This window comes from Bubalus bubalis, chromosome 5 (genome assembly GCF_019923935.1).
Source record: "Bubalus bubalis isolate 160015118507 breed Murrah chromosome 5, NDDB_SH_1, whole genome shotgun sequence".
In the NCBI taxonomy this organism is placed as follows: domain Eukaryota; kingdom Metazoa; phylum Chordata; class Mammalia; order Artiodactyla; family Bovidae; genus Bubalus; species Bubalus bubalis.
The window spans coordinates 47,968,275-48,040,363 of NC_059161.1; the positions used below are offsets into that span (position 1 = coordinate 47,968,275).

At 41.9% G+C, this 72,089-nt stretch overlaps 1 protein-coding gene and 1 long non-coding RNA gene across 6 annotated transcripts; both read left to right on the forward strand.

Annotated features, from left to right (window-relative positions):
- Nucleotides 1-23,512: 23,512 nt before the first annotated feature.
- On the forward strand, nt 23,513-32,130 carry ZBTB18 (zinc finger and BTB domain containing 18). Of its 5 annotated transcripts, none has more exons than XM_025286006.3 (3): nt 23,513-23,676; nt 25,981-26,064; nt 28,433-32,130. In XM_025286006.3, the coding sequence occupies exons 2-3, from the start codon at nt 26,052-26,054 to the stop codon at nt 30,013-30,015; spliced, it is 1,596 nt and encodes a 531-aa protein (XP_025141791.1). In that variant the 5' UTR covers nt 23,513-23,676; nt 25,981-26,051; the 3' UTR covers nt 30,016-32,130. The 5 variants fall into 5 exon arrangements, with proteins under 5 accessions (XP_025141791.1, XP_025141795.1, XP_025141793.1 ...); XM_025286008.3 differs by lacking the exon at nt 23,513-23,676 and adding an exon at nt 24,218-25,590; XM_025286009.3 differs by lacking the exon at nt 23,513-23,676 and adding an exon at nt 24,218-25,586.
- Nucleotides 32,131-37,769: 5,639 nt separating this feature from the next.
- On the forward strand, nt 37,770-42,486 carry LOC102390243. Its single transcript, XR_326429.4, has 3 exons — nt 37,770-37,855; nt 38,745-38,825; nt 41,776-42,486. It is a non-coding gene; the product is annotated as an uncharacterized LOC102390243 (long non-coding RNA).
- Nucleotides 42,487-72,089: the final 29,603 nt, after the last annotated feature.

Sequence of the window (72,089 nt, forward strand, 5' to 3'; positions counted from 1 at the left end):
TCCCAATGAATATTCATTATTGATGTCCTTTAGGATTGACTGGTTTGATCTCCTTGCAGTCCAAGGGACTATCAAGAGTCTTCTCCAACACCATAGTTCAAAAGCATCAATTCTTTGGTGCTCAGCTTTCTTTATAGTCCAACTATTACATCCATACATGACTACTGGAAAAACCATAGCTTTGACTAGATGGACATTTGCCGGCAAAGTCATGTCTCTGCTTTTTAGTATGCTACCTAGGCTGGTCATAGCTTTTCTTCCAAGGAGCAAGCATCTTTTAATTTCACAGCTGCAGTCATCATCTGCACTGATTTTGGAGCCCCCAAAAATAAAGTCTGAGCGCTTGAAATGTAGTGATCTTGAATTGAGATGTGCCCTTGATACTGACCCTGGTTCTTGACCTTCCTCCACCAATAGAAATTGATAAGAGGTTAGTCAAGGAATTCAGGCAAAGCTTTATTGGGGCCCCTGCTGTAGCAGGAGGGAGCAAAAACAAGTAACAGATTCCCTTGCTTGGTCCCCAAGTGGGGGTGAGTTGGTTCCTTATATGGGATGAGGGTAGGGCTGTGTCCAGGACTCAGGCTGGAGGTGTGGCTAGGGTGGTTTGCCCATCCGTTTGGTGCTGTTGAGTGCAGGGGGCATGCACTTCTGCTCCGGATACTGTTTTTGTTCCCAGCTCTTCAGAAGTGGCAGTTGGGCTTTTTTGGTCTTTTTGTATCTTACTGCCATTAATTTGCCTCAATTGTGCATGAACGTACTTATTTTTAGTCTCTTACAGTTTCTTTGTGTTTTGTTGCTTGAGGAGTCCCTTTACTGCAAGCACTGCAGTAAAGGGTCCAGATCCCAGGTCCCAGCCTGTCTCAAGACCGGAGAACTGAGTGATGGGATGGGAACACAAAGGGGTTTGGGTCGTAGTGGAGCCTTTCTGTTAGTCCTCCATGTGGTCTTTGTCTCGCTGATATTCCCCTCAAATGCATCCCCGGAGTGGCCCTTTTACTCCTTTGGGCAGACTCACTGCTCATGGCCTCCTAACGAGGGTATAGAGCTGCTGCTGCTGAGTGTCCTGGGTCTGATATCTGTGCTTTCTATGTCCTGATCCTTATCCCTCCACTCCTTGTAAACCCCTACAGCAGAACTCCCTGCAACAGTTCCGGGAGAAAAGACTTCCAGAGTGAGTTTAATAATTTGTCAAAGACTCTTTCTCATTGTTTTTCCCACCTTCTGGCTTTGAGAGGCAAGAGAAAAGATATCCCACGGTGCTCACATTTCAACACTGGAGAGAGCCTATAGTAGTATGGGAACGGCCCATTTCCAAACGGAAAGCATCACCAATGAGAAGGTCTGGGTCCATAATCCTTTACCTGAGATCTTTGGAACTCAAGACTTTTCAGATTTTAGGAAGATAACAGAGTGCATAAGTAATATAACATCCCAGCAAGGTCTGGGGACATACCCATAAAAAGATGAGTTACTGTTTCTGTGGTTAAACATGTGAAGATTCACACTAAGGGATATACAAAGACTCCAAAGGGCCTCATCTTCATTCAGAATGAGTTCTGATGCTAAGTGACTCTGCATCTCGCTTATTAAACACAAATAGGACTTCCCTGGGGTCCAGTGGTTGAGAATCCACCTGCCGATGCAAGGGACATGGGTTCGATCCCTGATCTGGGAGGAACCCACATGCCATAGAGCAACTGAGCCCATGCGCCACAACTACTGAGCCTGTGCTCTAGAGTCTGAGAGTGACAACCACTGAAGCCCTTGTGCCTAGAGCTTGTGCTCCACAACAAGAGAAGCCTTCACAACGAGAAGCCCACGCACTGCAACTAGAGAGCAGCTCCCGCTAACCGCAACTAGAGAAAGCCCACGCATAGCATGAAGACCCAGTGCAGCCAAAAATTAATCAATTAATTAAAAAAGCAAATAGACAAGGTTTGGCTGTCAGAGCTTTCTGGACTCTCTAACTGCAGGTATGTGAGTGTGGACCTCCACTCCCAATACCAGGACTCACGAGCCCGTGTGCTGGGCTTGGAGTTCACCTCCACCAGCAGTGTCCCAGTAGACCCTGTTAGCCCTGGAAAGTTTTGAGTCCAACTTTGGCATATTTGAGAGAATAATTCACCCTTATATAATTACCCAAAGTCTGAGAGTCCTCTGAATTTGAATTCTCCAAACAGCCAGTTGCTATCCGTTTTGCTTTTTGATGGCCATTACGGATGTTAACATGAGAGACTTTTCTGCATTCAAATTTGGATTATTATAGAGAACCAAAGATTGGTCATTTTCACCATTTTTTTACTTCACAGCTAGTTTATGAATTCATTTTTATTCAATAAACCCTGTAATTACATGTACTAAATCAGGTACTATTTTAAAGTAGGGACAATTATAACCTGCATTTTACAAATAGGATGAGGTGCTGGAGGGTTAAAGAACTTGGTCAGAGTCACACAAATAGTTAAGTGGCAAAGGAGGAATTAAAACCTACTTTAACTTCAGAGTCTATGGTCTTAACCACTAAACCATAGTTCCCTTTAAATATTGGGCTTATAGTGGGTTAAAACATATTACACACAGGAAGAAAGGCATTTAATTTTTTAACAAGAAATACATGTGATTTGCTTTTTCCAGGGTGTTAAACCATGCCCTAATTTTCCATCTGTGGTCACTTTTCTCTCACCCAAAGTAAGATTCAATAGTGTTTTATTCTGAAAGAATTATCAATTAAATATAGAGCTTGTTGCCCCAACAATTATATATCTCAATGGAAGAATTTGAAATTAAGTAATGTTTATAAGGGTAAACTGAATTTTGAGCGCTTAGGAATAATTTACATTATAAAGAACTTCCTTACTCTCTTCTGTGCATGAATAGGCTTAAAATATGGTGATGACTATTATTGTTCCCAATACTATAGTCATTACTTTGAACATACAAAATGCTTTAAAACTGCAAATTAATTATTAATGAGAATATTGCTCTTGAAATTATATTTTTCATAAGGAATATGATTGTTCCGTAGAAAGTAGCACGTCTTATGTTGTCACAATTTGGGGTGAATAAATAAAACTGGCATCTGGCCAAGTCATGAGGCCTTTCAGATCTCCCCTTTCTGTTTCAGGTTGGTTTTATCTAAATGGATTCAGGATACAAGGATCAAAAACTGTCTAACCAATGTTTTGGAGGATGAAATACACTTTGATTAAAAATCTATACTCAAGGGCTTCCCTGGTGGCTCAGTGGTAAAGAATCCATGGGCCACTACAGGAGACACAGATTCGATCCCTGGTCTAGGAAGATCCCACATGCTGCAGAGAGACGAAGCCTGTGTGCCACAACTTCTGAGCTGAAGCCACAACTATCGAAGCCCCGCATGCCTAGAGTCCATGCTAAGCAACAAGAGACGCCTCCACGAGAAGCCTGAGCACCAAACTAGAGAGTAGCCGCTGCTCGCTGCAACTAGAGAAAAGCCCTCACAGCAACGAAGACCCAGCACAGCCAAAAATAAGTAAAATTATATTAAAAAATAAATACTCAGCAAATCCATCTAATTCTATACATTTTAACTTAATTTATCTTCATTCCTTAGCAACAAATTTTCACTTATCAAAACCCAGTACGGGCTTCCTTAGTGGCTTAGATGGTAAAGAATCTGCCTGTAATGCTGGAGACCCAGGTTTGATCCCTTTGTTGGGAAGATACCCTGGAGAAGGGAATGGCTACCCACTCCCGTATTCTTGCCTGGAGAATTCCACACATGAGGAACCTGGTGAACTACAGTCCATGGGGTCGCAGAGAGTCAGACACACACATAAAACCCACTATTGCCTCTACTAAATTTAGACAAAAAGAGATACGGATACACTGAGGCTAGAACACCTGGAGGCATCTGGGTGCCCAAGACACCAGGCATGAGGGAGACAAGAGTTGTCATAGTCTAGCACCTTGGGAAGGGTCAGTGCGACTGAGATTGATTGAAGTAGGAAAAGCACACAGGGAGAAATTGTTTTTTCCTTTGGGAGAGCTATCTGCCATAGGTGAGTTTATTATTAATCCATAACGTTCCTTTCATTTCTACTGAGTCAGTGATTTCTTGTCTCATCTAAATTTAAGTCCTAGGCAAAACATTTATTAGAGGGTTATATTGCAGGGAAAAACAGCTCCCAAGTCACAGTGACTTAATATCACAAAGGTCTGTTTCTCACGCAGAAAGTCCACTGTGGGCTGGATGACCCTCTCAGGCGTTTGTCCACATGCTATAGCTTGACAATCAAGGCTGCTCTGGCATCTATGTCATCACCTCGTGGGTCCTCCTTGACTGTCCGAGTAAGAGAAAAGACAGCTGGAGGACTGAGCACTGCTTCTTCTGAGTTTCAGCCTGTAAGAGTGACCTAAAGGAAATCAACCCTGAGTACTCATTGGAAGGACTGATGCTGAAGCTGAAGCTGAAGCTCCAATACTCTGGCCACTTGATGTGAAGAGCTGACTCATTGGAAAAGACTGTGATGCTGAGAAAGATTGAGGGCAGGAGGAGAAGGGGACGACAGAGGATGAGATGGTTGGATGGCATCAGCAACTCAATGGACATGAGTTTGAGTAAACTCCGGGAGATAGTGAAGAACAGGAAAGCCTGGCATGCTGCAGTCCATGGGGTCGCCAAGAGTCAGACATGACTGAGTGACTGAACAACAGCAACAAAAAAGTGACATATTCACAGCCGATCAGACAGAACTAGTCACACGGTTCCACCTAAGAAAGAGTGTGGCCATCAACCCTGTTTCTGCTACACTCGCTGAAATAAGAATCATTATCCAAAAATAACTAGCAATGACAAGTACAAGGAGCTATTTCTCCCTTCCCCTTACGGGGGACTCAAGGAACTGTAGTCATTGTGTGGAATATTTATTTACATGACGATGATGATGATGATGATGATGATTTGTCAATGACAGTAAGAATAAATAGGCTAAAAGGCAGAGTGTGTACACATCTTGTGGAAAGAGGTCAACAAAGCTTTATTGAACAATAAATGCATGAATGAGGCACTCCACATAACTTCACATGGCATTTCTTACTGCTACTCTTTCCCAGCAGACCCAAGTTACATCACATTGAAAAGGCATGCTATAGAATGTCCTATAAGCCTGAAATAGCTTCTGACTTGCCATAATTCATCTTGATGAGAACTGGATGCTATGGTCTTGCTGCTCTGGTAGCAGTTATGAAACAATAGGAACTCAGTAAATTGCATTTCAGTTTGAGATGTAACGGCTGCTGTTGTGTGCCGTTTACCTAAATCTCCTTCCTAAGAAACAAATTAGTCTTCAGATAAATTTTGCAGGTTAGCCCCCTTAGCCAAGTCTTAGCCAAACCAATCTGTGAGCCACTCTTTGAATACAAAAATGCTCTGACCACCACCAGCCTTTACGCTTGTGGTTGTTTTTCTCCTCCTAGTAATGGGCCTGTGTTAACCACACATTGTCTCTCATCTAGTTTCCCATGCGGTCGACGGCACTCGCCTTGTGAGGTGGTTTGGCCCAGCAACCACTACCCAGATAAAGGCCTGTCTTGGTATTTTGGCTCTGGCCTTCTTAGAACCCACTCATGAATGAGCAAATGGCCCTTGGCTAGACTCCTAAAATTCACTTGTTTTGTGCTGCCTGGACATCTGACTGCAAAGTTGGTGATATGTATTATTAAGTAAATGTGAATTTAACAAAAACGTACTGTGGTTTACGCACAGTTAATCTTATGCTGTGGTTTGAAACAATGTCTGGATTTCTACCGACTCTTTTGAGTTTACATATGAGCTTAGATATTCCCAAGTGCAGGGTTCTTTTACTTCTCCAAGTGAAATCTTTTCTGCAGGTTTTGGTTTTCTCCTCGAAGCCTAGTGCCATGCAACAAAAACTGTACACACGCCTGGTCATATTTTCATCTGTGTGCAGGCTGCCCCCTTGGGGTTTGAACATTAGTATTTACTGATTTTTCCTGCCATATATATTTAAATGAAAGAGTTTCCTTTAGATGCAAAAAAGCCTGGAGGTTTGAGGGGGTGTAATTTTTCAATAATGAGCTTAGTATGTGTAAGAAGGTAATGGGCCCTTTTCTACGGACTATTTATAAACTATTGAAGGGGAAAAAAGCACACTCCATTCTTGTCGTTAGGATAAGGCAAACTACACAAGAAGACTCTGTTCATTCAAGTTTAACTGATCTATATCAAAAGACTCAAAATAGATGGAAATCAGTGTTTCAAAAAGACAGCAAGCTAAATAAAAACTGCCCTACAACATTAATCCCAGGTAGTCCTTTTCCCTTTCTTTCTGCAATTTATTATAGTGCTGGCAATAATAAAAGGATCCTGGAAAATGGTGATGGAGAGTTTCCCTTTTTTTTTTTTTTTTCTGTTATTTGATACTCTCATAATCGCAATCCACTATTTAGACTTTGGCTTCTTGTTTGAAAGTATCTTTGGTTATAAAGCAGATTGCTTTTAACTAGATATAACCTACTTTCTTGATTTTCTAAATGAAGAAAATCATATTTCATCATACTCTTGTATCTTATTTACATACGATGAAGTGCATTAATTATTTTAATAGTATTAAATTTGAGTATCCAGACTGTTAGTTATGGTTTTATAATTGTTAATAGTCCACCTACATGTATTCAATCTTTCTTTTTTCTAGTGCTCATATGTTCATAAGAACGTAGTCCAAATGGTTAAGAGTTAGATAGGTAAGTGGTAAGTGTTTTACACAATGGTACAATATTATGAAGATGCCCCTTAGAGGCGGAGGTAGAGAGTGCAACAAGTTTCGCATTTCGCTCATGATCACAATCACTGATGAGTAAGAAATGGATTTAGTCCTTTTATATCAAGCTGGTGACCAAAAGCTGTGACAATTGCATTCAAAACCCCAATTAATGCTGAGTTTCATTTAACTACAGAGGTGAGGCAGACCAGGGTTTTGCAGTCTTTGACAAGTAACAGACTCAACAGGGAAGGCTTTTTTAAGGCATACACACCCAGATCTCATGTCCAGACCCTCTTGGAGATTTGGATTCAGTAAGTCTGAGGTGGAACCCTGGTGACAGTATTTTGGGAAAAGCCCCCAGATAGTTTAATGAGTACTAAACATTGTGAATTAGTGACCTGTGCCTGTAGCCAGATTTTTAAACCTGACTATGCGGGAAAGGATTTGAGGGAAAAAGGATTAGTTCAGTTCTGGCTCCACACCAAAAAGAACGGGAAGGCTGAAGAATTCCTGATGGTTTTCCTAAACCTCAGAGGTTTAGAGCCGGGAAATCTCTCCTTCCATAAGCCACAAAACCTTGGCAAATGCTTGGTGATTTCCTTGTGGTAGATAAGACTGGAATGTTCACTCTATTCACACCAGAAACTTTCCTCACTGCGTCATGTTAGAGATGCTGGAGTTCCATCTATCTGGGAGTGCTTCCTGCTGGGCTTGCAGGACCGGGTATCCTTGGAGGGCCTCGCATTTCTCACTGAAGGCAGAGACTACCCCAACTCTTGTTTCTCTATTCTCCTAGAACTCTGGGGATCTAGGCATTCATATCTTGTAAGATGTGTTATTCTAAATCTGCTTCCCTGAAACATACAGAAATCGATAAAAAGTCTTTTCATTGTTAACTTAAAGTTAACTTCCTGGTTTTATAGAAGCATTTTTGTACCAATTTCCTGTCTTATTCTCTACGAACATCAATGCTTCAGATTTCTTCTGTTAACACAAAAATTCAAAATTCACCCTGATGTTTCCAGAAAACAATCCAAACCATTAAAATTTCTTTATATTTCACCTGGGAAATAGACAGATACTCTAAAATTTACCTTCTGCCTATCAAATGCCTCACACCCCTGGAAGAGAGCTGAACTACAAAATCAAACCATGAAAGGAAATAATAATTTATAGTAATAACATCTTGATGGCAGTTCTAGAAAAGGAAGTTTCAAACTTTTAATAAAAAATTTTAAAAGGATTTTCAAAATAAAGTGTGATGTACTAATTTGTCCTATTATGCAGGCTTTGCAAGTTAAGTCGCTTCTGTTGTGTCCGACCCTGTGCGACCCCATGGACTGTAGCCCGTCAGGCTCTTCTGTCCATGGGATTCTCCAGGCAAGATTACTGGAGTGGGTTGCCACGTCCTCCTCCAGGGGATCTTCCCGACCCAGGGATCGAACCCAGACAGGTTCTTTATCACTAGTGCCAACTTGGAAGCCCATTATGCAGGCCACAACTAGCAATTCTTAAGAAAAGGGATCTTGGACTTTATTCCTCCTGAATCTGTTATTCTGTATCCCAACCATTTCCCTCAAATGGGTTATCATAAATAATTACCCAGAATTTGAGGAAAATGTTGGTTCAGTAAAACCATCTTGATTAATCTTCCAAGGAAAAAGAGTTTTTTTGTTTTTTTTTTCTGTATATCTATTCATCTGTCCACATACTTACCTGCCCACCCACTCACCTAGCCTTATCGATCTATCTATTTATCTATCTAACATCTGTCTCTCAATATGTTTTTGGAGGGTCTAATCATATTAAAAATATCCTAAATGATCTTCTTTTACACAAGTATCAGTTAGCACATAACCACAAAGCCTACAAAATATACAACAGCAGTGTAAGAGGAAATGGAGAGGCTCTGCCTTAACGATCCATTGTTATCTCCGGCATCATATTCCCAGACCATCACTTAAAATGCATGTTTAACTGTTTTGCCCAGCAATACAAAGCCTATGGAGACTTTCCTTAACGTCTTCCATAGATGTTAAAGAATTACCCCCTCATCACAAGAAAAGCACTTGAACAAGGAAGGAGAAAGAGCAATAAAAGAAATCAAAAGAACAGTAGTGGCCAGGGCTTGTGAATGAAGCTTCACTGTTTGCGGAATTCATCTTCCATAATCAGAAATCTTTGACTCAGATGTTTCAACATCAAAATGACCTCTGAAGGATATTTTGCTACACAATCAACTGTGTAGTCCTTGTTTAATTTGGCCTCTAGAATATAAGTCAGAAGTGGGGATACTGGAAGCTTTATTTTCTGTGTATTTTTTAGGTAAAGGAGAGCTAGCGCTCTCGTTTCTTCTCTTCTTCCTGGGAACACAGATAAATTACATTTCTGGCTCTCTTGTAGTTAGTTTCGGACCATTTGAGTTCTAGCTAATGGAATGTGAGTTTAAGTGTCAAGTGCCACTCCAGGCTTATACCATTAAAAATTTCCTATGTCTGATCCTACACACTCTCTTTCTATTCTGTTGAGTCAAGGGAGATCATGTATAGACAATCGCACAGGCTTTGGTGGTTAAGATAGAAAAAGCCTTGGTGTCAGAATACCTGCATGGAACAGGGGTTCCATGTCTGTCCTCCAACCCCACCAGTCCACAGTACACTACTATGTTAGAAATTAACTTTTTAAAAATTAAGCCAATGTAGTTGGGAATTGGTTCTTTCAATATACATCCTACCTTCCATGGTGCCTTAGGAAAAGGCATACATAAAGCATCATTGAGAATAAGATCCAGCTGCATGTGAAGAAACTCTCAATAATCAGACCTTAGGCAAGATAAACATGATTTCTCTCTTATAGAAACAAAGTTGAGAAGTAAGCAGTCCTGGGCTGATATGCTTACTTTATCAAATCATTAAATTCAGAAGCTTCTCCAGCTCACCTCTACACCCTCCCTGTAGTGTGGCTCTCATTTTCATGGCTCGTTATATCAACCTGAGCGCCAGCAATCACATCCACTTTCCAAACAATAGAAAGGGACAAAGAAGAAAGGGGTCAAAAGAGAGAATGACTATTTTTTTATAAGGGGCTTCTTATAAACGGCCACAAAACACTTCTACTTATATTTTATTGTCCCAAACTTTCACATAGATGGATTTAGCTGCAAACGATGCTGGAAAATGTAGTTTTCATTTTGAGCTGCCATGTACCTAGTAAAAGTTGAGAGTTTTATTGCTAAAGAAAAAAGGAAGAACAGCTGTTGGGATAGATCTCCAAAAATCTTTACTACCTTTAATAAGCACAAGCTTCTTACTGTGAAGGAAGAATTGACTTGCACAAAATGCAATTCTAGATATACATCTGTGTACATATGCATAATTTTTCAATATATTTTAAGAATATGAGGTCCATACAGTTTATCATTTCCACCCTAATCTCAGCACATCAGAATTCCTCTGGAGTCAGCGCGTTAACTATTCTCCAACATTTTGGACAGAAACATAACTGCATCAGACAACAATGGAAGAATGAGGATTCTTTACGTTTGTGTATAAAGATGCATAGGAATGAGTAATTACATGCACATGAAAGTAACAAGCTCTGCAGTTGTTTCAGTTGTTTCAATACCAGCCGTGCTATTGTTGTGATACTGATTTATGGGTAGAAACTCTCTTCTGAGTCTGTTTATGTCTGTACACATGTCTGTTTATGTCTGTACATCTTGTTGTTTGAGGGAACAACAAGAACTTGCTGGCCTCCATTTCTAGATTGCCCACCACTATATTAAATCGTGGAGAAAGTCTGGCAGAACAAATACATATAAAATAGATAACTCTTTAAATCAGATATGCAGGAGACACCTTTTATCATCACATTTCCTTTCTGCGTATTCTACTTTACAGGCACATGACACATACCCCAGATTTCCCCCGGATTTCCTGTGACATCGGTGACACTCTTCCTCCAGGTAACGCTGTGTATTTGGGGGGTTTTTTAAGATTTTTTTTTATGTGGACCATTTTTAAGTTTTTACTGAAATTGTTACAATACTGCTTCTGTTTGTGTTTTGGTTTTTTGGTTGCATGGCATGTGGGATCTTAGCATCCTGACCAGGAATCAAACCTGCACCCCCTGCATTGAAAGGTGAAGTCTTAACTATGCAGGACCACCAGGGAAGTCCCTGTATATTTGGTTTTCAAATCATATCCACTTCTTCCTCATTCCCCATGCACCCATGTATATTCCCAAACTGTATTTTCCCCCTACCTACCTCCTGATGAAACAGAGGAAGAAATGTTTCACACCAAAGATTTGAAGTTTTGTGTACCCTTGCGCATGAGGTGCTGGGAAAGTCCAAAAAGGGACTCCTAGGAAATGAGGACTAATTAACTGCCTGCCAGGTACTGTCCAGATGCTTTACAAAGATCTCTTTAATCCTCCCACTAGCTCTATAGTGAAGGTACATGGTATTATTGTTATCTCTGTTTTTAGTACATGTTGTTAAAACATACTAAGGCTTGGACACATTAAAGTAACTTAGTTACAGTTACAAAGCTAGGGGCAGCCAGACATCCGGTGCAAATGGTCTGCCCCCAAACCCCACACTAGTAACCACTCTGTCATGCTGCCTCCGCTATGGCCCCTCCCCATACCCTTGACCCCATAGTGCTAATTGCCAATGAAGTACACTTGTGGAGGGCTGCCTGATGTGGAGAAATCTCCCTGAGAAAGCCTACAGTTGAATTATGAAAATAACATAATACTACAAAATGACTCGAATATCAGTATCCTACCCATCAGAATACATTAATCTCAAGTCTGAAGCAGCCTCATGACTGCAGAAGAATTACATGTTCCACTCCATGGCTGCTAACATCCTTTTGTGGACCATTTTGCCTTCCTCTGACAGAAGCACTAGTTTGAGGGAAAGGTTTTGTGAACATTTTTCTTCAGCAAATTTTGTCTTGCCGTGAATTAACCACCAACCATGTTCATTTGCGCTCCCTTATTTACTCCCCCGTCTTTTAATTGCAATTACATTCACATGTTCTGGGCATTGCAAGTCGGTTCAGTTAACAAGGAAGAAGGAAACTGATAAAGATATTGTTAATGGATCTCTTTGTGCATAAAAAGAACTCACATCTTCCCTCCCACATGCTGTCCTGAATTCCCCTTTTCCTCCTTCTCAAAGTTTTACTTTTTCTCAGAATGTCTGTGTGTGCCATATGACAGGGATTTTCTGTGGTAATTGCTTTATTCTTCGATAAGAACCTTTACAATAGTGAACTCCTACAACACTTAAGTGTAAATTAGGGCTTTTCCAAGGTAAAAATCGAAACTTTGAATATAAATCTGCACAGTTTTCCCCTCCCCTTTAATGTAATTGTGTGTGAGTGTGAATTTTAGACTGGGACCAAAAAAAACAAAAACAAAAACAAAAACACATTTTCTCCTTAAAAGAAAAAATCATTCTTTTTCTACATCTATAGTTTCGTGTGTTTGGGTTTACAATACAGGCTCTCAGAGAAGACAGATCATTAACTCATTTCAAAACAGTCAGCTCACCAAGAAAGAGTATATTTCATTTTGTTGTATCTCAAAGTCCCCTGGAATTCTATATAAATGCAATTTTAAAATTCCAGGGCTCTCAGGCTGCCTAACAATGGTCGTGAGCAGGCTGATTACAGGGTAGAGGGTGGCTGAGTCCCCACGTGGCAGGCCTGGACATGAAGAAAAGCAGCACACCTTGGAAGAGGGTCTTCCAAGGAACGATTGTGGTGGCGGTAGCTGCATTTTGCTCACTTGCAATAGCAACAACAAAATGATGCCACAGACGAAAACTGTCACGTCCCACCCACGCCATCTGTCCTGTGCTGTGCACCCACAGCTCCCCTCATTCTACAAATTAATCTTTCACACATTTTTTAACAAAAAAACTGTTAATGTTATAAAAGAAAAAAACAAGGAAAACAGAAAAGGCTGTGTAGAAAATAAATTAAATTTAAATTCGATAGCAGTTATGACTTTTTTTATTGACTATAAGAGCAAACAGTCACATCAAATTGGTGCCACTGGCATATTATTAAAACTACAGGGCACCCTTAATGATCTCTGACAATGACCGCGTGTGTGTTTTTTTAAATATAGCATGCACATTTTGTCCAATTTGGGCTCTTTTTTCCTGTTGCTTTTGTCCTCTTTCTGAGTGGATATTATTCATGAACTGAGTCTTTATTATCTGTTTGGCCATCTGTGTAGCATTGGCCATAGTCCCCTGTATTGTAATTTTGAGTGAAAATAAGGACTATTGGAGATTGCAATACTAAAAATAATAATAATAATATGCTTTAAGAATTCAAAAATAAAAGACTGAAAAGAAAAAATATTTGTGAAGAGGTGAAGTTTGAAGGCATATAGCATGGAGATGGGAGAAAAGCACAAATCAATCCTTTCACCCACCTAGGATAGCAGAATCTGGACCAAACTAACATCTAGTTGCCTTGATAACAGGCAGTTCAGAAAGTGATGCTTCTTCATGCTGGAATGCCTTTGAATGGAAAACTTTGTTTTGTTTTCTTACTCGTTCCTCTCCTGTTTCAGAAGTCCACACACCTCTCAGTGGAGTGGCAATCCAAAGCAGCAGAGCCCTTTTAGCTGCCAAGATTTTAGAATTTGACTACGCTAGTGTACAAAGCAGTAAGTGATTGTTTTTAGTTTAGTAAAGGGAGATTTTCTTTTAGATTAAAATAATAAAGGATAACTTTTCAAATAAAAATTATATATTGGGAAAAATGAATTAACCACAAACTTGCATAATTGTCTTATTCCTAAAACTTTCCCTAATTTTATTTGGTTCTCTCCATTCTCCTTTCTTTGTTTTTCTCCACTTTGGATCTTTTCTTTCTTTTTGAAATTCTCTTAATCAGGGTTAGCTTACCACTTATTTTCCTTTCTGCTTGTCAGCTTTTCTCTGCAGCCACTACAAGGCCATAAAAATCAACTGATTGAAAGATGAATATAGATTAGTGATGAAACATCTCCCCAACAAGAGTAAATACACAAGGTTATAATATGTTTATGACAATGACATTTTAATTTCAAATGAAAATATATAATATCTTATTTGTTTTTAATGTTTCTTTTTTTCCTTGTAGTTGCTTCCTATTAAACTTGAGGAATATGCAATTAAATCTATGCTTGTGCACATGTGTGTGTGTGTGTGCGCACACACACAAACTGTGTGGGCTTATACCAAAGCAAGGTTAAGTCTATCAATTCTCTTATTACATAGAAAATGAATTATTTACTTGCATTTAGTACTGGTTTAGAATAACTTAAAAAAAATCATCTTTCCTCTCCAGATTGGTGCATGTATATATGTAGTGACATCCTAAATGGCATAAAATTTTCAAATCTGGAAAGTGAGACCTGATCACTTTTAATAATCATATTAATTCACTTAAAAATAACAAAGAATTTTTAAAATCAAGAGGAGTAACCCAGTTTCAAAAATAGCTACTTGCTCATGGTGGGTAAAATTTAGGCCACATGTTTTTATTTATTTTCATACTTTTGCAACTTAGATGGAGAAGGTGAGCTATTCACTTAAAATGATTGAGTTAAGTCTTTTATTTTCAAGATCACCTTAATTACAAATATTTCAATAACCCAGAAATATTAAACATTTCTATCTAACTGGATGGCATGTAATTATAATGAACATTATAAAATGTATGTGTACATATCAATATTTATATATACTACCTCTATGAGATCTGCAGAGAACAAAGCTATGTTATTTTACACAGCTGTTCTAAGTCATATAGCTCCATTTTCACTAAATTGGTGTGATAATCATTGATATTTTAAAATTTTATCTAAAATACATTTGATAATATGGTAAAAACTTCTCTTTAACAAACTATATTTCAGATCCTATTTAAAAAAAAAACAAAACCAAACATCATTCCCCAAAACAGAAAAATCTGCAGTCTTTTGCAATGAGCAGTCACAATTGAGAGCCAAAGTTTTCATTCCTACAACAAAACATGAGTAAAGTGATTAAAAATCCCGAATTTAAAAATCTTATTTTAGAAATATGATCTAATAGAGATACTTTTAATAATATTAAATGACACATGCCTCAACCTTGCTTTTATATTGCCCCCCCTTTTGCTGGACCCCCTCCCCCACAAAGTATTATCTTGCACTAAACATCATCTGAAAGCTAAATATTATTTCTTATGGCTGACAATTTCTCTGAGGCTTCCCTGAGTCTAACTAGGAGTTCTGAGTCAGGATAAAGAACAGGGCCTCTCTCTCCACTCACTCTCATTCTGTGGGAGTTTCAGAGTTGTTTAGAGAAGCGGGATTGGAGACATGAAGTATTAATGTGCTTAGGTAACCTATTGCTTATTCTTGGATATTTCTCTAGCTGTTTTTAAGTGTTGATGATTGATTGTCTCAGAAGCTGTGTAAGGAGAAAGGATCTCAACCCAGTTTCTAACCAGATCCCTCCTTATGGCCATGAGAGCTTGATTTTCATTTAAACAACAGTAAATATAGACATAAGGGTTTGAGATGAATTATGTAAGCCCTTTAGCCATAACTATTACATTCTGCCACCAAATGAGCTGCTGTTCTCACTTTGTTTTATGGGCTCTGCGTAGCCTGTGTTATTGTATCTGCCAAATAAAACCCAGCAAACCATGCAAATGAAAATATAATCTTGTATCTTTCATAGTCACAGGATGCACCCATATAAACAGTTTTATAGATATCTCTGAGCCAGATTTACTGTTATTAGGACCCTACTGTCTTAATAGGATGTCCAGAAGGGAAAACATCTCTTCCTTGGAGGCATCTTCATTTATATCCACCAATGGCATATGTCTTTAGTTGAAGCTACCCTTGAAAAGTCAGAAATAACTTTGTTCGCTATATTTTTAGCTTGTCCGTATGGTTCAATTGAGATAATGGACTTTTTCATTAAGGAGAAAGACCTGATAGGTTGTGTTTTTTCAAAGCGAGTAGATTTAAATTTGTTTAAAAACAGGGGAGGTTTTTCTTTTAGTTTCACTGAAGAGAAGTGACCCTAGGAATTGACTCGCCCTGCAATGTGTCCGTCTTAATTTGAGGCCTCGGATAAGCCATTCTGTATCAATATTCTCCTCCAAGTAACAAAAATGACAACACATCCCATGTCTGGAAGAGATGTGTTAAGGAGTAACTCACTTCTAAAATGCCTCACAGATGGAATACTCTTTACCTGTGCTGGAGAACTGCTATGATTCTACCAAGAGTAAGGTCTACCACATCCTCCTGGGTTATTTCTATACTGCGTTAGTGTACCTCTAAGAAAGTAAATGGACATTTTCCCGGTAGTCCATGGAACAAGCTTTTCCTGACGTTGAAGGAAACAGTTGAACACTATTATTTCCTCCAGCCTCTAGAAAAATGCAGTTATAAGCCATTTCTTTCCATCTCTCCCTTCCTCCCTTCTTTGTCCCCTCCATCCCTCCTTTCCTGCCTATAAATCTTTCTTGAACTCTTATTATGTGCCATTCAGGTGCTTTAAAGGTACAGTTATTAATGTCATAGAAATTCTCATCCTGGAGGTGTTCTCGTCAAGGAAGATAATAAACAAAAATAGAGTCAGTATCTTAGATCATGAGAATTTTTTTCTTTATTGAAGTCATTCAACCTTCTTTTTTTCCATTGCTAATTTCTGCACCTGGTTATGATGCAGGTCAGATGTTTTATATGGGCTGTGTCTGGGCTGATATGCCCAATACCAGGTCCTATGTATGTTATGACTGTTGAGTGAATGAAATATGATTAGTTAGGTTAATGAATAGGTTGCATTTCTCAATTAAATGTCTGTACACTCCCACAATTTTTTATAAGATCAACCTAAATCTATGTAATGAGAGTGCTATGAAGTTCTAACCCTGTATTAAGAAAACTTGGTTTATACCAAGCAGGTATCTCATCAGAAAAATAGACCAAACCAATGATCTAGATACACATGAGGGTGCATGAGCACGCACACACACACACACACACACACACACACACACACACAGCTGCCTTGATTGTGGCAACTCAATGTCTGGGCTTCCCTGGTGGCTCAGATGGTAAAGAATCTGGCTGCAATACAGGAGACCTGGGTTTAATCCCTGGGTCGGGAAAATCCCATGGAGAAGGAAATGGCAACCCACTCCAGTATTCCTGCCTGGGAAATCCCATGGACAGAGGAAACTGGTGGGCTACAGTCCAAAGGGGTCGTACAGAGTCAGACATGACTGAGTGACAATAACTTCTTTCAATGTCTGTTGAGTTAAATACCAAGTGTATTCTATCCTCTTTATTTTGGGGCTAGATATTTCATAAAGCATTATTTAAGGACAATGGGCAAAATATGATTTAACAAATAATGCTGGCATAGGATCAGCAGAGTCCAGGAAAAAATGTTGACCTCTTGGTTGTATTCACATTTCTGCTGTCCCCACCTCCACTGGCACCATCTCCACCACCCAGGCCTGTACTAAACACTTCCTGTGGGGACTGTTCCTTCTCTCCACCTCTCTTCAATCATGCTTCTCCACTGCCACAGCCTTCTCACGTTCCTTTTACACCCCACCTCTCCTTTCTAAGGTTATTGTTCCTTAGATTGCTTGTCTCTGTCATTTGTCTATGTCTAAAATGCTCTCCTGTGCATGTGTCTTTGTTACAAAGACTTTTGTTGCTGTTCTTCTTTAGTCAAAGCCTCTGCTCCTGCATCTGTTCCACGTTCCAAGTGCTAAGGCATGGTTTGGCAAGTAGATCAGCTGTCAGGTTTTTACCCTCTTTTTTTCCTTTTGCTATGATCTTACTGAACTGCCTTAGTTTTCCAAAACAATTTCAGAGCAATGGGTTCTCAGTTAAACATGTGCCAAAACATTAAGGTATAGAGTCAGAGGAACAAGGAAATCTTTACGACACCTAGAAGAAATTTGAAATCTGTTTCTGTTCATATTCAAGAACTGCTTTTCCTATTGTCTCCCATAAAGTCATTACTGCAGCTTCAACTCAAAATGCTTTTTTTTTTTTTCTGCTGAGTTTAATTTAGATACACATTTGCATTGTAAAATGGGTACTTTAAAAATAATCATTTTAGTCTTAAGCATAAATGCTAGTTCTTTGTAAGGGAAGTAACTTCCTGAGTTGCATGTTATCGCTAAGGGCGAAGTAAATTTCTGGAGTGAGATTTAACCTTCTGTCTGCTCTTATTACCAGGAATAGTTTGAATTCGGTATGTATCAAGACTTTTGTGTTAAGTTCATAAGAATTTCTTTACAAGGAAGGGTTTTATTAGGACAATTTTATATTATTCTGATAGGGTTTGTATGCACTTATTAGCCATGAATGAAAAATGAGATGCTATCTTTGTCCAGTGGCTTCAGAATGACTTTTATGTATAATGAAGTCCTAAATATGAAGGGGGAAGCTCCATATTTCTCCTATGTATTTGCCAGTTCTCAGTAAATAATATTTGGAGATATCATTTTCTTTCTGCCAATTTCAAGTCCAAGAATGTTCTGCTTTTGAGGGTGGAGCAGGCCTAAAAAGAAGGAAAAATTGATCCTTGTTTTGGGATGCAGACAGAAATTTCTGTCTTTTGATCAGAAACACACCACTTGTCATATAGTAGGAATGTGGTGCCAATCCTGGTAATCTCTCTTACTTAACTTTTTCTGAGTTCATTTGCACCCAAATTTGAGCAACTGAATATAATCAAGAACATTTAAACATCTGGAACTTTTATTCTTTAATTTTGACAAAAACAAATTACCTCACTCTCTATATATTTTACAGAATTTGAGAACAATCACTACTCAAAGATTTATGTTATTTTAAAAATGGGGCCTGAATATCATGGGTTCACATTCAATCTTTCTTTAACAGAATCTGTTCATCTGGAAAAGTCATGTTTCTTCAGATTACTTTTTAAAATTAAATCTAAAAAATCCACAGATAAAATGAATGCATTTTTTAATTAATATAACTTCCAAAACAATAGAACAATTCTAACATTTGGACTCTGGAGGAACTGTGGATTTTCTTAAGGGTGGTAGACTTGTCTATACAAATTTATTTTGTTTAGGATAGTATTTAAGTACTTTTTAACTGATTGAGCTCACATCAGTGGATGGCAGGAAGGCATTCTGTGTAGGAAGGAAGACAGCCAACCTGGGGTTGGAACACTACCTGAGATCACATACCAATAGAATAATGAATGCATTTTAGCACTAAGTGAACTAGAAAAAGTGTCACTACATGCCTTTTTTCCTCTCATATATGCATAAGGCATAATGTATTTAATGCAGGGATGGAGGGAGAGAGAGAGAAAGAGGAAAAGGGGTGTGGGTTGGGTGACTCTGCTTGCTTTCTAAGTTCTTTGAAGTGGCCAGTCTTGGTCTCAACCAAGCCTGAGCTATCAGCCTCCTTCAGCCATTATGCTGTCTGGATTTATGGTGGTCATGTAAAAGCCCTGATTTACAGTAAGCAACTGAAAACTGGCTGTACAGGAAAAACAGTTCTGGGAAGGCTGTATCTTTTGTTCCTCTCTGCCATTTAACAGACCTCAAACAGGTTTGTTACTGCTGTAGGTTCACTCTGCTTCCAGTATAGGGGGTCTATTCCCAACGCCCTGTGTGAATCTGCTAAGGATCTTTTCTCAAGTGTTTTTGATAACATTTCTGTTATTAGGGCTAAGAATCAGGATAAATTATCTCCTATTTATGACTTATCATAGTTTAGGAATTTAAGATTCAAGTACTGTAGAATCTATAGCCCAAGAAATGATTTGGTATATAATGTGCTAGGGATTATTTTATATATGTGTATGTATATAAACTATGCTTTAGGAAATATGCTCCTTCATTTCATTATAGTGGTGAGTGTTGCAGTTTGCTTTTTTTTTTTTAACCATCGTCTCAGGTGTGCTTGTGTCTTCTCTTTATGCCATTTCAACCTGTTCATTTCTAAAAGCAAGAAGAGAATGAGAGAGACAGAGGGAGAGAGAGGTTCGAAATAAGCTAACAGAGTTTAATGTGTACTATGATATTGAAAGTGGGCTTAACAGAAGCTTCAACAACTTCTTCATTGTAGTGTATTTTTTCCTCTAGATTCAAAACCAGGTTAATTTCTACCCACATTTTGTCACACTTTATAGTTCTGATATTTAAAACATTACATGTTGGAGTACCTGTTCTTTTATTATTAATGCTTGCTTCCCTATTTTTTTAAGAAAAAATTCCAATTGTACTTGAAGCTTATAAAAAGTCAATATACAAAAATTAATTTCACAGATAACCTTTTCAACATGGCCTATTGCATGAAGTGTAATAAGAACACTGATTTTTTTTTTTCCCCCGGAGATTCGACCTGTGGTTCATATTTAAAAATCAGACATTAACTTTATGGAGTTGCTCATCAAATTAAATTTTATTTGGTATGTTAATGTTTTAGAGTGTTAAATTGTTATCAGTCAAGATGCACGTTAGTAAAACATACATCTTTTTCTCTGACAAGAAGTCGAACCATAAGTGGTTAGATTGACTGGTATTACTTTGAATTTCAGGACTCCCAGAAAAGTGTGGATTAACTGGAACTGTATAGGACTAGGATTCCTCCAGAGGAAAGCAATTTTATATTTTTCTAATAGTTTAGAGATTATATATACTTTCTGCTTTTTTTTCCATTGTGGGAGAGAAAAAAAAGATTATTGGCTCTCAAACTCTGTCAAGTAGCTCTGGATCTTGTTAATTTGCTAAGCTTGTTGTATAAACAGTCCCTACTTTGAGGGGCTTACTTGAAAGGGTGCTTTATAGTGTGACTTACCTTCTATGGTTTCAATTGGTGCCCAATAAAAAGTTATCACTCTGTATTATGATACCTCTGAAATCAGTCTTATTTATTTACAATTTGTATGCTGATGACTTTCCAAACATGATTACAAGTATCGTTTTTACAGTGTTTAAGACCCTTCAAAAAAAGTCACCTAAAATTTTTTTTACTATAAAAAAAGGGCAGAGAAAATGCAACAGCAATCAGAGACCAGGGACAAGACAGTTATAAAAATTTAGTATCACATTTAGCTCTGACATTCACATCTTATTATATTGTTATTTAGTTTTTCCATTGGTTCTGATTTTTACACATGTATGCCATTTCTTTCCCGACTAAATCTAAACCCTAAGGAGAGAAAGTGTCACATGCTTTTTTGTTGTCTTCTGTATCCCATCAGAGTATCTTTCTTGAACACAATAAATACTTTAGAAATGTTTTTATTAATTGACAGTGTATGAATATTTCATGCATTTTCATGAATTTAGAAAATCTTTTAAATAACTAAGGGTCTATAAACTTGCTTTCTTAAATCTCTATTTAATCTACATGTCCTCAGCCCTCAAAATGGATCCTAGTGATGATTCTTATATCTAAAAAACAATGTTCATAACTTTTCATGCATCATTGTCCACCCCTGCACATCTCCGGGGCTATTATTCTCCCTGTAGGTGCCTTTTGTAAAGCCTTTTGTTAGAGTTGTGACTTTACACTGAGTTTCTAAACTTTTTGTGGATAATCTTAATGTTCTAATTTTCTCATGAACTTATTATTTAATATGTTGACACTATTAATTACTTTGTCTTTTTATCCAGAGATCTGTTACTTTCCTTAAACTTTTAGTAGGTGAAAAACAACTCTGAGAATGCAAATATTTCTTTCCAATTTTTTCCCCTGAGTTTGTTGGCAAAGCATGTACTTCTTTCCACCTGTTTTTTTTTTTTTTTAAGAGTGTATTTCCTTTATCAAGAATATTTATAAACTCCCTATCTTTTAACAAGTCAACTGAAATTTGGCCTTTTGTCAACAGACTAAAAGATCCAGAAGTCAGCAAAAGCACAAATAGAATACATTTCATGGAATAAAACACTCTGGTTGTCATAGAATGGCCTTGACCTCAGTTATCAATCTCATGGGCACATGAAAGGTTGAGGAAAGAATAGAGAATATCACCACTGTTTCTAATAGGATATTCCAACAGTATTTCAGCTTCAGGAATCCCGAGTGCTCCTGTTTTTTACTTCATTAGTAATTCAGTATGTCTGACTGCCTAAACAATACTTTCAACTTGGTTTACCCATCTGACCTGGAACAAAGTGAGAGCACATTTTGCCCAGTTGAAAGGTCTCCTGCCAAGTTGGTTATCAACAGGCTTGCCAGTCTCAGTTCAGTTAGCAAAGAATAAACACATTTCCTTGACAATTACAAGGGTACTAACTTCCTCACTCCGCAGTTTTCTACATTCGTAAACCATTTTCTGCCCTGTTATTCAACTTTTTACTTGTAAGTCTTGCCTCCTCAAGAAGATTTTCAACTTCTTGAAGTTTCTACTTTTCTTGGTGGCCGTAAAGAACAGAGTTTAATTGCAAAAGAATGGGAATCGAATAAAAATGTATTTGAAGGAAGGCAGAAACGATGCAAGTCTTACATCTTCCCTCAGTACTTTGATTTTGTGGCTTGAAGACGTACAAATTAAGAACTCAGGGTATGGCGTCTCCAAGTATTACTTTCACTGTAGTTCTCTAGAATTTGGTCACTTGGGAATGGCTACTTGTAACAGTGCAATACACGTGACATAAGGGTTCTGCGAGAAATACAGGCGCTCTGCCGTGCCTGTGACAAGATGCCCTGAGAACGACGCTCAGAAACTGCCCGTCGGAGCCAGTGGCGTCCGCTGAGCCCGGCGCGCACCTGCAGCTGCTGACGGGGCAGCGCCAGACGGAGCGAGGACGTCCCTTAGTCCTACCCTCTGCGCTCTGGAACACGAGGGCCTGGGCGTCGCCACCCACAGCAGCCAGAGTAGAGGAAGCCACCTAATGCCGGACTTAGGTCATGTGTGTCCCGGGCGCCCTGCCTCCGCGGATACCTCCGTAACTTCAAGCAGCCCAGACCCACTTCGCTTAAAAGTGTATTTACGGTTGTCAAGGCGCACACCGAAAAGCTCGCTCCGCTTGCCCAGAGCGCGCGAGGCCTCCTAGCCTGGAAACAAGCCCCTCCCAGCGCAGCTGTCGCCGCCGCCCGCGGGCTCCTTTCACTTTCTCACGGCCAAGTCCCCCAGAGGGGCGCCGCTGCCGCCACCGCCGCTGCGCCCGCCCGACGACTCCGCCTGCACCGCCTTGCTACCAGCCCCGCCCGGACCCGCCCATCCCAACAGTTTCTGTTTGCGATTGGCACGCGCGAGCGGCAGCTTCAGTTCGTCTTTCCCATTGGCTAGGCTCTCTTGTCAGTCCGACGATTGCCCGCCACTGCCTCCGCCCTCCTGAAAAGCCGCCCTCCTATTGGAGGAGACTGCGTGCTGGAGGCGGGCGGGGAACCCGGTCCGGCCGCTTTCGGTCAATCGCAGCAGCCCAGCGCCGGGAGGGAGGGAGGCGCGCGGGTGGTGGGGGGGAACATCTGGCCGGCGCCGCCGCGTGCGTGCGTGGTGCGTCCCCCGCCCCTCCCCCTTGGCCCCCCCGCCCCCGCCCGCCCCCCGGCCCGGGCTCCGCGCTCGCTCCTCGCTCGCTCGCTCCCTCGCTGTGTCTGGCAGGCTGCGGCCGCCCCTGGGCTGCTGCCATGGGGAGCCGTTGAGAGTGGGGCCTCTTCGCTCCGCCGCGCTCCTCCGGCTGCCAGAGGGGGTGGGCGGGAGGGAGGGAGGGGGCAGGGGGAGCGGGCGACGGAGCCGGGATTGGGGGGCGGGGGGGCCGGGAGGGAGGGAGGGGGGGCCCGCGGAGGAGGAAGCCCACCAAGTCCGGCAGCGGCGGCAGCGGCGGCCGGGAGGCGGAGGACGCGGCGGCGGCGGGGACGCGGTGACTTAGGGCCGCTCCGTGTGAGTCCCGGCGCCGGCCCCCGGCCCCGACCCGGCGCCCCCTCCGCGCCCGGGGCCCTGGCGGGCGGGGCGCCGGCTGTGCGGCCCCGGCCGGCGGGGCAGTGCGAGCAGGCGGGCGGGCGACCGGGCCCCGCGAGTGGAGTTAGTTTGTGCGGGTGGAGCTAGGGGTGGTGGGGGGCACCGCCGCAGCAGGGGCCGGGTGCGGGGCCGGGCCGCCGCAGCTGCGGGTCGGGCGGGGTGCGGCCGGTGCAGCTGCGGCGCGGGGCGCGCTCCGGCCGGTGCAGCTGCGGCGGCGCCTCTCGGGGGCGGGGGGCGCGGGGCGGGGGCTTGGGAGCGGTGCAGCTGCACGGCGCCGGGACGGCCGCGGCTCCGGGGACCCTTGCAGCTGCGGCGGCGCCCGCGGGGAGGCCCCTCCCGGGCTGGGGCAGTTGCCGGGGGCTCTCGCCGTGGCGGCGGGGAAGCGGTAGCAGCCACCCTCCCCCGGCTTCTTACGACTTTTCTTTTGTTGTTGCCGTGACCCGGGTCTGTTTTCTCGTCTGTTGTTTAAGGTGTTTTCCTGCTGCACCGGCTCTACGCCCTCCACCTCCTTCCCTGTGGTTTAACCTTCCTCTTTCCCCTAGTGTTTTATGCACAGCCAACTACGTAAAAATTTGCATTGCTTCCCACCCCCACCCCCGCCACCTCCCTGCTCCGCACCCCTGCCCCCACCTCCTTGAAAAACAAAACCCGGCCTCACAAAACCCTCTACGGACCTGCGGCTGCGAGGCGCAAAGAGGTTGATTTGTGGAGTGGGAGTCGCTGGCCCATTGCGGTGCTCGGGACTCATTAAACTGTCACTCGCCCCCCCCCCCCCAACCCCACTGGGTAAATGGGGTGATTAATGTCTGATATATGGGAATGAGGCGAGGGCATTTGTGCAGAATAGGTGGTGTGGCTGAGGAATTTTATCTCCAAAGAGTGCCTCCTGAAATAAGCATTCATAATTATGTCATTCATCGCGAAGTTAGAGAAAGTTGGGTTTGTGACTTTGGGAAAGCAAGAAGCACGGCAGAAACTTGGCCTTTGTTACTCTTTAACTCTTGGCCATGGTTTTTCTAATGAGAACAGAGTGGTTATCACTAGGACTGTGACACTTGGCGCCTCAGGCCCCAGAGCCTTTTCTGTTCCTCACCCCCACAGGAGCCTGTGCAGACGTATTTGACATTCACAGATGTCGCAGCCCCTTTCAGGGCACCGGTCGGGCCAGCCCGGGTTGCTTTACAATTTCATCAGCCATTCGAAAAGACCCGCACATGTAGCTAAAAAAGTTCTAACTTGCTAGACCTAGGTTCCCCCGCCCCTTCCCCCTTTCTCCCTGAAAGGTTTTCTTGTGATCATGAACATTACAGAGTGACCCAAAAAAAGATTGTTATGGGACACAGATCAAGGGGAAGACAAAGTTCTGCTCTTTCTGAGGGGAAAGTCGGATCAGATACCCAGATGCAGCAATCATTTTAGGTGGCTGTAGCAGGTTGTCAGTTTATTAATTTGTCTCATTGAAGTACTTTCCAGGATTTCAGAAAGTGCAGTTTCAGCTTGTTGATACTGAGAGTTGAAATTTGCATTAACTGGCAGTGTGAGAAATTTTACTGAGAAGGTAGTTTTAGATAAGTCGTTATGTAAGGGTGAAATAATGAGAACCAGGTTGAAGTCATAGTTCTGAATAGTCTTCCAACATCCTGAGACATGTATACCATTCTCTCCGCAGAGAAAAAGAAATTAAAGTGCCGTAATAATGTTGAAATGGGACTGGAGATGTCAAATGGGTTGGTTTAAAAATATCGCTGAGCTGCCTTTGAAACTAAATGTTGGAGTTGAATAAAAGTGAATCTGGATTTCCTGAATAGCACCGTGGCAAGAGTGTGCTGTCAGTATGTAAGCCAGTCCACCAACTTAAGACAGAAGTGTTGCTATTCCATAAATACAGTAGAACTCCATATGCTGAGTTTTTCAATTTCTTCTGTTAGAAAGTTTGGGGGGAAAAAGGGAGACTTTGAAGTATTTTGTTTATACTAACAGAAGAGAAAAGTTCTCCTAAGAAAAAGCTGGTGGCAGGAGTGTAGAGGAGTAGCATATGGCATTAAAAGGAGCACAGCTGGAGGTAGCATTTCCATCTGAACATGATGTCAGAGCAGCTGACAGCCTGCCATCCCTCAGCCTTTTATTCTAACACACAGACAGGGAGTTAGTGTGTGCGGATCTGTGGTGGAGAAGGTATCTCATTCCTCTCTAACATCATCTCCACTTTGCATCTGTCTCTCTTAGTCTGCTTTTTTTCCACCGATGTAACAGACCTGGAGCCAGCGAGACTCAGAGGAAAAGACTTAATCAGGTTTATGTGTCCTAAAGGTAGGAGTAGCAAGAGATTAGATTGAGCATATTTCTGTTTTGGTGTTTTGTTTATTTAATTTAAAAAAAAATCACATTACTTTTCTAATCCAGTTTAGGGGTAAAATGTGGAATTGAGGATTAAATGAACATCTTATTGGCATTGAAAGTCTTGGGCTTGTTTAGTTTTAATTTTTATCCCTTTTTGTTTGAGCGGTAAAGAACTTTACAGAATATTTCAAGTTTTGAGATGTTAAGAAAGGCTTTGAAATACTTCTTTTTGAGATCACTTCGGATTAAAATGCTTTTTTGTTGTTGTTCACTGCTATTTAGATTCCTTTTGCTTTTGGAGTGGTGGGGGGGGGAACAGTAAACTGTTTGGAATCCAGCATTCAAACTTATATGAGAAGATTATTCTAGTTAAGAAGCTAGATTGTTGTGTAATGAATTCCACTGTGAAACTTTATTCTCCAAAACATTCACAGCACTACTTACTGAAACATACAGCTGTAGTGCTTTTGAAACCGAAGGGTTTTTTTTAAAAGAAAAGGAAAAAAAAAAAAACTTTTGTCCCCAGGAGAATAGTTTGACTGGTTTCCTCATTTCTCTCTCAAATATATACTTAAGAGATCTTTTATTTCAGCATAACGATAATTATTTGCAGGAGTTTTTGTGTTAGCGACTAATTTAGAACTTGTAGATTTGAGCTGCCTGAATTGGCCAGACAGCTGTAATCGCACTCCTCTATTCTTAATCTCTTTATCTGGGCAGCAGCTGCCATATGGCCACAGTCAGCTGGATCAGATGTTTATAAGCTTCCTTCTTCGTCCCTCTCTGTCCTCTCAGCCTCCTAATTTGATCACGGCTACCTTGTGAGCTGCCCTCCAATCTTTATTTTTAGCCCTCTCAAGGATTAGGATTGATGTTAGCTGTGGGGCACTTAAAGTGATTGTATTGTAAATCTTGGTTTATTCTAACAGTGGCATCTTGCAGAATGTAGGCTGAAAGTTTTAGTTCATCTTGGGCAAAGTGTAGAAGCAGCAGGGAAGTAATTTTTAAATATTAAATTAATATGTATCCATTCCCCAAATGCACTTTTTGAGCTGGGTGATGTGGAACCTTGCTTCTAGTCATAGGAAAGGGGAAGTCGGGCTTTCTTTATTTTTAAGGAGTTGAATTTTGCAGTTGAATTTTGACCCTTTGTACATCTGCGTCTCCCCTCCCTCCATTTTACCCCTTTTCACCAGAAAATAAGGGCAACAATGCACATTTGAAAGAATAAAGGCTATTGGGAAAACAGAATATATCAAGTTATGTTGAAACAAAGTATTTTCTGTTGACTGAGGTATGGCAAAGTAAAAAAAAAAAAATAGTTTCTCTTTTACTAGCAAGGCTTTTTTTGGTATGTCGAACCTGTACAGCTTTTGAGTTTCATTTAAATGTAATATGCCTTTATTTAAAAGCTTGTATTGATTTTAATATAGAACTCATTTTGCTATGCAACAGATCAAAGTTTAGATGAGAATTTTCAGAGTTAAATAAAGCCCTTCTGGTTTTTAATATTCTAAATGTACAGATTTTACAAAGAAATACAACCATTTCTTTTCTCAATTCATAAAAAAAAAAATTTGGATTTGTTCATAGTAAGGATGATCTTTTCCATCTGTTCATGTAGTTCCTTCTGATCTCGTACATGTGTGCTATACCTGCAAATCTTAAGGCATTAACATCTGTTTTTATACACAGGGCTTTTGTTGTTTTAACACTCTGACTTTAAAAGTAAGTTGTTTGCTGATTTCTGGACTAATTATGCGGTTTCATTTTTTTTTTTTTCCTTGATTCAGCCAAATGTGTGTGTTTAAATCGCGCTTTCTAAGTGCGGTCAGGTATCAAAAGTAATACAAAAGGATGGTTGAACAAGTTTTCTGAATCTTCCAGAATGTGTTTGAGACTTTTCTTTGTTCATTATTTGAGTTGTTCCCTTTGAAAATAAAGCTATTTTGTAGGTTTTGTAGGACATAATTTGATGATTAGAGTTAGTTAAATTTCTTCTGAAAGAGACCTAAATTCTTACTCTCAGTAAGAGACTGTATTGAAATGAAGACTTTTAAAACTTGACTAAAAGTTCAGGGAAGGTGGAGACGCATCAGAGACTGTTTGGCTGGAGTAAAAAGTTTTGAAAGCGTACATTTTTCTTCTCACACTTGGTTTTGTGTGTGTGTGTGTGTGTGTGTGTGTGTGATTTGGTAGTGCTTGGGTCATAAGCCTGATTAAAATTCAGGGACATGTACCTCCGAGGCCCAAGCTGATTTTTTTTTTTTAAGTGGGGACTAGAGCATTGAAAAGTTGTTCCTAACCAGACTCTCATGAGAAATTTCTCTCTTCCCAGGTTATGAAGACAGTATGGAGTTTCCAGACCATAGTAGACATTTGCTGCAGTGTCTGAGCGAGCAGAGACATCAGGGTTTTCTTTGTGACTGCACTGTTCTGGTGGGAGATGCCCAGTTCCGAGCGCACCGAGCAGTACTGGCTTCGTGCAGCATGTATTTCCACCTCTTTTACAAGGACCAGCTGGACAAAAGAGACATTGTTCATCTGAACAGCGACATTGTTACAGCCCCAGCCTTCGCTCTCCTGCTTGAATTCATGTATGAAGGGAAACTCCAGTTCAAAGACTTGCCCATTGAAGACGTGCTAGCAGCTGCCAGTTATCTCCACATGTATGACATTGTCAAAGTCTGCAAAAAGAAGCTGAAAGAGAAAGCCACCACGGAGGCAGACAGCACCAAAAAGGAAGAAGATGCTTCAAGTTGTTCGGACAAAGTCGAGAGCCTCTCGGATGGCAGCAGCCACATGGCAGGCGATTTGCCCAGTGATGAAGATGAAGGGGAAGATGAAAAACTGAACATCTTGCCCAGCAAAAGGGACTTGGCGGCCGAGCCTGGGAACATGTGGATGCGATTGCCCTCGGACTCAGCAGGCATCCCCCAGGCTGGCGGAGAGGCAGAGCCACACGCCACAGCAGCTGGAAAAACAGTAGCCAGCCCCTGCAGCTCAACAGAGTCTTTGTCCCAGAGGTCTGTCACCTCCGTGAGGGATTCGGCAGATGTTGACTGTGTGCTGGACCTGTCTGTCAAGTCCAGCCTTTCAGGAGTTGAAAATCTGAACAGCTCTTATTTCTCTTCACAGGACGTGCTGAGAAGCAACCTGGTGCAGGTGAAGGTGGAGAAAGAGGCTTCCTGTGATGAGAGTGATGTTGGCACTAATGACTATGACATGGAACATAGCACTGTGAAAGAGAGTGTGAGCACTAATAACAGGGTACAGTATGAGCCGGCCCATCTGGCTCCTCTGAGGGAGGACTCGGTCCTGAGGGAGCTGGAGCGGGAGGACAAAGCCAGCGACGACGAGATGATGACCCCCGAGAGCGAGCGGGTCCAGGTGGAGGGCGGCATGGAGAGCAGCCTGCTGCCCTACGTCTCCAACATCCTGAGCCCGGCCGGCCAGATCTTCATGTGCCCCCTGTGCAACAAGGTCTTCCCCAGCCCGCACATCCTGCAGATCCACCTGAGCACGCACTTCCGCGAGCAGGACGGCCTGCGCAGCAAGCCGGCCGCCGACGTCAACGTGCCCACCTGCTCGCTGTGCGGGAAGACGTTCTCCTGCATGTACACCCTGAAGCGCCACGAGAGGACTCACTCGGGCGAGAAGCCCTACACGTGCACGCAGTGCGGCAAGAGCTTCCAGTACTCGCACAACCTGAGCCGCCACGCCGTGGTGCACACGCGCGAGAAGCCGCACGCCTGCAAGTGGTGCGAGCGCAGGTTCACGCAGTCCGGGGACCTGTACCGGCACATCCGCAAGTTCCACTGTGAGTTGGTGAACTCCTTGTCGGTCAAAAGCGAGGCGCTGAGCCTGCCCGCGGTCAGAGACTGGACCTTAGAAGATAGCTCTCAAGAACTCTGGAAATAATTTTATATATATATATATAAATAATATATATATACCTATATATAAATAGATCTCTATATAGTTGTGGTACGGTCTAAAAGCAGTCTCGTTTCCTGGAACTGAAAGGTTGGGATATTAACTTGTTTTTGCACTTTAGAATAGCATGAGAATCTCACTAATTTAGCATCCTGATTAAAGAAACTTTAGAGCAAGTCGGAGAATAGAGAGGTGTTTTTTTCTTCCTTTCTTTCGAGGGGGTAGGGGAAGTAAGCCAATAAGAACCTTTGAAACAAATCGTCCTATCACAAAATGCTTTCATAGGGTCTGTTTTGTCAGCACTGCGGTGTCTTTTGAGCTCTCTCCTTTTTCCCACTTTTTCTTTTTTTTAAAGTAGAAATTCCCTCCAGTTTTATTAGCCTCTTTATATGTCTCAAATTGCATGAATCTTTTCTGGCTGTTGGAAACCTGAATGCTTTTAGACCCAAATGGAAAATTTCTGAAATGCTGGATTATCTATTTTTAAACAAGCAGTTGACTTAAAACTTTCTGTGGCAACTTCTGGTTTTCTGACGGTTCCCATTGAGAGAAATTCTGAAAGTACACTGGGATCACTGGGACGCTGTCTTTGTGAAGGTTTGCTTGGGATGAAAAAGGATATTGCAGCTTCAGCAGTGTTGAACTGTGTGTTGAAAAATGTGAATTACTGTTATTGTATACTGTAATTGATTACATGGGCTGGGGGGGGTGTCAAAGGACTTGACAGGTTGTGTTGATGCTCTTAGTTGAGTCTTGAAAAGTAAATATTAACGCTACAGAAATGCATGAGTTTCAATATATTTTTTGTCTTTGTTTGCATTGTATAACTTTAACGAGTGAGTTTAAAATTATTTAATTTCCTTAGAGAAATAGCACCATTTGGAAAAAAAAAAAAAAACCTGGTGTTATGAAGAACGTTAATGCACTGTTTTTATTTTTATTTTATATAATTTAAATTGACTTTCCCACTGTCTTTAAGTTGAAACTGTTAAGCTGAATAAAAACTTAAGCTGCAAATTGATAACTTCGCTACATAACAAGGAAAATATAAATGTTTACAAATGGCTTAAAGATCTGCATGTGCAGTGTGCATTTATAACAAAACTTCTAATTGCACAAAACCCAGGCCAGCTCAAAGTTTAGATGTACACATTTACCCAGTTGAGCGTTCTTAGAGTAACTACTGCACAAATTGACAATAGGTCATTCTCTTTTTTTTTCCTTCCCCTTTTCTTTCTCTCTCCTTCCTTTCCCCTCCCTTCCTCCCTCCATCCTTTACCCCCGTCCCCCCCCACACCCCCAACTCATGAAAAGATTCTATGGACTGAAAAAGCCCCAGGCTGAATGGACTGGACTGCCTTGATTGACACGGGGAAGGGGGTTAGTAGACTATGTGTATCGCGGCAGCAGAGGCTGCAGCCCAACGTGTGGTTTTAATGACCAGCACACAGGGCAAAAGCATTTTGCACAGTGTTTGTTTTCCTGTCTTGCACTTACAAATAAGGTCTATGGGAGTAGCATGGAAAACGTTTGCTGTTTTTCCCTTTTTTTTTTTTTTTAAATTGCTTTTGTTTAAAATTTGATCGCCTTAACTACTGTAAACATAGCCTATTTTTGTGCTTAAGATACTGAATGGAAAACTCCATTGTGTGTTGCTGGACTGTTTTGGAAATATTTGGTCAAATGTGTGTTAATTTGGCTGTAATGGCATTTAAAGCAAACAAACAAACAAAAAAAGCTGTGAAAATGGCCTTGGAGCATTATCTTTAGTTACTTGAAGAGTTTCTAGTTTTTTTAAAGTACAGTTTATGTTAAGATAATTTTTATTAATTTAGAGAAGACAATCAGTGTCTGTGAGAAAACGGACTTTCTTTTGGATTTTCTTTTTGTGGTCATTGTGAGTGATTGCTTTTTCCTTTTATTAGTTTCACATTCTTCCTTTGTTCTAAAACTTAGACTGACATCTAGCTTTGACAATCATAGTATGTTTTATTTTCCTGAGGGGGGAATAACTTATAATGCTGTTTAGTTTTGTACTATTGGTGTGTTGGTGAATTTTTAAACTGTGTGCTAACTGCAATAAATTATATGAACTGAGAATTTTTGTGTGTTTTCAAAATTGTGATTATGTACTATATAGATCCTAAATATGTATCATACATGGCATCTTTATTTTTAATATTCTATTCAGAGTTTATGAATTATTAGATTACTTTAAATCACTCAGAAGTGTTCAAACATTTTGCATCTAGTCATTTAAGAAAATACTAAATGCACATTTAAAAAAATGTGACCCATTCTCTACAACCTGAATCAGGAACTGTGAAGATGGCAGCATAGATTTTCATGATACACTGTGCAACTACCAATCCATATGCCATAAGCCACATTTTCATGGGTAATCTTAAGTTGATTGGTCAAATCTATTTTTCTGTGTTCTGGCTTAAGTGGAAAATTGTAGGAGACCGGATGTCTTAATTTGGAAAACTGCTTGGCTAATGACTGGAATTTTAGGCAATTGAATTAGCAGGCATTTGATTGTTCAAGAATAGCTGTATACATCCTCTTTGTTGCTGGGAGAAGTCAAAAGTTCTCAGGTTTTAATTCCTAAGTTTTAACTTTAAAATGTGATTAAGTACATGGCAACCATTTAAAAAACTGTTCCCTAATTTTTGTGATCGTCCCAACTTCATGTTTGCCTGATGGGTCTTGTCAGGGTGAGAAACATTTGCTGGCTGACCTACAGAATTGACAGAACACTAACTCATACATGCTGAGGGTCCAGTTGTCTTTAAGTGTGAGCAAGGCTGGCACCAACCTGAGAGTTTTTGCAAATTCTGGAATCTATAATTGTCCATACTCTTCCAGGATTTACATAATTTATAATTGTCCATTCCACTATCCTTAAAGGTACCTATGAAAATACAGTTTTACATTATTCTCAAATACATTTATATTAAATGACCTATAGTAAGGTTAATATTCTTAATTTCAATAGAAATGATATATAAGGTCTGGAGCTTGAAAGTGTACCATATTTAAGTTCCCTGTTGCCTTTGGATGGGAATCCCAAAAGATTATAAAGCACCATCAGTAATTTACTACTTGGGATCTTACCTTTCCCTTTTTTTTTGGTTGACACAGGATTTCAGTTACATGAAACTCACTTGGTTTTAACCAACCAAACATTGTTTGACATGAAAGGAGAATGTACATTTGAGTTCCACAAAATAATTTCTTGGGCAGTTAGTTACAGGGTGGGAGGGTGAGTAGGACTTGTGTCTTCAGTGCCTATGCTATCTGGTCAGAGTGTCTCGAAGCTTTTAGAAGATGTTGAGAGTTACAATTTAGTTCCACAGACTAGCATCTAATTTTAAACGAGCATTATTTTAAACTTAGCTGGATGCACTTACAAAAAGAGTGTTTTGACATGAAATTTGGAAGAAATAACTCCTTAAAACACTTCTTGCAAAACTGGAACAAATTACACAAATCACCACGTTTGATAAGTGAAGGAATCAGTTGTTCATTCACTACATTTTTAAAAATGGAAATTAATTTGTCATGTAATCACGTTGGAAACCATTCAAATTGATCTCACCTTTGACATTGGGCTGATATATAAGTATACTTTAAATATGGGGTTTCATTTACTTTTGAAAACATCTGTTTCTTTCAGATAATTATGCCCTAGATTAGTGTGGGCCCAGCTTTGTGTGTAAGGTGTACCCTAGGGAATATCCAAGAGCTATCCAATATTAAGGATACTGGTTTTGGATTTCCTTTCTAGTTAATTATGCTATCAGATTAATAGGTGACTCAAGTAGAGGTGTTTTTTTTTTTTTTTTTTTTTTCAATAGACATGATCTACAAACAAGTTATTGGGAGATTAGGAAAAGGTGAACATTTTATTAAAATTGTATAATAGCTCACATTAAAATGGCTGAAATACTCATTTTTTTCCAGGTAAAACAAAAATTTTGAACTGTTATCAAAGAAAACTATTGGTTTTCTTAACCTAAGAAGTAACACAACTTAAAGAATCTTAAATCTCCCAAGTTTGATCAATAGAACACAAAACATAAAAACTTGACTTTAAAAGTCCTATTGTACCAGATAAGAATTTTTTAAAAGAATCTTACCATCTCAAAATTTATTGTATGACTACATTTTAGTCTTATAAAAGCTTAAAACATTCTTTCATTTCTAATATGAGGGAAACTCACATACATCTGGATAGGAAACTCAAATTTTAGTTTTAATTTGTTCATGTTGATCTAAATTTTCATTGTAATTATTTCAATGTTTGAAACTTATTAATTAGGTACAGTGATCGAGGAAGTGTGAATTTTGAAATCCTGGACTGGAAAACTCGATCCTTTTCTTTAATTTGACATGAAAACACTAGAAATAATACCATTTTTATTTTAAAAAGAAAGCAATTATTTTTTAAAAGCAAATAAGTTTTAGGAGTTTCATTCTGGCTAATAGTCCAAATTTATTACACTGATAGGATTTTGTCCCTTATATTAAAAATGTCCCACTCTGACCTGCCGAAACATGGCAAAATATCTTTGTAGGTGATCCTTTGGTCCAAAATGTAGAACCACTTATCTTTTGACTTTGTCAATGTAGTTACGTAGACAGAAACATAGTATATTTCTAGCCTTCCCAACTCCTTAGATTTTTTTTAATATAAAAAGAGGGCTAAAGCAATCAGATCATACTGATGACACTGGAGGTTTTTAGAAATATTAGTTTATTTACAGAGACATTTTAGAAGTGAAACTTTTAACATCTTGCAAACTGATTGGTTAAAAATCTTAGTGTTTGTAATTCCTTGTGAAAGAAACTGAACTCCATATATAAAACATTGTAACAAGGAACGGTGAGGTCATAGAAATGAAACTTGAAAAGTTGCTCTTTTAAGCCCAATTAAAAGTGTCTGCTTACACTAAATAATTTGTTGATTTAATTGTCTATATAATTCAGGCTCATAGAATCCTAAATATTCAAGCACTTGAAAGAAATCTGATTTTTTTTTTTAGAGAAATAAACTACCTAGTTGACTTTCCTGGTTCTATTCGAACATTTACTAACTGCTAATCACGACTCCTGGGTTTATGTGAAGGGTAGTTTGCAAAATGATTCTGTCAAAACTAAAATTTTCTTGAATTTCAGGTTCTTGTCCCTGCCCCCCACCCTTTCTAATTGTCTTCAGAAATGGGTTTGCAGTTGAGCTCGCATTTTGCTATAGGAGGCAATTCTCTCTAGTTCCTTTGGCATGAGCGGAGCAAAAACCCAATTTGGCTTTAAAATGTAGCACATTAGTCAGTAACAGTTTCAGTGAGAATATTTAGAGTGGCTTTGAGAGGCCGTGTGACACAGATAGAGAGTCCATTCACGGAAGCGATTTATTTACAGTTTATTATAATCTCTGTAGTTAATCATTAAATCAAGTAGCTTTTACTCAATGTCAACATGCATGCTTATCATGACTATATAGGAATTTTTAAAAAGATATATTGGCCTAAATATTCACATTTGTAAAAAGTATATTTGTAGTTAATATGAAGTGGTACATGAAAAATGTATTTGAATATTTGTAAACTTTTTAGGCTATATTAACTCTTGTTGCTTGAATACACATCATGTAAGTACAATGATACTGAATTTGAAAGAATAGCATAACCTTATTTATGTGTGCTGTGACAAATCAGAGCTAACTTTCTGATATGACAGAGCTTAAAAGAATAAAACTCAAAATATAGATTACTCGAAACTATAAATAAGGACATATTCACCTCATTAAAAAAAAAATCATACCTTGGTTCAGTGTACACTTCACCTTTGAGGGGATTACAAAACACCCTGACACTTAGTTATATATGTCTATTGCTCTGAAATCTGTGATCAAAGTAGGAGCATTTAAGCTTTTAATCTAAATCTCTTAAAAACAGAAAAATTATATGCATATTATATGTATGTACATATGTACCTTTTTTTGTGGATCATTTATTTGGAACTGTGTCGTGCAAACGAGCTCTTTGGTAATACTGAAATGCCTATTGTATTTTTACTAGGCAGGCAACAAGGCTTCCTAGAGTATCTATTTGGATAAGTTTTAGAAAAGCACAAGGATACAACAATAGACAATTAAAAACATTTAAGAAAACATTTATTGTTTGTGAACCATAGCCACAGAAGTTTATGCCATCTATTCATTTTTAGGGGAAAAAATCCATTTCTTCTCATTTATAGCTGTTTCTCTGTGTACTTAAAATCCTCATTGAATAGAAGAAATTTGAGCATAAAACCGTATTGCAAGAAAATAATTTATAAGGTTATTTCTGTAACTAACTGCCTTTGAGAAAGAGGGTCTCTTAAGTATGACAGGAGGGAGAAATGGTATAGGTTTATATTCAAAGATAGACATTATACACATGCCTTTATTGTAAAATTTAAGGTCTCTTTAGTATCCCCAAGATCTTGCAATTGAATAAATGAAAAAGAAACTAAAGGCTGGCAGATGGACTACCCTTTAGGTTTTTATTTTTGTTGAGATACAAACTAAAATTCATATTTTATAGTCGGCTCTGTTTTTCTCAGTGTCCTTTATTAATTATAAGAGGGCAAATTTTATGCATTGAGTAATTTTGGACACCATTGCCATGGACTTTTTTCAACCAAGTTGTTTTTATGTGTGAATTTCTACCATTTTGAAAAAATTGAAGTACATTTGAATGAAAACTACATTTAAGGTTGGCCCTATTTACCACTCTGCACCAGCAACCCACAGACATATATCCAAGGTCAGAGCCTGTGGACCAAGGAGCTGAGGCATTTTCAGTTGCTCAGTATAATAAACCACAGTGAACTCTATGAAATCCTTAGGTTATGAGAAAAAAATGAGAGGATATGTTGAGGCACAATGAAGTTTTGTTTTTCATACTAAGTGTGAAGTCTAGAAAACGTAATTTCTCACATTCTATTTATGTTATTTGACTTGAGGGATGCCTCAAAGCAGTACTAGAATCACTTATGTGCAAAAGGGGGAGGGAGGGTGGGTTTGTCATCTATTCAATTTGCTTTGTAAAGGTGCTTATCTTGCAGTAAAAATAATACTTTAGTCAAAATACAGGCGGTTTGTAGGCTTGACCAGCATGGAAGAATTTTAAATGATTGAAGTGTTTCTGTTTAAAAGTCAGTCAAACAACGCCCTCGAAGTATGAGGCAATCAATCCTCATATTGTTATTCTTATTTAATGATACATGTATAATTTTTTCTCTCTCCTAAAATAACATAACTCTTAAGTCGTATAAACAAAAACATTTCCCAGCTTATATCTGTATCCTAAATTTTAAAATTTGCATTCTGGACTGGTTGCTTTTAAAATAATGAGTTAATTTGGTTATTCAAATTGCAAAAATCTAATGGCCAGAATGGCCCAATTATTCCCCATTATTTGAAGACCTGTGTTGTGTGTCTGATATTCTCCCCTTACAAATTGCTGTATCACATGTCCTTCCTAAAAATCACAGACACTTAGAGCTGGACAGGGCAAAAGTGATTTCCAGTTTGTTTATCCTAAAAGTGGAAGAGCAGGTACCGGGTGAGGCCATAAGAGAAGGGAAGAGGGTCCAGACTACTTTGCAAACATTTCATACATTCCCCAAACCTTTAGTTATCTATCATTTTAGACATGAGGTTTGTCTTTTTTTTTTTTTTTCCTCTTTAGAGGTACATGGTGGCTGAATTCCTTGTTCGGGGCACATCTTTGATCAAGTCTGAATCTGAACTCAACATTCTGGTTATGCCCAAATGGTAAAGTTTGCAATATGTTAATAGATATTTACCATGATTGCACTTACCATTGTCTGCTATATATATTTACAAGTTGAACCTAAGATTGGAATTATGCTATTTCTCTTCCTGACTTTGATCCTATCAACTATTAAAAAAATTATCACAGTAGAGCACTCTCTCCTGAGAGTGCGGAGGACATATTTTGGTGCCTCTACCTTGGGCTCCCCAAGAACTGAGACCCTGGCAGGATTCTTCCCACTGACACACCCCCCTTCTCTACTCCCAGTCATGAAAGGGGTTGCTTAGGTTTCCAAACATGTTACTAGTTCAACCACGACGAGGCACTGCTACTTGCAGGCTAGTAAGTGCAGGGCTGGCAGAACTGTTGCTGGATGTGCAAGAGGAAGAGAAGAAACATGGATGCATGACAGAGGGTGGCAGCCAGACAGGAACCTCAAAACTTGTTTGCTGCTGAAAGGGGAAAACTGAATAATTTTCCACTTATCTGAAAACTGGCCTTGGTTACTTGGAATGTTTTTCACCCCTGTCTCTCAGTATCATCTGCTTTAGGGAAAGAAGGCTTAAGAGAAAGTTAGTGAAGTTCTATCAGCCCCACCCTGATTTCTCCACTTGTAAGAAAGACCAGAAAAATAATACCCTTATCGTCTCCTTCCTTAGAATAGTGTGCAAATGAATTTGCAAAAGTATTAAGCTCTCAGAAAAAAAAAAAAAGATGCTATATACATTTGCAGTGACTTCAGTATTATAATGATTATTATTTTTTATGCCAAAGTGAAGTTTCCTTATCATAAAGCCTTCTTATCAATGTGGGTTTTTTTAATGTGAATTTTTATGATTTAAGTTCATTGGGCACTAACAGTCTCAACTTTATTCTGGTTTTAAGCAGGCCCTGAGAAAAGCAAGTTCTACATGATATGTGAAAGTCCAAGCACCATAGGAATGAAAAAGATCCTACAGCCTCAGGTAGGTAAGTATGCCCTAACCTTCACAGAACTTACATCGTACTTTCGGTTCCTTTGGACCAATGTCCCAAGCCCTTTCAACTCTCTATCTGATTAATCCAAAACCCTAAGCTGAAGATGTATTTTTCTCTTAAGGCTGGAGAGACCAAGACTGAAAGCTTCAGCTTACATTTCATCTTGCATCATAAAGTTAAAAAAAAAAAACCCAGCATGATTAATATATATAATGATAAGGAACAAGTGCAAGTCCCCAGGGAGGCACACATATTAAAATGATTTCCCCAGAGAGTTAAATGACTTACTGATCTCACCAGGAGAAGGTGGCAGATGCCAGATCAGAGCTCAGAGTGTCTCAATCTCAGGCCTCACATCCCTGATGTGCTATTTTATGTGTTGCTAGAGCCACATCGTGGTACACTGCAAATCTGTGGCCAAACTGCCTCCTTGCGACTACTTCCGTTAGGAGGAAGATGCACCTGGTGAAAGTCCGCGACTCGCTGGAATGCAGTGCTCTGTGCCTATTAAGGAAACTTTGAGTAAATATTGCCCAGATCAAGCTTACGATCCAACTTTTCCACGTAATAGGCTTCAAAACCCCCATTCAGAGAGTCTACTTCGCTCTTTGATGCAGTGCCACTCACAAAAGCATTCGTGCCACGGTCATCTGCTTCTCTTTTCCTTCTTGCTCTCCCAGATACAATGACACAGATCTCACAGATTTTATGATTTTCGTAGATTTTTTTTTACAAGGCGATGACTTTAACAGTACGCGTTTGGTAAAAACAGTCCTTTGGGTTGCACTATTGAAGAGTTTGGTTTTAAAAAAGTTAAAAAAACAACAACAAGAACCAAAAACAAACAAGCCCCCCCCACCAACCTCTCTCTGCTTGGTGCCATAGACAAGAGTCCAAAGGACATTAGCTGCTCCGTTGCACACATTGGAAGGGAGAGTTTGCTGTGAGCTCAGTCCTTCTAATAGACTGGCAATTTTGTAAAAGGTTTAGAGGATTTTGTTTAACCATTTCTGCATGTGTTTTTAATGAGCTTGTGACGGTCGATAACAAAGGCCAAGTTGTGTGTTCAGAGGCATTTTCAGACCCGATCCCTCCCTGCTGACCTGAGGAATGGGCACCTGTGCTCTTCGGCTGGCTCACCTATGGGAGTCAAGGTGGTGGGGCCATCTCCGGCCTGTCTTCATGCCAGGGATGAATCATGCAGTAGGCAGAGCGGAAGGAGTCTCTTTGTTGACAGCTTTCCATCTGGACTTTGGATACGGCTGATGGTTCACGTAGCGTGTGGGTTAGCTGGAAGGGGCTACGAGAGTCAGCACCTCCATAAGGGCATGGGAGTGTATAAAACATCAGCAAAAGAACGGCCCGGCAAAACTCAGAGGAGCATGTCTGTCCCTGAGTTTCAGGTCCCTGGGTTTGTGAGTGTGGATGACTGCAGCTTGGACCAGCCGGCATTTCATAGTCAATAGGGTCCTTTGGAGCCTCATTCAGATAATCCAACTGGAGCACACCTGAATAAATACATCAAGCTCAGGTGGCTGAAAGTAACCCCCTTTGAGTTTAATAATTAAAATAAGCAGAGCTATTAAGATGAATTTCAGATTGTCATGTATAAATATAAGAGGCTCCATAAAGCACAGTGTTTTGTGATTCATGTAGGAATATGATGGATATATGATACGTTTTCCACAGCTATTTAAGAAAAAAAGATTATCTTAGTCATGGGGTAAAGTTATGTGATGCATTGCACCATCCAGGCTGTGTCTGGGCCAGTAGAGATTCTTTTTTTTTTTTTTTTTGTCAAAGATTACTTCTTGGCAAACAAGATATGCAAACGCCAGAATACAGTAAAACCACATTTAATTGGACCTACTTGCCAACTTCTTGAACACAGCTTGGATTATTCCACTGGAGGCTGCTTCTGTTAAAAGCTGGGGGAGGAGGAAGTGGCATATTGACAAGGCTTCAGATAATTTTTTTTTTTCACTCGAAGTACAATTATGCAACGAGCCAAGTTTGGAAGTATTTTACTATGTTTAATAATTATTATTAAAGATATTGTAAAACATATGCATTTGTTAAGTGGAATGTAATGGGAGTAAAATCATGTCATAAATTTTACTTTGGATTTATTTTCCTATTTTGTTTTTTATTTGACAGCCTTCCAAATTGATTCTAGCCAAAACCATGCACTCTAATACATATCGTACTTGATATTAAAGTGAGAATATGAGTAATTTATAGAACCCGAGTGAGAACAGTTTTCTTCTCTAAGCCAACCTGTATGGAACTGCCACCTCTGTTCAGGTAGCAGCTGACACACAAACCATACACAGAGAGGGGAATAATAGGGATGGAGAAATACTATAAGTTCTTCTCCCAAAAGAAGCACCAAACCCCACATTGTCCTGGGCGCATATCTATTGTTCAATAGGAGATCAGGGCCAAGGAGACCGATAACTATTTCTGTGTGTGTGTGTGTGTGTGTGTGTGTGTGTGTGTGTCTAGAAGAATCAGACTCATCTCTAGAAGTGTGATTGGGGATTCACTGACAATTCCTAATTCTACTCAGGTGAATTTTGGCTTCAGGTGATGCTAAATTACACCGTCATCCCTAACTCAGAAAGCTGAGAAAGCATGGCATCCGGTTTGTTTCACGTCTTGAGCTTAAACAAATTAATATTGTCTTTACAATCTCTTTTACAAGGGGGGAAAAAGTGCCCCTGGAATTGCACTTCTGAAAACCGAACAAAGGTGCCATCTCCAGTGATTGGCAAGATCCTGTGCATTTGCAGTGAACTCCACCTGCTCTGTGAAAACCCCACGGTTTTCTCACGACCCCACTCGAGCTGCTTAGCCATTGGACCCTCTCTTCCGAGTGTGCAGATGCGTCAGTCTGTCTGCTGTCTGCCCCGCAGATTCATTGTTTTCTCTGCCGCCACAGGAAGCGACCAGGAAAGGAAGGCGGCCAGCAGGGGAGACGACTGACCTTCGCAGCCATCCTGCCGCCCATGCACTATTCACTCGCCCGCCGGGCGGGATCCCTAGGTGTGTTCCGAAGCTGCCCGGGGGCTTGCGGGAGCAGAGGCTGCCGTGCGCCCGCGCGGGGTGGACTGCAGCAGGCAGCCCCAGCGTCTGCAGAGGGGACGTGAGGACATCTGGCCCGTGTCCCTGCGAGCAGGGCTCCGCCGCAGGCCTTTGAAAATCCTCCGCACCGGCCCCCAGCGCCTTGGAACTTTCTCCCCGGAGAATTTAGAAGAGGCGGTGCCCTTGATTTCTTGGCCATCTAGGCCTCGGGCGCGTGCAGAGCGTTCCGCGAGCATCGCGGTGCGGAAGGCGCTCGGTTCTCAGAGCCTGGAGCCCGCGGGGGTGATACCCTGCTGCTCTCCAGCCCTCTGCTCCCTGGCTGTGCCTCTTGAAAAACAAGTGACTGTATCTCTCCGGGCTTCTTTTTCTTCATCTTTAAAATAAACTCTTGGGCCAAATGACTCTGAGGTTCTTTCCAGCTCTGAATTCCTCGGGCATTTTTAACCTGTTTAACTGAAATGCTGATTAAACTTGGACGGATAGCAAGGAAATATTTTCCAATCAGAGTAGAGACGTGACTAATTTGCCACTCAGGTTTCTGAAGCTTATGGTGGTCTAAGGAACACCCACTTAGACAAGGGAGGGCATGGGCAAGGCTGGTAAGCACTTCCACCTGCCTTTGGATTTTTAATATCAGGTTATGTTTTCCCACGCACATGCCAGACACATGCCTCTTGTCTTTGGTCAAGCCCAGTGGGTTTGGGATTAATTTCTATTTTTTTTTCATAGGAGAACCCTGAGAGAGCCTAGTTAGATATCAGGCAAGAGCTTCTTTAGTTCTACACACACCTTTGGGAAAGTGAATGGGGATGGTATCACATTCGTTGTTGACATTTGTTATTTTAACTAGCAGTGAACGAGCATTGAGGGCTCCTGGCTAGGGCAACATTGCTGTTAGTCCTGCAGAGGTTTTGTGCTTGTTCAGCTTCTCTACAGAGTCTTGGTTGGACAGCTCCCTGCCACCTTCTTAGGACAGGCCTTGTAAATAAAAAGGCGAATTCTGGCTTCCATAGGAAGGACCCCACCACAGACCATTGCTGTGGGCATGGTTCACCAAATTTGGAGTATCCAAGGGGACTGGTGATAGGTCTACAGATCAGAGATCATTTGAGTTAGGAAGATCATCAAAAGAGAATGCACAGCACTCACAAATGGACAAATTAGGAAAGATCAAATTCTTAGTGACTGTCATAAAAATCCCATCTTTTGTCATTGACAGCTAGACCATTGACCTACTCATTCCCCTTTGTGTCTATCTTGTAATTAATCCATTCCAGTATGGAGGAAAACACTACCAGATTGTTGTGTGGGGAAAAAAAAAAAAAAACAGTCCAAGAGAATGATGGTGGACTAATTTGTACCAGAGTCTAACTCAAATATTTTCACTTTTATTTTTTTCATCCTGAAGTCACAAAGTAAAATGGTTAAGGAATTCAAGATTAGCATGTAAGTGAGACTGAAATAGGACTGCATTCTTATATTAGTTAAAACTCTTTGGTTGCAAGGAACAGAAATCCAACTTAAGCTAGTTTAAGCCAAGCAAGAATTTCATTATAAGGCTACATGGATTCAATGAAATCTAAAAGAGGAATATGGACAGGCCTTGGGAGCAGCTAGAAGTGGGAGCTCAGAGGCTGTCAGGATTTGTTCTCCTTTTCTTGCCTCTGAACTCTTTCTGCTGATTGGCATTTTCTATTCCTCAGTCCACATGGTGGAACAAGACTGCCAACTGCTTCTGCATTTACATGTCTTCATTTTCAGACACCCAGGGAAAGGCTGACTTCTTTTGTCAGTTGCAGTTCCCAGATCCTGGGGGAGAATTCTGATTGGCCTATTTAGATTGGGCGCCCACTGCTGGACCAATGGGCTGTGCCAAGGCCACACCCATTGCACCAATCTGCAGTCTCTTGTGGTGGCCATATGTACATGGAGAGCACAGAGTATGGGAAGGACAAGGGCATGGGGGATGGGGAGATAGTTCCCTGAAATGAGGCTGCTGCTGAACTGACAAAATCATAGGGCTCATTACATTGCTCTGAAATTAGAGGGAAACTATGAAAAAATATTATTTATCTGCAAGTGAAACAATATAATTTTCTTTCTTGTGGTCTAACATCAGTTTATGTCTAGTCCATGGTCAAGTAGTTAAAGGAAATAATCTATGCTTTTTAAAGTACTATAAAATACAAGTTAATTTTCATTGAACTTAATTCATCTAATGTCCCTGCAGTTACCTATCATTTGTAATCTTGGAGCATGTTCATACATATTTTAATGAAATCCTTACCTGACTCATTCTGGTGAGGCCACAAAACTTAATTGCTGGACTTTGTTGTTGTTTAGCCACTAAGTTGTGTCTTAGTGTTGTGTCTGACTCTTTGCGACCCCATGGACTGCAGCAGGCCAGGCTCCTCTGTCCACCACTATCTCAAGGAGTTTGCTCAAACTCATGTCCATTGAGTCATTGATGCTATCTAACCATCTCATCCTCTGCCGCCTCCTTCTCCTAGCTGGCCTCACCTCTCAGCTATTTATATTTAACAGTGATCCAGGTGTTCCATGGGGGGTGGGGGGTGGGATCGGGGAACAGAGCCCAGTGGAAAGAGAAGATACTTCTCCCTTTCTCCTTGTTCAGGATGTAGGAAAGAGGTGGTGCAACAAAGAGCTCTACAGTAGGCAAGAGTCATGTGTTCTCAGTCAGGGACACAGGAATCCATGGGTGCAGAGCATAGAGGGGCCAGGGGAAGTGGGGGGCAATACTGGTCACTGTGAATGAGGCCCTCTGGGCCTGGGTGTTGTCTTCTAGCAAAGCTGCAGGGCTTCACCTGTCATAGTGTCACAGTTGGGAGGTCCATCTGCCTGTTGGAAGGAAAGAGAGCCCCAGGGAGACATGACTCCTCGTCCTGAGGCAGCAGAAACATTCAGATTGTTTTAAGTGGCCGACCTAGGCTGGACATATAGCTTGTCACTTTGTCCATGGGGATTCTCCAGGCAAGAATACTGGACTGGGTTGCCATGCCCTCCTCCAGGGGATCTTCCCAACCCAGAGTCAAACCCAGATCTCTCGGATTGCAGGTGGATTCTTTACCATCTGAGCCACCAGGGAAGCCCTGAGTACTCAATACCTCCTCCCTAAAGATGCAAAACAATCAGAGTTTGAATTATGTCCACTGGTTACAGTTAGGTCCTCAAGATCAAGGAGGAGAGGCATAAGGTTAATTAATTCAGGGTGTCATAGACTCGTTTGTGTGTCATATGAGCGTTTTAGGGCACCTTGGGTTATGTTGTTGCTCTTTTTGCTTAAATTGTTGTGACTTGCACTGGGGGAGCTTTGGGGTTGGACAAGATATTATTATCTTATTTCCAGCCTTCCCTGACCTTGCCCTCCTCCCTGCCTGTGAAGGCACCTGGGAAGCCAGGATAGGGGAAGGGTTTGTACTTTGAACGCAGGCAGAGCTGTGTTGTGGCTGTGCACTCGGGCAGGCATTCACTCACCCGGACAGAAGTTTCTGCCTCCCCGCCTTAGAAGGGCCGTGTGGACTGGTGGTATGGAACCTTTCAGGCAGCAGAGGCGTTGCAGCTGGCAGGACCACTTCCGTCTCAGGTGACAGGAAATGAACTCAGACCAGCTTGACAAAAGAAGGGAATTCACTAACATTTGAGGATGTCTGGGGTGGCCTCAGGGATGACTGGGCACAAGGACTCAGATGACAATGACATTCTGCTCTCTTTCCTTCCAACCTACTCTTGCATTTACTTCTGTTTTTATACCTGAAAATGGGCTTTCTTCACATGGGGGGCATTGGACATGAACAAAGATGGTAGCTGGCCTTGTCCCAGCCAGTGACCCCAAAAGGAAGAGGATGGCATCCTCTGAACATCTGTATTTAACTTTCTAGAAAAGAACTCGAACCTTACCCAGACTGTGTGCTTATCCACAAGCTAATCACCATGACCCAAGGAAGGGGGTACTATGCTTGGGTAGGCTTGGGGTTAAATAAGGGCTTTTTTTTTTTGCCATGCCCCACAGCTTGTGGGATCTCAGTTCCCCAATTTGCTTAAACAGGGACTGGCAGTGAAAGTCCAGAATCCAAACCACTAGGCCACCAAGGAACTCCCAGTGACTCTTTATAGCCACTTTATGAGCCTTAGTTTAAGCATTAATTCTTCATTCCCAGAGCTGGAAGTAGAACTGAAGAAAGTCTTGAGGGGCCCAGACACAGGAGAGGAAGACTGTACCAGGGAGCCAAGGATAGAGATAATTTCTATTCATGGGTCCCTGCCTAGGAAGGCTAATTTGAGTTGGGTGTGGGAGGGAAGGAAAAAGTGATACGGGACAGGGCAAATGTCACGAAGTGACAACTGTGTATGGGAGGGTACACCTGCCTTCATGGAACTTACTGGTTAATGGAACAACTAAACAAAAAATTATGGTGAAGTTATCATACATGTTATGAATAGAGGAGTATATGGTGAGTAGAAACCCACAATAAGGGCCATCCAGCCCGGCTGACATGTCACAGAAAAAGTCACGCAATAAGTGGGTGGAACAGTGTTTGGAGCAGAGGGATCAGCATGTAAAAAGGCCAAAAAAGAGAACCAGGCGGATTTCAGGAGCCTTAGTTAGTTCTTTCTCAGGACAGTGAGTAAATGACTAGAGCACCATGGGGGAAGGTACATGACTTTCTCAGGGCCGTCTAGTCAAGGCTATGGTTTTTCCTATGGTCATGTATGGATGTGAGAGTTGGACTGTGAAGAAGGCTGAGCGCTGAAGAATTGATGCTTTTGAACTGTGGTGTTGGAGAAGACTCTCGAGAGTCCCCTGGACTGCAAGGAGATCCAACCAGTCCATTCTGAAGGAGATCAGCCCTGGGATTTCTTTGGAAGGAATGATGCTAAAGCTGAAACTCCAGTACTTTGGCCACCTCATGTGAAGAGTTGACTCATTGGAAGACTCTGATGCTGGGAGGGATTGGGGGCAGGACGAGAAGGGGACGACAGAGGATGAGATGGCTGGATGGCATCACTGACTCGATGGACGTGAGTCTGAGTGAACTCCGGGAGTTGGTGATGGACAGGGAGGTCTGGCGTGCTGTGATTCATGGGGTTGCAAAGAGTTGGACACGACTGAGCAACTAAACTGAACTGAACTGAACTGAATTGAAGTGGCTTCAAACCACAGAAATTTATTCTCCCATAGTTCCAAAGGTTGGAAGTCCAAAGTCAAGATATCAGCGGGGCCTCACTCCTTCCTTCAGTCTTAAAGTCTAGCCTCTGGTGGCTCCAGGCATTCCCTGTGGCTATCTCCAGTCTCTGCCTCTATTTGCACATGGCTTTCTACCCCACCTCTGTGTCTTCGTCTCTTGTGCTTCTTATAAGGACACTTGTCCTTGAGTTTAGGGCCCACCTAGGTAATCCAGGCTGATCTCCTCATCTCAGGATCCTTAACTTGATTACATCTGTCAAGATGTTAATATTCACATGGTTGGGGTGTTAGGATGCGGGCATATCCTTTTTTTGGGGGGTGCCATCCAGTCCAGTACAGAGTGGGGAGTAGGGAGGGATACTCTGGACTGACTGGCAAGGCCAGGTCCTAGATTCATCTAGGGATGAATCTAGATTCATCCTAGAGCAGACCAGTGACATTTCCATTTGTTTTCTGGAAAAGCCACTGCTTGTTCCTTGGGAGTGGGCTGTGGGTGGGCAGTGTGATTGAAGCTGGTGGCCTTCTTCAGGAGACTTGCTGTGGTTCAGTTGAGAGTGAGGGAAGCTGGGCTAAGGCAGTGGCTGAGCAAGGGATGACAATGGATCTTAGATCCACTCAAGAGAGCAGGTCAACAGGACTGATTGGCCGTAGGATGGAGGCTGAGGGAGCCTCACGGACAATGTGCATGGTTAATGCTCTGTCTTCTCCAGGAGACAGCACTGGAAGAGGGAAAGAATGTTGACTTCAGAATTGGCTAATCAGTGGGCTTTCCCAGGTGGCTCAGTGGTAAAGAATCCGCCGGCCACTACAGGAGATACAGAAGACTTGAATTCAATCCCTGGGTTGGGAAGATTGGAAAGATCCCCTGGAGAAGGAAATGGCAACCCATTCCAGTATTCTTGCCTGAAAATCCCATGAACAGAGGGGCCTGGTGGGCTACAGTCCATGGGGTGATAAATAAGTGAGACACAACTGAGCAACCAGCCCGCATGCACAAACCTGGGTTTAAATCCCAACACTTCCACTCCCCAGCTTCTTCACCTTTGATATGTTTCTTATTTTCTCTGAGCTTAAGTTTTCTCCTCAATAAAAACAGAGATGATATACTGACTTCACAGGGCTCTGGAGGTGGTGGGGTGACTAGATGACAACATACACCACATGGGGGTGCCCCAGATGTTCGGATTCCCCCCTCTACCCCTGCTCGACCACCCCTTCCTGCTGGGACTTCCCCCAGGCTTTAGCTGCACCCACTTCTCCCCCATCTACTTCCTGGGCAGCTGGCCACCCACCTGCAACTCTTCTCCCCGAGACCAGCCCACGACCACCCTCTCCACTGTCCCGGAACCTTCAACAAATATTCTCTTGCTTGCCCCTCCTAAGCAGCACAAGGTATGAAATAGTGGTCTTAGCCCCCTTGAAAAGGGACCTGAAATACTTGCTGAATTTAGTCCCAGCTGTAATTCATTCATTCCCTCATTTCTTCTTGCATTTATGCATCTGCTCACTCAGCAAGCATTTCGAGTGGGCTAGGCATCCGGTTAGCACTGGGAACATAAAGCTGATGGTAACCGCGGTTCCAAGCTCCTACTGTTTGCTGATCCCATCAGCAGCCAACCTCCCCTCTGCTCATGGATGTTCCTGAGTCACTGGTTTCCTGGCTTCACTCTGGTGTGGCAACCTCCATAGGTGAAGCCAGGAGGAGCATGGCTTAACTTCTCCAGTCTAAGCCGGGGATCGGGGGACCCCGGAAAAACTTCCAAAGTCCCAGGAGGTGGAGTGGCTGTCCCTTGGAAAGCACACCTCCCTGCCCTACCTCTCAGGCACATTTCCAGTTTTATTTCCACATGTGTCATCTCTTGCCACCTCCCTCCTTCCTGCTTGTTGCTCTTAGTCTGGAAAATGGAGGGACTGGATCTAAAATATATGTACCTACAAAGGTGTTGTGGAGCAGAAGCATGACAGCCTGTGTGGTTTCCTGGAACTGGACAAGCACCAAGCGTAAAGGATCTACCCCATTTCGCCCACTGTGGGAGCTGGGTTTGCTCTTTGGGGTAGTGGGGAGAGTTCTGCTTTCTACCTTCAGGCTGTTGCCTGGAGCCTCATGGGTCCCAGTGGACATGTGTTCTTCTTGGATGTGCAAATGCCAGGAGTCTTCTAAGACTTAGGCTTTCCTGACGGCTCAGTGGTAAAGAATCTGCCTCCCAGTGCAGGAGACTCAGATTCAATCCCTGAGTCAGGAAGATTCCCTGAAGGAGATACTCCAGTATTCTTGCCTGGGAAATCCCATGGGCTGGGGAGTCTGATGGGCTACAGTCCATGGGGGTTGCAGAAGAGTCAACTCTAAGACTTACAAATATTATGAGAGACCTTAAATCTGCCATCTCAAAGAGGAAGGGAGAAATGGTATGAATTCTGGGAAGGAAGGCTAAATCTTAGGGAAGAACAAAAGACTAATTTCATTAACTAATTCATTTATTTTGCTCAGTGTCATGCAAAACACTGTGGGCTTTACCTACAGTAAAAAACACTGTTTTACCCACAGGAGAAGAAATTTGTCCCTATCCTGAAAAACCTAAAAGAGATTTGGGAGGAAAAAAACCCCCAAGAAAATGAATACACATGCATGTGTCTTGCTTTAGGACTGGCACAATAATGAATTTAATGGGCACCTCATGTTTAACAGATTCTGTATCACTCAATATAAATCCCTGCTAATCTCTCCAACAGTGTTTCCAGAAAAGTAAAAACACTCATTTTACAGACAAGGAAACTGAAGTTCAGAGAGTAACTCCTCCAGGAACCAGGGTTCCACCCCAGTTCTGGTGACTTCAAAGTCCATTAATTCCTCTTGTAAAAATTCAAGTTAAAAGACAGATGAAAGGGAATTTGGGGCATTATAGAAATGCTCTGTCTTTTGTAGATGAATTCAGTTCTTTAGTCTTTTTAATTTTCAGTGATTCTAGAACTTTCATGATACAGCTTTTATTCATCTGACTTACCGCCACAATTTTAGGAACACCCCCAATGGGTTGCATGAGGCCTTGCTGACTGAGGAGTTTGTCACTCAGTCAGGAAGTGTTATGTAGCCACAGATTCTTTACTTTATTGTAATGGAGTATAGCTGCTTTACACTGCTGTGTCACTTTCCACTGTACAGAAAAATGGATCAGCTACATGTATAGATATATCCAGTCTTTTTTGGATTTCCTTCCCCTTTAGGTCATCACAGAGCATCAAGTAGAGTTCCTTGTGCTATACAGGAGGTTCTCAATAGTTATTTACTTTATACACAGTGTATATATCAATCCCAATCTCCCAGTTCATCTCCCCTACCCTCCCTTCTGGTATCCATATATTTGTTCTCTATGTTGCCACAGCTTCTTTGGGTGGCATTTGCTGATTCCAAAAGTCAATATGAGAAGGCCTAAAAAAAGGAATTTAGAGCCAGAAGGGAACTTTGATTTTTTCAGTCAAATCCCTCTCTATCAAGATGGAAATTGAGACCCAGAGAGGTTAAGTGACTGGCCTAAGGCCACATGGCTGGTTCACAGTGTGGAGATGAAACTTGGTTTTGCCTGGTGTTCCTTCCACCATCTGAACTACTCGACACAGTAAAGGAGATGGCTTTACCCAAATCATCTGTGGCTGATAGAAGTGCTGTGAATGAGCGCAGTCATCTATTCATTGATGGAGCAAACTGCAGGGAATTATTACAACAGCTTACATGCTCTGGGATGCCCACAGTCAATCTATATGTACTCTCTGCCAGGAGCTCGGCTTCCCTGGTGCCACGTGGGTGAAACCCAGTGAGCAACCTTGGCCCTGTTTCAGGTTGGCTTTGCATTAAAGGATTAGTTTACGTTTAATTGAAGTTTGGCGCATTCTTAGCAGGAGTGGCCTTGCTCTGGCTTTCTGAAAAAAGCATGTGACTTTGGCCCAGCACTAGAGTTTCATATGGCAGGTTCCAGTACCTGAGGGAACTGGCCCATTACTTTCTAGGGTCTTTCTGAGTTGAAGATAAGTCTGTGTGTTTGCCATCTTCTTTGTTCCCTTCTCAGAAGCTGTACTTCCTCAGATTTCAAGGAGGTGTGGCTGGGAGAGACAAGGTCTGTGGGGACTGGGTGCTTCCACTTGAACACTTCGACAGCCCCTTTGCTGTCTCTGTCTCCGTTCTCAGGGTCTGTTAGAGCAGCAGCTCCCTCATTCCGCCCTCCCCTGGGGTACAGGAGGATGTGGGAAAGGGCAGCAGGCTCAGTGTCTGGCCCATGGCAACCCTCCCTATGAACCCAGCCCTTACTACTGCCATGGTCCCTGCCACTCATGACTTCTGCATCCTCTGCACTAACCCAGTGCCCACTCTCCTGCGACCACAGGGGCCTGCCGCTGAGTGAAGGGGAGGGAGGGATACAAGTGATGAGTGTGAAGGTTAGCGAGGGAATTAAACAGCCCCCAGCCCTGCAGTGCTCATCACCTCCTCCTGCCTGTACTGTACAATCCTTCCCCACGTCTCTGCTTCTGCAGATTCTGACAGCCCCTCTGGCCCCCTCCTCTCCCCAGATCTGCACCATCGACTGCTGCGTGGTGTGCTGTAACTGAGTCCTCTCCTCACTTGATGCCTCCTCCGGGGCCACACCATGCCCTTGGCTGCTGAAGCCCTCCTATGAGTCAGGCCCTTGACATTGAATGTCTCTTTTGCTTCTCAAGTCGGCCGCCTGCAGTGGAGGTTTCCTCATTGTGACAGGTGAGGAAATTGGGTTCACAGGAGCTAAGTGACTTGTCCAAGGTCACCCATGTTATGAGCCTGCATAGAAGCAGGCTCAGGTCCACTTACCCCTGCATCTGCTGTTGGGGCGGCCACTGCCTACACTAAGGTAAGACGTAGCCACTGAACTTCAACTGCTAGTGTAGCTGGGGGGTGTGGGTGGTTTTAGAAGCAGAAACATCACTGCTGACAAAAATCTGTATAGTCGAAGCTATGGTTTTTCCAATAGTCATGTTTGGTTTTGAGAGTTGGAACTGTAGAGAAGGCTGAGTGCCGAAGAATTGGTGCTTTCAAATTGTGGTGCTGGAGAAGACTCTGGAGAGTCCCTAGGACAGCAAGGAGATCAAACCAGTCAATCCTAAAGGAAATCAGTCCTGAATATTCATTGGAAGGACTGATGCTGAAGCTGAAGCTCTAGTACTCTGGCCACCTGATGGGAAGAGCCAACTCATTGGAAAAGACCCTGATGCTGGGAAAGATTGAAGGCAGGAGGAGAAGGGGATGACAGAGGATGAGATGGTTGGATGGCATCACCGACTCAATGGACATGAGTTTGAGCAAACTCCAGGAGATGGTGAAGGACAGGGAAGTGTGCTTTGCTTCCAGGCTGTGGGGTTGCAAAGAGTCGGACATGACTTAGTGACTAAACAACAGCAACACATCTTTCTTTTCCAATTTTTTTCAAAAGAGCCTGCATTCCTTGTGCAATTAAAAATAACATTAGTGAGGGGAGAACAAGATGGCGGAGGAGTAGGTGGATGTGGAGTACATCTTTCTCCAAGGATACATTAAGAATACACCTTCAGACACAGAAGTAAGTGCATGCAGAACACCAGCTGAGAGCAGACAGGAATACCTGACCAGAAGAAAAGAATACATAGAACCACGCAAAACTCTAGAGGATGAAGGAACTAGGGGGAAAAAGAGGAATATTAGTAGGACTGGACCTGCCATCTGCAGGTGGGTGAACTGAAGCAGGGGTCCAATCCCTACATCAGGGCAACTGTCTGAGTCAGAGGAGAAACATTTAAGGCTGAGAGTGTGAGCTGAGCTGTGGCAGCCTAAATGGAATGAGAATCAGACAGTCCTTGCCACAGCCATACGTACTCCAGACAGGGACGAGGGTCCCCTGGTAGGCCCAGTGGCTGGGAGCTGGAGTTTGGGGAATGTGGAGCAATCCCAGGGCGAGGGATGCTGTTGACTGTGGAGAGACAGATGGAGGGGAGGGAGGAGATTGTGATGGGAAATGCCTGTGAAAGAAAGCTGGGCAGCCTTAGAAGCAAGGCGATACTGCTGAGTCACGTGTAGGGGCTGGAGCCATCACCATAGCCTCTCTCTCCCCACATGTCAGCATCAGAAGCTGAACAATAGAGAGGCTGGCCCATGAAACTCCTGCAGGACCCCACCCAGAGTGCTCCTTTAAGTGACTGATGCGCCCATCTACAGAGTAGGACCCCAGCCAGGGGGGCCCCTCTATGTGCCTGACGCACTAAACAACAGAGAAGGACCCCAGGCAAGAGAGCCTTCTAAGTGCCTGAATGGGCAGAGCTGTGGAGAAAGACTGGCCAAAAAGGCCTTCTGATTGCCAGGCTTGAAGAAAGACTCTGATAGGGCCATAACTTCTGCAGCAGAGGCAGTCTGTGTCCTTGCACACTTGGTGCCACCAGGGTCCCCACAAGCCAAGCAGCTGCACCACTTTCACGCTCAACTTTCACTAGGGCAGAGCTGCCGCAGGCAAAAAAGTCTTGTGTCTACGTGCGCAAGGTTGCTTTGGTTGTGTCCGACTCTTTGTGACCCTGTAGACTGTGGCCTGCCAGGCTTCTCTGTCAGGAATGGGGTTTCTCCATGCAAGAATACTGGAGTGTATTGGCCTATACTGGTCACCATACCCTTCTAGAGCACTATATTTCCTGCTGCCCTAGCCGCCAGCTCCCCTGAGTACCTGATGCTGCCAGACTCCCTGCAACCCAAGCAGCTGCACCACCTCCACACCTGGCCCTCACAGGGGCAAACCCAAGTCCTCCAGGGCAGACTCAGGAGCAATCCCCAGTGGATGACCCACACGCAGGGGTGGAAATAAAATCACAACTGAAACCCAGGGGCAGTGTGGCTAAGGAAGAAGACCCAAAACCTTCCCACCAGCTGTACAAGCTGAAGATTCAATCCACACGATCAATTAGACAGACTCTGTGTCTATGGAATACATAAAAGATCAGCAAGAGCTCCCAGAAAAGAAAACACACTAGTTCTGATAGCTGTGGACATTGGAGGCAAGAACACACAGGAGTAGGACCAGATTAGAATCTGAGCTGTCCTCACAGCAGGTCCAGACATCAGCACAGTTTTGGAGGGCATCCTAGAGAGGTGAGGTAGACTGTGATTCCCAGCGAGGGAAAGGACTCTGACAGCAAAAGACAACAGTCAAAACATAAACATTTATTATTCTTATGTTTTGACTTACTCTATAGATTGTTTTGGAGAAGACAATGGCACCCCACTCCAGTACTCTTGCCTGGAAAATCCCATGGGTGGAGGAGCCTGGTAGGCTGCAGTCCATGGGGTTGCTAAGAGTCGGACACGACTGAGCGACTTCCCTTTCACTTTTCACTTTCATGCATTGGAGAAAGAAATGGCAACCCACTCCAGTGTTCTTGCCTGGAGAATCCCAGGGCCGGGGGATCCTGGTGGGCTGCTGTCTATGGGGTCTCACAGAGTTGGACACGACTAAAGCGACTTAGCAAAATAGATTCTTTTGGATTATTTTTTCTTTTCTTTTTTCTTCCCTCCCCACCCCTGTTGTAGTTCTCAATTTTTTTGGCACTGTGAAATCCAATTAAGCTTTTGAGCTTTTTTTTTTCCCCTTAGTCACATTTTTTATTGCTGTTATAAACCTCTGCTTCTACGTTTGGCTTGTGGAGTTTTCCTTATTTTTCTTTTCTCTTTTAAAAAAATTTTAAACCTATTATTATTTTTTCTACATTTATTCCTTTGTTTGCTTTTCCTACTGTTCTTTTCCCCTTGCAGTTAATCTTGAATGTATAGAAATCTTTATCTACTTCTATTTAACTTTGCATATCTATTCTTTCTTTCCTTTCCTCTCAACATATTTGTTGGTTTTATTTTCTTTACTTTATTCCCCAGTTGGCACTTTGCTTTAGTTTTGTTTTCCAGCTTGTTCTTTAGTTAGTTTTGTTCTAGTAGATATAATTTTTTGGTTTTCTTTGTTTGCTGGGTCAATCTATTGTACTTTATTTTTGTTGGACTGTTCTGATTTTGCTTATAGGTGTATATGTGTATAGTCAGTCACACTTTTTATTGTTGTTATAAACCTCTGCCTCTACACTGGGCTTTTGCAGTTCTGTGAAGTTTTCATTTTTTCCCCTTTTTTCTTTTTTCTTTTTCTCTTTTTTATAACTTTTATTTTTAATTTTTTCAAAAACCTATTATGTCTTTTCTGCATTTATTCCTTTGTTTGCTCTTCCTACTGTTCTTTTCCCCTTGCACAGTGAATAGATGTTTAAACAATTGGCACCTTGCTTTAGTTTTATTTTCCAGTTTATGCTTTAGTTTTGCTCTTAACTGGTAAATATAATTTTTGATTTACTTTGTTTGCTGGGTCAATCTACTGTAATTTATTTTTGTTGAACTGTTTTCACTTTGCTCATGGGTGTACATGTATATGTGTATTTCTATTATTTTCATTATTATTTGCCTGATTTTGTAACTGCCATTTGTCTGGGGTTCATCTTTGGTTTCTCATTTTGGGGTATTTGTTTTAATCTCATTTAATGCCATAACAAACCACTTGTGGAATCTTCGTTCCTGACCAGAGATCAAGCCATGAGCCTTTGGAGTGGGAGCACTGACTTCAAGACCCTAGACCACTAACCCTAGGGAGTATCAAATAGTGAGAACTCACAGACAGGAAACCACTTGAATATAAGACCACCAGTAGCATCCTGTGCAGGATGCCTCATATAAACAACAAACAAAACAAAAATACAAACCCAATCATCAGCAGACAGGATTACCACCTCACTCAGCCTTGCTCATCTGAGGAAAAACAAACCAACAAACAAAAACTCAGCACAAATCTCACCCTATAGGAAGCTCACACAAACCACTGGACCAACCTTAGCAGGGCAGAAACCAAAAGGAGGAAAGAATTCAACCTTGAAGCCTGGGAGAAGGAGACCTCAAACACAGTAAGTTAAAAAAAAATTATGAAAAGGCAGAGAAATAGTATACAAATGAAGGAACAAACTAGAAACACAGAAGTCCAAATAAATGAAGAAGAAATAAGCCAACTACTTGGAAAAGAATTCAGAATGATAGTAAAAATGATCAAAAACTTTGAAAACAAAATGGAGAAAATGCAAGAATCAATTAACAAAGACCTAGAAGAATTAAAGAATAAACATACAGAGACAAACAACACAATTACTGAAAGTAAAAATACTCTAGAAGGAATCAATAGCAGAATGTCTGAAGCAGAAGAATGAATCTGCTTCAGATAAAATGGTGGAAATAACTTCTGAAGAACAGAATAAAGTAAAAGGAATGAAAAGAACTGAGGATAGTCTCAGAGACCTCTGGAACAATATCAAATGCACCAACAGTCAAATTATAGGAATCCCAGAAGAAGAAGAGAAGAAGAAAGGGTATGAGAAAATTTTTGAAGAGATTACATTTGAAAATTTTCCCAACACGGAAAAGGAAATACTCGATCAAGTCCAAGAGGTACGAAGAGTCCCATACTGGATAAACCCAAGAAGAAACATGTCAAGACACATACTAATCAAGCTAACAAAGACTAAACACAAAGAAATAATATTAAAAGCAACAAGGGAGAAGCAACAAGTAACATACAACAGAAACCCCATATGCTTAACAGCTGATCTTTCAGCAGAAACTCTGTAGGCCAGAAGGGAATGGCAGGATATATTTAAAGTATTGAAAAGGAAAAATCTACAACCAAGATTACAGTACCCAGCAAGGATCTCATTCAAAACGGATGGAGAAATAAGCTTTTCAGACAAGCAAAAGTTAAGAGAATTCAGTACCACCAAACCAGCTTTACAAAAAATGTTAAAGGGACTTATACAGTCAAGAAATACAAGAGAAGAAAAAAGATCTACAAAATCAACCTCAAACAATTAAGAAAATGGCAATAGGAACAGATATATCAATAATTATTTTAAATGTAAATGGATTAAATGCTTCAACCAAAAGATACAAAGTAGCTGAATGGATACAAAAACAAGACCCATATATTTTCTGTCTACAAGAAACCCACTTCAGACCTAATAACACATATAGACTGAAAGTGAGAGGATGGAAAAATATATTTCATGCAAATGGGAAGCAAAAGAAGGCTGGAGTAGCAATCCTCATATCAGACAAAATAGACCTTAAAATAAAGATGATTACAAGAGATAAGGAATAATACTACATAATGATCAAGGGATCAATCCAAGAGGAAGACATAACAATTGTAAATATCTATGCACCCAACATAGGAGCACCTCAGTACATAAGACAAACACTAACAGACATAAAAGGAGAAATTGACAGTAGCACAATAATAGTAGGAGACTTTAACATCCCACTCACACCAATGGACAGATCATCAAAACAGAAAATTAATAAGGAAACACACGTCTCAAATGATGCATTAGATGAGATGGATCTCATTGATATCTTCAGAACATTCCATCCAAATGCAGAAGAATACACCTTCTTCTCAAGTGCACGTCTGAACATTCTCCAGGATAGACCATGTCTTGGGTCACAAATCAAACCTCAATAAATTTAAGAAAATTGAAATCGTATGAAGCATCTTCTCTGACCACAATGTTATGAGACGAGACATCAATTACAAGAAAAAAACTGTAAGAAACAGAAATACATGGAAATTAAACAACACATTTCTAAATAACCAATGGGTTACTGAAGAAATCAAAAGGGAAATAAAAAAGTTTCTAGAAACAAATGACAGAAAACACTACAACTCAAAACCTGTGGGATGCAGCAAAAGCAGTTCTAAGAGAGAAGTTTATAGCAGTACAATCCTACCTCAAGAAACAAGAAAAACATGAATAAACAACCTAACTTTACACCTAAAACAACTGGAAAAAGAAGAACAAACCAAAAGTAGTAGAAGGAAAGAAATCATAAAGATCTGAGCAGAAATAAATGAAAAAGAAATGAAATAAACAATAGTAAAGACTAATAAAACTAAAAGCTGGTTCTTTGAGATGATAAACAAAATTGACAAACCTTTCACCAGACTCATCAAGAAAAAAAGAGAAGAATCAAATCAACAAAATTAGAAAAGAAAAAGGAGAGGTTACAACAGACAATGCAGAAATGCAAAGGATTATAAGAGACTATTATGAACAACTGTATGGCAATAAAAGGGATAACCTGGAAGAAATGGACAGATTCTTAAAGAAGTTCACTCTTCCAAGACTAAACCAGGAAGAAATAGAAGTTATGAACAACCCAATTACAAGCACTGAAATTGAAGCTGTGATAAAAAAATCTCCCAAAAAACAAAATCCCAGGACCAGATGGCTTCATAGGAGAATTCTGTCAAACATTTAGAAAAGAGTTAATGCCTATCCTTTTAAACTCTTTCAAAAAGTTGCAGAGGAAGAAACACTTACAAACTCATTCTATGGGGTCACCATCAGCCTGATACCAAAACCAGACAAAGACAACACAAAAAAGAAAACTACAGGCCAATATCACTGATGAACATAGATGCAAAATCCTCAACAAAACTTTAGCAAACAGAATTCAGCAACACATCAAAAAGCTCATACACTATGGTCAAGTTGGGTTTATTCCAGGAATGCAAGGGTTCTTCAATATATGCAAATCAATCAATGTGATACACTATATTAGCAAATTGAAAGATAAAAACCAAGCCATATGATCATCTCAATAGATGCAGAAAAAGTCTTTGACAAAATTCAGCATCCATTTATGATTAAAACTCTTCAAAAACAACGGGCATAGAAGGAACATACCTCAACATAGTAAAGGGCATATGTGATAAGTCTACAGCAAAGATTATTCTCAATGGTGAAAAACTGAAAACATTCCCCCTAAGATCAGGAACAAGACAAGGGTGTCCACTTTCACCACTATTATTCAACATAGTTCTGGAAGTCCTAGCTACAGAAATCAGAGAAGAAAAAAAATAAAAGGAATCCAGATCAGAAAAGAAGTAAAGCTCTCACTGTTTGCAGATGACATGATACTGTTGATAGAAAACCCTAAAGATAGTATCAGAAAATTACTAGAGCTAATCAGTGAATTTATCAAAGTTTCAGGATACAAAATCAATACACAGAAATAACTTGCATTTCTATATACTAACAATGAAAAATCAGAAAGAGAAATTAAGAAACCGATCACATTCACCATTGTAACAAAAAGAATTAAATCCCTAGGAATAAACTTATCTAAGGAGACAATCAGAGAAGGCGATGGCACCCCACTCCAGTACTCTTGCCTGGAAAATCCCATCGGAGGAGCCTGGTAGGCTGCAGTCCATGGGGTCGCTGAGGGTCGGACACGACTGAGCGGCTTCACTTTCACTTTTCACTTTCATGCATTGGAGAAGGAAATGGCAACCCACTCCAGTGTTCTTGCCTGGAGAATCTGAGGGACGGGGGAGCCTGGCGGGCTGCCGTCTATGGGGTCACACAGAGTCGGACACGACTGATGCGACTTAGCAGCAGCAGTAGCAGCAGCAAGGAGACAAAAGGACTGTACACAGAAAATTATAAGACACTAATGAACTAAATCAAAGACAACACAAACAGACGGAGAGATATTCCATGTTCCTGGGTAGGAAGAATCCATATTGTGAAAATGACTATACTGCCAAATGCAATCTACAGATTCAATGCGATCCCTATCAATGGTATTTTTTTTTATAAAACTAGAACAAAAAGTTTCACAATTCATATTGAAACACAAAAGACACTGAATAGCCAAAGCAGTCCTGAGAAAGAAGAATGGAGCTGGAGGAATCAACCTTCCTGACTTCATATTATACTACAAAGCTGCAGTCATCAAGACAGTATGGTACTGGCACAAAAACAAAAATATAGACCAATGGAACAAGATAGAAGGGCCAGAAATAAACCCATGCACCTATGGGTACCTTAGTTTTGACAAAGGAGGCAAGAATATACAATGAGGCAAAGACAGCCTCTTCAATAAATGGTGCTGGGAAAACTGGACAGCTACATGTAAAAGAATGAAATTAGAATACTTCCTAACACCATACACAAGATAAACTCAAAACGGATTAAAGACCTAAATGTAAGACCAGAAACTATAAAACTCTTAGTGGAAAACATAGACAGAACACTTGATGACATAAATCAAAGCAAGATCTTCTATGACCCACCTCCTAGAGTAACAGAAATAAAAACAAAAGTATACAAGTGGGTCCTGGTTAAACTTAAAAGCTTTTGCACAGCAAAGGAAACTACAAGCAAGCTGAAAAGACAATCCTGAGTGGGAGAAAACAATAGCAAATGAAACAACTGACAAAGGATTAATTTCCAAAATATACAATCAGTTCATACAACTCAATGACAGAAAAACAAACAGCCCAATCAAAAAGTGGGAAAAAGACTTAAGCAGACATTTCTCCAAAGAAGACATACAGATGGCAAACAAACACATGAAAAGATGCTCAACATTGCTCATTATTGCTGCTGCTAAGTCACGTCAGTCGTGTCTGACTCTGTGCGACCCCATAGACGGCAGCCCACCAGGCTTCCCCGTCCCTGGGATTCTCCAGGCAAGAACACTGGAGTCGGTTGCCATTTCCCTCTCCAATGCATGAAAGTGAAAAGTGAAAGTGAAGTCGCTCAGTCATGTCTGACTCAGCGACCCCATGGACTGAAGCCTACCAGGCTCCTCCATCCATGGGATTTTCCAGGCAAGAGTACTGGAGTGGGTTGCCATTGCTCATTATTAGAGAAATGCAAATCAAAACTACAATTAGATATCACCTCACACTGGTCAGAATAGCCATCATTGGAAAGTCTACAAACAATAAATGCTGGAGAGGATGTGGAGAAAAGGGAACACTCTTGCACTGTTGGTGGGAATGTAAATTGATACAGCCACTATGGAAGATTGTATGGAGATTCCTTAAAAAAAACTAGGAATAAAACCACCATATGACCCAGCAATTCCACTCCTAGGCAAATACCCTGAGGAACCAAAATTGAAAAAGACACATATATCCCATTGTACATTGCAGCATTATTTACAATAGCTAGAACATGGAAGCAACCTAGATGTCCATCAACAGATGAATAGATAAAGAAGTTGTGGTACATATACACAATTGAATATTACTCAGCCATAAAAGGAATGCCTTTGAGTCAGTTCTGATAAGGTGGATGAACCTAGAGCCTATTATACAGAGTGAAGTGAGTCAGAAAGAGAAAGACAAATATTGTATTCTAACATATGTATATATATGGAATCTAGAAAAATGGTATTGGAGAATTTATTTACAGGGCAGCAGTGGAAAAGTAAGGGAGGCCTGGCGGCTCAGAGGTTAAAGCGTCTGCCTGCAAGGCGGGAGACCAGGGTTCAGTCCCTGCGTCGGGAAGATCCCCTGGAGAAGGAAATGGCAACCCACTCCTGTATTCTTGCCTGGAGAATCCCATGGACAGAGGAGCCTGGTAGGTTACAGTCCACGGGGTCGCAAAGAGTCGGACACGACTGGGCGACTTCACTTCACTAGTGGAGAAGCAGACTTAGAGAACAGACTTATGGACATGGGGAGAGGGAGGAGAGGGTGAGATGTATAGAAAGAGTAGCATGGAAACTTACATTACCATATATAAAATAGATAGCCAATGGGAATTTGTTGTATGGCTCAGGAAACTCAAACAGGGGCCCTGTATCTATCTAGAGGGGTAGGATGGGGTGGGAGATGGGAGGGAGGTTCAAAAGGAGGGGATATATGTATAGCTATGGTTGATTCATTTGGGGTTTGACAGAAAGCAACAAAATTCTGTAAAGCAATTATCCTTCAATAAAAATAAATAAAAAACAGCATTAGTGATTGTTGGCAGTGCACAAGTACTTACTAACCACGGTTCATGTGCCGTCTCATTCATTCTTCACATGGCCCTGGGGTTGGGGGGGTCCAATGATTGTCACCCTTGCTTTCTAGGGGAGGAAACCAAGATGTAGGAATGTTCAGTAACTTGTCCACAGACTCACAGCCGAAAGTCCCTGCCTGAAGGAGCTTACTCACTGCTTCCAAGGGGAAATTGAAACTTTGTCTTAGGAATAAAAGAAGCATTCCATTTAATATGAAATGCCCAGAATAGGCAAATCCATAGAAACGGAGAGCAGATTAGTGGTTACCAGGGGCTGGAGTGGGGGTGATGAATGGGGAGTGACTGCTAATGTGTACGGGCTTTCCTTCTGGGTGATGAAATGTTCTGGGACTTGACAGTGGTGACAATTGAAAATACTGTAAATGTACTAAAAGTCACTAATGGTAAATTTTATATTTGTAATTTTACCACAATTTTTCCAAACATAAAAAAAAGACTAGAAAAGAAATATTATTACTAATCACTTCCAGGAGCAATTACATTTTGGAAGCTCTATTAAACAAGGAATATAAATTCATGAATTAAAAAAAAAGAATAAGAAGAAGCCCTTGGGGATAAGACCCAGAAAGGGAATCCAATGGCCAATAGGATTATTTATTCTACAGAAGGGGTCAGCATGTTGATAAATGTCACTATCTAAGTGCTGAATGCGAAGTGCTTTATGTAGATAGTATCATCTATTGCTTGTAAATGGAGAAGGCAATGGCACCCCACTCTAGTACTTTTGCCTGGAAAATCCCATGGATGGAGGAGCCTGGTAGGCTGCAGTCCATGGGGTCGCTAGAGTCGGACACGACTGAGTGACTTCACTTTCACTTTTCACTTTTATGCATTGGAGAAGGAAATGGCAACTCACTCCAGTGTTCTTGCCTGGAGAATCCCAGGGACGGGGGAGCCTGGTGGGCTGCCGTTTATGGGGTCGCACAGAGTCAGACACGACTGAAGCGACTTAGCAGCAGCAGCAGCATTGCTTGTAATAGCCCTGGACATTGTTACTTTTTTCCCTTCCATTTCACAGATGAGAAAACTGAGGTGTAGAAGAATGACTTATCAAGGTCCTGATGCCAGTGAATCCAAGCTGGGCTTTGATTCCAGGTGGCCTGAGCTCCAGGTCCACACTCTTCACTGCCAACATCATGGACCCATGTGTCCTGTGCTGTGATCAGTAAGTGCACGCAGTGCAGTGGAACTCAGTTAAAACATTGCTTTCTTTAGCCTTCCTGCTTTCATCAGAAATAGCCTGTCCAGCAGGAATAAGTGCTTCAGGAATACTGAGCTTGGTGAATCTGTTGAACATGGGAACCCCAGCAAGGCTATGCTGGATGATGGCAATTCATGTTCAAATTAACCTATGCCTTGAAGTTTGCATTTGGTGGGAAACAGAAGAGAAGACATGAGCTCCTTGCCAATTCCACCCGGTAGGAAGCCTGCTGTGGGGCTTCCTGACTGCCGTCCGGTTGCTGGGAGGCATGGTGGTGTCTGTCCTAGCTCTGGCTGTGGCTTAGGGCTTACACGCTGATGGCCACTGCCACTGCCTAGGAAAGGTGAACAGGGAGACAGCTCCACTGAGGTGGGCTGAGCAGAGCATTGAAAGATTGAAAAGCAAAATGAAGTGCCAAACCCATAATTCTCTACCATAGACACTCTTTAGAGCCCAGATAGGGCTGAGGGCAAGCTCTCTGTGTAGAGACATCAGTGCAACCCATTGTCTATTTCACAATTCAAGTTCAGTTTGGATAAATAACAAGAAAAGCAGCAATGAAACCCCACGCATACATGCATGCTAAGTCACTTCAGTCATGTCTGACTCTTTGTGACCCTATGGACTGTAACCCACCAGGCTCCTCTGTCCATGGGATTCTCCAGGCAAGAACACTGCAGTGGGTTGCTATGTCCTCCTCCAGGAGACCTTCCCAACCTAGGGATCAAACCCAGGTTTTTTAAGTCTTCTGCATTGGGAGGTGAATTCTTTACCATTAGCACCACCTGGGAATCCCCACAATAAAACCCCAATGCTGTGCAAATGTCTGGTCTTCATATAAGAGTTTAGGGCAGAAACATGAAGTCTCAGACCCTGAAACTTCAGAGGACAAAGAGAATAGGTCTCAGGTCACCTGGTCACCCGGATTCCCTCAGCCCAAGGCTGACCAGTTGATGGAGTCCATTAACGTGGTCTTTGCATGGTTTCTCCTCTTTGCTGCCCTCTCTCTGCCTGTGCCCATGCTTGGCTACCTCCTGCCTGGACCTTATCAAGGCGTTGCTAACTGGGCTTCTTCCTTTGGGAGTTGTCTGTTGTTATGAAGCCTCCAACCACTAACCCATCAGAGTGAACTTCCTAAAGCACGGGTCAGGTCATCAGTTTCCCTTGTTCTAAACCCTGCACTGGCCCCAGTTGCCTCACAAAATAAACCCCAAACTCCCCAGCCTGGCACTCAGTGAGCATGGGCACCTAGTTCCCTCCACCCTTTCATTCATTACCTCCTCAACACATATTTATTTCACCATGTGCTAGGCACTGGGCTCACCACAGTGGATACAAAAGGACAAAGTCCAGGAGCCTTCTCCCGAGGATTTGAGAGTGTGGTGGTATCCACCAGCCAGATGCTGTGGAGCACCATAGCCTGAGTGCTAATCCAGTCTCAGGAGGTCAGTGAAGGTTTTCTGTCCAAAGTCATTTGCCATCACTGGAAGAAGGCATATGAGAGAGTCAGATAGCGCCCAGGCTGGGGAGTGTGCGGAGCAGGAAAATGGAGGGGGCACAGGGAGTGCAAGGCCAGAGGCAAGAGAATACGAGCAGTGCAGTTGGGCTGTAGTCCACGAGAGGAATGTGGCGACAAGGGAGGGCATCCCCACTGTGAAAGGTTTGAATACCCTGGTGGAGTTCAGACTCAGTCCTGAGAGCAGCAGGAGCCTGCTGAGGGATGTAAGCAAAAGAGTAATATGAACAGATCTGAGTTCTACAAAGTCTATTCTGTCTGCAGTTTGGAGAAATGATTGTGAGGAAGGGGATGGGGGTCTAGTGGGGTGAGGAGATCCAGGAATTCAGGCAAAAATCATGGTATTGGGGGTGGACGGAAGGGGACAGAATGTGAGAGTGATCTGAGATGCCAAGGGCCAGTCTGGACAATGATCTGAGGTGGAGGGTGAGAGAGAGGTAGGCGACAAGCCCCTTCCATGGCTTTCTGGCCTGGGCAGCTTATAGACAATGGTGCCTTGCCTGGGCCAGAGTATCAGACGGGCAGCTCTCAGGTCTGGGCAGGGCTGGGTGGGGATGTGAGATGCTGAGTTCAGCTTCAGAGAGTCAGTGCCTGTGACACAGAGGAGAGAGATTTATCATGACTGGAGGCAAGCAGAAGAGTACCAGTGTTCAAGGTTGGACTTGGGAAAGAGAACCTGCCATAGAGGCAGAGAGGGAGGAGGCCCAGAGGCAGGAAGAAAGCCTGGGAGCTGGTCCTCAGAGTCAGAACACCAAGGAAAATGAGGACCAAAGAGCACGTGCTTGTTGTTGTCTCAGCAAGAAGGTTGTTGATGACCTTGGCAGGAGCAGTTTCCACCGAGGAGGAGTTGCTGCTGGTGGGGGAGAAGCCAGACTGCAGTGGGCTGAGACGTCATCTGAGCTGAGACAATGGAAACAGTAGGTGAAGATGATTTCTGTCAAGAACGTTGGCCAAGGATGGGGAGAAAAAGAAAGGACTGAGTTCGGAGAGGAAAAATCTTTCAAAGAGGATTTTCTTTCCTTCCTCCATTTTCTCTCCCTCCCTTAGTAGGAACCATGAGCACATTCTACTGGGAAGGGACCAGTGGAGCAGGGGCAGGTGAAGACCCTGGAGGGAGGGGAATGCTCCATAGAGAAAGTTGTCGGGGAGGGACTCTGAGCCTGGGTGTGGAGACTGGCCCTGGGGAAGAGAGGTCCCTCTTACACTGTTGTCACGAGGAGGGCAGGAGGGGGCAGATGCAGGGCTGGGTGAAGCCATCATTTCTTCCTTTCTAGACTTGCCTTGAATTGCCCCTGCCCAGAAAGGGCCACACACACTCCTCCTGCGTGTGCCTGACCTTTCTCCCCTTCACGGCATTTGTCAGCAGTTTCCTTTTTCTTCAAGTGCCCTTCATACTGTTTTTAAATGCTGTGGTGTGTCCAGATTTTGTGGGACCTGAAGAGACACCCTCTTTAAGAATAATGCTAAATTACATTGGCAAATCTTACAAAAACGTGAACACTTGTCTACAGCTCCTCTTAGGAGTCTGTGAAAAGATCTCATGAAAACTTGGGTCCTTGAAGGTTAAGCTTCTTCAGCTTTCTGTTAAATTCTCCCAGATTCAAATGTTAAAATCATGGGCAAACCTCAAACTTGAACAACAGGAACAACAATAAACAAAACAAGCAAAAACAAACAAACAAAAAGCCAAAACAAACCCAGAGAAACAGAAAACTCCTTCCATGAAGCCCTTCCATGGAAGGAAGTAAGGAGAGCCTGGTTTCCTCATCTATAAAATGGGGCTAAAAGCATCTCTCTCCTTGTTGTGAAGATTAAATAAGGTAAAATGTGGGAGAGAACATGGCATAGTTCTTTACTCATATTTGGGACTCAATAAATGATTGCTGAAGAAATAAAAGAACATATGATCCTAGCTCCATCTTCTCACTTATCTCACTTTGACTTGCACATTAGTTATTTATTTGTATGCTTATCCTATTCTTCTCAACAGACTCCAAATATATGTCTTATTGTTTGAGTCCTTTACAAGGTTTATCAGTGTAACTTGGGCATTCCATACATTTGTTGAATGAATGGATGAACATATAAACTGTGGTGCATGAATCACTTCCTTAAGGACGGAAGTTCATCGTTAGGAGATTTGCTTAGAACTCCACCTAAATGAGTTTTCCAGTTGAAGCTGTCAATTCTTGGTGCCCATGCTGGTGATCAGTTAACAAAAGACCAGGAAGGACTGCAGCTAAGTCTTGGAAGATAACTCATGTTTGACTGAGGAAGCAGAAAGTGGAGAAGGTGAGGGTCTGAGACTTCCACCGACTTTCAAAGCTTAGCTGGTAGAATTAAGAACCTTTAAGAGAAAACAGTGTGGAGCACTGCCTGGGCTAAACATAATAAATTAGAACCCCTCAAATTAAGCAATACCTGTCAAATGAAACTCAGAAAGACAAGTCTAATGAATTTGTAGTATAATATGGGCAGATTTCTTTATTCATTTTGAATGTATTGCTGCTTAGAGAACTCATTTCCCAGAGCTAACTGCGTGGGGAGAAAGAGCATTACTGTTTACTTCTCAAAAGGTTGCTGTGAAGATTAAATTAAAAAATTATTTAAAAGTGTTTAGTAAACTGCAATGCCTCTCAAGTGTATTTTATTATTGTTATTATTACTGTCCCCCTGGCCTGATCTCTTGGTGCCCACTCTCCTCCTCCCCTCTCTTCTGGTAGATTTATATCCTACCAACTTCATTGAAATAGCACCTTTCTTGAAATGCTGGAGTGTATTCCTAGGGCTCACTGCTCCTCATGACCAGGGTAGGCTGCCCACATACATGCCTGCCTATTCCCTGGATTCTGGCGTCTTTGAGAACAGAGATGATACCCAAGTCATTTTTATCCCTTAGTCCTGAGAACAAATGGACTGGTTCAAAATTGGGTAAGGAGTACATCAAAGCTGCATATTGTCACCCTGCTTATTTAACTTATATGCAGAGTATATCATGGGAAATGCTGGGTTGGATGAAGCACAAGACGGAATCAAGATTTTCTGGAGAAATATCAATATCCTCAGATATGCAGATGATACCACTGTTATGGCAGAAAGTGAAGAGGAATTAAAAAGCCTCTTTAAGGTGAAAGAGGTGAAAGAGGAGAGTGAAAAAGCTGGCTTAAAGCTCAACATTGAGACAATGAAGATCATGGCATCTGGTCCCATCACTTCATGGCAAATGGATAGGGAGACAATGGAAACAGTGAGAGACTTTATTTGGGGAGGGCTCTAAAATCACTGCAGATGGTGACTGCAGCCATGAAATTAAGACACTTGCTCCTTGAAGAAAAGCTATGACTAATCTAGACAGCATATTAAAAACAGAGGCATTACTTTGCCAACAAAGGCCTGTATCGTCACAACTATGGTTTTTCCAGTAGTCATGTATAGATGTGAGAGTTGGACCATAAAGGTTGAGCACTGAAGAATTGATGCTTTTGAACCATGGTGTTGGAGAAGACTTGAGAGTCCCTTGGAGAGCAAGGAGATCAAACCATTCAATCCTAAAATAAATCAACCCAAAATATTCATTGGAAGCCCTAATGCTGAAGCTGAAGTTGCAATACTTTGGCCACCTGATGTGAAGAGCTGACTCATTAGAAAAGACCCTGATGCTAGGAAAGATTGAAGGCAGGAGGAGAAGGAGATGACAGAGGACAAGATGGTTGGATGGCATCACTGACTCAATGGACATGAGTTTGAGCAAACTCTAGGAGATGGTAAAGGACAGGGAAGCGTGGCATGCTGCAGTCCATGGGGGTCACAAAGAGTCGGACATGATTGAGCAACTGAACAGCAACAACCTCCCTAGAACAATCCATGGCACATAGTAGGAGCTCAGTTAATGTTCGCTGGAGAGATGATGCTTTAAGATGATAGGAAAATAGTTCTTGTGTATTTTCATCTGAGTCATTTGGGTGTATGACCTTCTCAAGGAAGGCAAATTTATTTCCCCAAACATCAGCTTGGTTCATTATTCCTAAGAAAACAAGGCTGTAAATATTTCCTGTTACTCTACAAATCTTGGAGAAAAGAAATGTTCCATTTCCTTCTGGAAGCTGTAATATTCCTGTTCTCATATAATTTCTAAACCACTATTGATGTCACTTGGAGGGAGGCAGCTCTTTGCAGTGGAAAATTCTCCAATAAGATGCCTAAGAATGAAGGGTTTAAATCCATGTGAGCTTTTCTAAAACCCTTGACTTTTCAGAGTTAAGTTTCCTCTTGTGTAAAGTGAAGATAACGATGCTGTCCTGCCTTCCCGTTGAGGCTGTTTTCAAGGTGAATAAACAATGCATCTACCAAAGCCCCACACCCTTATGCTCCCTCCTTTCAGGATAATCCTTTTAGACGGAGTCTGGGCTTCCCTGGTGGCTCAGACAGTAAAGAATCTGCCTGTAATGCAGGAGACCTGGGCTCGATCCCTGGGTCAACAAGATCCACTGGAAAAGGAAATGGCAACCCACTCCAGTATTCTTGCCTGGAGAATTCCATGGACAGAGGAGCTGGCAGGCTACAGTCCATAGGCTCACAAAGAGTTGGATATGACTAAGTGACTAACTCTTTCACTTTGTGTAGACACAAAAGACAGTTATTGATAAACATTGACAAAGGATCACAGATGGAAGGGAAATACCAGGAAAATGTGGAACCACAGATCTCCCTGGGGCAGATTGGTGGTAGTTGCTCCCAAGTAGCCATCCTAAGACTGGCAAATGGGACCATTCAGTGGAAGAACAAGGGCACAGAGCATAGAGGAATCATTGCGGGGCCTGCTGTCGTCTACTTGTCCTTCCTGCCTCTTACAACAGAGAAGCTCATCCCAGGAAGCCATTACTTTCTGTTTCCTCAGGATCCTGCATTTTGCTGGTCACTTGGGTTTCCCTGGTAGCTCAGTTGGTAAAGAATCCACCTGCAATGCAGGAGACCCTGGTTGGATTCCTGAGTTGGGAAGATCTCCTGGAGAAGGGATAGGCTACCCACTCCAATATTCTTGAGCTTCCCTTGTGGCTCAGCTGGTAAAGAATCCGCCTGCAATGCTGGAGACCTGGGTTCGATCCCTGGGTTGGGAAGATCCCCTGGAGAAGGGAAGGGCTACCCACTCCAGTACTGGCCTGGAGAATTCCTTGGACTACAGTCCATGGGCTTTCAAAGAGTCAGACATGACTGAACATCTTTCACTTCACTCCATATTCAACACCTCCCTCAGAACCAAGTCTTTCCCACCTCTGCCATCTTAAAAAAATGTCCTCTCTCAACCCCATAAACCTTTGCTTCTCTCTCTTTCTTCCCTTTCACTGTCCAGTATCTTGACAGAGTTGAATGCTCACTATTTCCATTTCCTCATCTCATATTCACTGCTGATATGCTTCTATTTCTACACAGAATCACCTCTTGTTGAGAACCACATTGTCCACGTTTCTAAATCCAATGAATGGTCTTTATTTCATTTATGATGATCACTTCCTCCTCAAAGCACTGCTTAGAGGGACTTCCCTGGTGGTCTAGTGGTTAGGATTCCGTGCTCCCGATACAAGGGGCTTGGGTTCCATCCCTTGCCATGAAACTAGATCCCACGTGCTACAGCTAAGAGTTCACATGCCACAACTAAGGCTTGGCACAACCAAATAAATAAATAAATACATATTTTTTTTTACTAAAAGCACCACTCTGAGTGGAAGGTAGGTATCCATGACAATGCTCTCTTCAGATTTTCTTATCTGTGGCTGTTTTTTTTTTTTTTTTTCAGTCTCTATTGAGGTTGAATTATGTCCCCCAAGAACATATGTTCAAGTCCTAACTTCCACAGAATGTGAGCTCATTGGGAAATAAGTTCTTTACACAAGTAATCAAATTAATGAGGTCATTAAGGTGGCTTCTAATCCAAAGACTGATTCCTTGTATGAAGAGTGAGATTTGGACACAGACACAAACAGAGGGAAGATAGCCATGCGATGATGGAGGTAGAGAGATTTTAGTGATGCATTCACAAAACAAGGAAACCCAAGGATTGCCGGGAGTCACCAGAAGCTAGGAAAAGGCAAGGAGAAACCCTCCCCTAGAGCCTTCAGAAAAAGTATGCCCCTGTTGACACCTTGATCTTGGACTTTTGGCCTATAGACCTATGAGAGAGCACATTTCTACTGTTTAAAGCCACTAAGTTTGTAGTACTTTGTTACAACAGCCTGAGACACTAATGTTGTCTTCTTTTAGACTCTTCCTTGGTTTGATGTAGGTTTTCCTAAACACTTAGTTCTAGGCTTCTTTTTATTTCTCTATGTAGCCACTTCCCTGGGTGACCTTCCTTGCATCTACACTTCAGCTGTGGCATCTCTGTCTGTAAATCCTACTTATCTTTCAGCACTCAGCTCAGACCTGACTCCCACAAGAAGCCTTCTGCAGTAGTTGCTCTCGGAGCCCCCCAACAGCCCTTGGCATGCCTCGAGATCAGGTCAGACTCTTAACTGTGAACGGCTGCTCTCTGCCTACATGCTCTTCTTGCAGGGCAGAACATAGGAGAGTGAAGCCCTCCAGGAACCACCCTCCAACACTGATGGATGGGAGTTGGAGAAGAGACAGCTCAGCTTCTTCACCCTGCAGTGAGCTAAGGCATCTCCCAGAGGCCCCAGCAGATTAAACCTCACTGGCCAGTGGGGTAACTTGTCCATTAACTGGCTTTCTAATGGCTTTTTTCTTCGTCATGTGTCTCTACTCTCGTACCATGCTTCCTGGGGTAACCTCCCAAATAGACTGTTACACTCATATCTTTTCTCAGGGTTTGCTTCTAGGGAAATCTATCCAAGACTCTGTACATGAATGACCAGCTTGGGACAGGGTCTTATCCTTTCTAATAGCATGATGAGCATTGGCTGCACATTAGCTATCACAGTTTATATGCACATATTTCTTTTTGTGGTTATTTGAATAATGTTGTTTCTTATGCTAGAGCTGCTGCTAAGTCACTTTTGTCATGTCTGACTCTGTGCGACCCCATAGACGGCAGCCCACCATGCTCCCCTGTCCCTGGGATTCTCCAGGCAAGAACACTGGAGTGTGTTGCCATTTCCTTCTCCAATGCAGGGGACAGCAAACAACAGCCCTCAGGCCAAATCAGGCATGACTACTCATTTACATATTGTTGGTAGCTTGTTTGGGGTTATAATAGTGGAGGCTCAGTAGTTTCCATTATGACCTATGGCTTGCAAAGCCAAAATATTGACCATTTAACCCTCTGCAGAAAAAGTCTGGTGAGCCCCACACTAGGCT